Here is a 72,089-nt window from a genome sequence, read left to right on the forward strand (position 1 = left end):
GGTATGGATACATCAACATTCCTCCCAAGAAGGTGTTTTGGACAAATTCCAGCTTGGCAGGTTTTACACAACACTTGCTATCTGATGAATACAATAATCATAAAATGACCACCCTTTACATAAGAACATGAATGGTCCATGTGTAAGAATAGCCTTGATGGGTAAGGAAAAGTTTATCCACATGAATAGTGTTAGTTATAAAAACAGACACAGAATAGGGCTTTCCATATAAACAGTCAACTGAAGAAACAGGTTGCAGTGACTCCTTTTTTCTAGTCCAATTGCTTATTGAGTGCAGTAGTCTCCATGCAAGCCTTCGCAAAAAAAACTAAATCAAGTTAACTCATATTACTTATTAATATTGCTATTCTGCATAATAGCTGCAGCATTTAGCATGTTTTATTCAGATATAAAACTTTGCAGAGTCATCTTATTGATCTATGATTTGCAGTAAACTATTGGGTAACAGGATAGGTTGAAATGTAAAATCTACAGGTGGAAATGACAGAATTAAACTCTAAAAATAAGGATGCCTTTTCATCTTTAGAATTCTTTTTTTCTGGGCTTTTTTCTCTTCACAAGTGACTACACAGCTACATGATGACTCACAGTGTGTCTGATACTCAATTGTAAGTGATTCTGGAACCCGTTAGTCATCTGCATGATGCATTTCCTGCAAAGATGAAGGTATCCTCTGGCAAGGACTGCACACTAACACAAGCTGGTGAAACACCAAAGAGAAAAGCAGTATGCTGTTCCCAATAACACTTGATAAAAATGCTTGATAAAAGTGTACGTGTATAATGGTCTATCCATCACAACCCCATATCCATCCATGATTAAACTTTTTGTGAGAAGTTATGCCTCTGGCCAACATCCTGTACTCTCAGTAGTGAGTAGTTTCCTGTAGGCTTTTTACCAAAAATAATAACCAATATACAAACTGAATGAAAACTATTCTAAGTCAATTGCCCCAAACCGAAAATGGTAATTAATACCATTTCTCATACAGATTCAGGAACTTCACATCCCATCTTTGAACTCTCAGGAAGGCAGAAGCATTTTCCACTAAGTATTTTCCCATAATTGTTCAGAAAACAGTACATTGAAATTCCAGACACCTTTTCTTGCTGAAGTCAACAGTATTTCATTTGTCTTGTAAGTCTCACTGGAAATTAAAAAGAAAGATCCTGGTTACTATGGGCAGAGGTTAGCACACAATGTGATATGTTATATGAGAAAAACAACTTCCTTCTCCAGTGTCACAAGTCTGGTTTATAGAAGATGAGATGTGACATTATTTTAGAAGTGGCACCGATTTTCAAGGTACAAGAGCAGAGAACCACTCTATCTTCTATGAGCCCCTTTTTCCCTTTTGTCAAACAAACTTATTTCAAGTTCTGCAAATGCTCTTGAGTTGTGATTCTTTCCTTGACACTTAGAGTCAGCGAGTAAGAAAATTCACAGGTGCTCTATATACTGAGAACGCTTTAACTTTGGATGATTTTATAATGTTTACTGAAGACAAAGACCCAAAGCGTCCAAGCTGATATTATATCAGAGGGCCTTTGATCACTTCCAAAGATGGTTTCAAAAGGGTGGGCATAAGACCCACAGCAAGTACCAGAGTCTTCAATAGATGGCATGCCATAGATACACATCAAGAAGCACACTCCTTCTGTAATTTAGAGCACAACTTTGCTGGCTAGTAATGAAAGAATTTCTATTACTGATTAGTTTGCAACTTGGGCCAGTCTCAAAGCCCAATTTTTGCAAAAGGAGAATAGTCTAGGCAATCTATGTCAACGGAGAAAGCCAGACTCCACTGGAATGAAACCCAGGGTTCCTCCTCAGTCTCCTTTAAGAGATGCCTTTTTCTACTCTTTACTTAGTACAAAGGGAGTCTAGGAAAGCGTCCTTCTTTTCCTCCCACCTTCAGTTATCAACCAGAATATTACCAGTCTCTGGCCTGATCAAGATATTTACACAGAGAAGCAATGCCTCCTGCTTTACCCTACCATCACCTTATGTTTGGCTGATCAGGGCATGACAGAGTAATGTCTGTCCACCTGCCTATTTCCATTCTGTAGTTATTCCTGTTCTGCAAATAAATTCCCCTAACAAGTACTCAGAGGCCAGAAATGTTCTGGCTTAGGCCAACAGGAAATTGTGATAACTCCTTGAAGCAGAGGATCTCAGCTACTATCTAAGAAGACCTCAGAGCCTTCCAAGTTAATACCTCTGACCCCAGAGCCTTTCTTTCTTAGCTGCAACTGGCACGATTTATGCCCCTAATAAGGGCTATGCAAAATCTATCCAAAATCTATCATTAAGATATCTATGTTCATCATGGTATTCTTACCTCCAGAGCTTTTTGAACATAAATCTTTGAAAACAATGTTAAACAGACATACCTGGGTGTTTATAAGTTCTCCCTTAAACCAGCTTCCTATCACCATTTACCATATCTCATCCTATTCTTACATTTGAAAAAACAGAAATACATTTCTAGTTGATAGCAGATTTCCATCTCTTGGAATTACATTGTCAGGAGACAACAGATGAACCATTCATTTTTCTTAATGTGCATGGCCGAAGTACCACAAACACCTGAAGGGACCTTTACTTTGCGATCACTAAATTAATGTCAGTCATTTATAGACTGGACCTGACTTCTTACAGAATCTAGAAGAAGTCTGAGCTAGCATTTTGGGGAGCATCTGGCAATGGCTTAAATAAATTTGAATAAATAGGAAGCTTCCTGCAAATAAATAGTATTAACTCAGATTTTTGTATGTTTCATTGTAAATGCTATAATATAAAATATTATTCCAATAAATCCTGCAGCAGGATTTCAACTTTAACAAAAATGTTTTCCAGTTTTTCTTATGAAACAAGTGTTTTAAGTCAGTGTTGCTTCCCAGAATGAATGGACTTTTGACAAATAGACATTTTTGGTGGAAAAAAATATTCTGCTGGAAACCACACAAACAATTCTACATGTAATCTTGCAACGTGCTTCTTAAGTCCCAGTCCTCTCCCATATCAGTCAGCAATTTTTTGTCACCATGGCAGAACTGGTAGAGTTGCACTTTGTGCACAAAGTAAAAGCTTTTTGAAAGCTCCCTAAAGTGCGTGAGCCCTGCTTTTCTGATCTCAAGATGAAAGGCAGCCCCTCATTTCATAGGTAGTGTTATTTCTACTGCTGGCATCCCGTCAACCACAGGAATGTGTGGCACACAAAGCAACTAAGTTACAAGTATATCTAAACACCACCTTCTGCCTCCCCTCATTGTTACGAGAATGGATTGTATTATACTCTGCTCTCCTTTGATGAAACAGATTTTTGCTCTTCATGCCAAAAAGCTTGTTTTGAACAGAAAATAGAAATAAAAGCACATTTTTAATAAAAGCAAGATTCTGCATGTTGGTGTTGGAAGTTACAGTAAAACAAAAAGCTCTCGTATAACAAGTTAGTGCTAGATCTGTAGAGGTGAAGGAGAGGGGCTGAGCTGCAGGGGGGTGGGGCTGGAGCCATCCTGTGAAGCAGTACCGAGAGCGCCAGGATGAACCTCTGCTGGGACAACCCAGGCTTGGCACTTCATCTTTTGCAGAACTCTCAGCCTCTCCTAAAAAGGCTGTTATTTTGGGGCACTTTGCCTTGAAAGATAACTTGCATTCTGGTCTCCCTTAGAGCAAGTGTATACGGGAGATGATAGAGGCAAGACCCCAGCCCTAATTTAGCACATGTCTGTGTGAAACTGACTCTGTATCCAACCAGATTATGCGTTTAACTTGAAACATCCATCTGATATGTGCTACACAATCCCCACTTGAGCCAACTCGAATACTTGGCTTAAGACAAGCACCCCACATAGAAATACCACTTTCTTACACTCCTACTGGGCAGAAAGAGAAATGGAAATATGACCAGCCCCTTTTGCATATTTATTTTTAAAGGGAGGGATGAAAAAACTCCATCATCCAAGGACTGTGTGTATAATACCTTCAGGCAGTAACATCCTCTTTCCAGGAAAGCTTGATACATTATCAAGACTTTTCCTTTAAATCCCATTGAGAGATACCTTATTTAGCAGATGTTAGCTGGTGGTTAAGAAGGTTAGCAAAAGAGCAGATGTGAAGATGGAAAAAAAAAGTTTGCAACACTTGAGTACATGAGCAAAGCTGTGTCAGCTACCATAACTGTTGTTTTATAAGCTATGCAATGTTAAAAGGTATAATGATATAAAGAATAAAATGAAAGCCTGTCTCTAGAACCAGCTTTGCTATTTATAGGGCCTGACTCCTCTATCAAGTGATACAAGTCAGGAATATACTCTAGAATCTCCTGATCAATACTTCAGCTAACATAAAGTTGACTAATTCTGTCCTGATTTTCACCCACTAAGACTCTGGCCTGCTGGGATTTCAGAGACTTATCTGAAAGATAAATCAACCCGACAGTAGTATGGTGTATAGAAACTTCTTGCAGCATATCAGCGACATCTGTCAGAGCTTTCCTTAGCAGTCAGGTATGTAATGCAAAAATTGTTGAGATGCATAGTGACAACAGAACAGAATTTTCCATGTGAGAAAAATTCTTCTTCTTTTCTTTTATTTATTAAACTCAAGTAGAAACAAGGAGGATGCATCTGTGTTTAAACAGCTAAAGCTTACGATAGTAAGGTATATTTGGAGCAGAAGTCCTTTCCCAATGCAGTTCTGAAGGACCAAACACATGTGGAAATGTCCACCAATAATCCTTCTCAACTAAATCATTAATCTGCTCTAATTCATAGCACCCGTTGGATGCTGCTATCACACAAATCTGTGCCATTAATATAAGACCTTGTTGCCTCTTGCCAGGAAGGTTAAAGAGAGTGGGAGAGGTAAAAATGTAAGGAAGAAGGGTATACCTCTTTCCTGCAATCAGGCACTAAGAACTACTTTTGGAGATACTTTTTTTATAGCTTGGCTTCCAGTTCCAGTTGACCGTGGAGTGGTACCTACTGCCAAATTCTTTTCTGCACTAAGCATCTGCTAAAATGTGACAAAATGAATTCAACAGCTGAGTTCATATGCTTCTGGGAGAAGACGAAATATTCTACTAGCCCACCCTCCCCCATGTATGCTATTAATGACAATAGAAGAGTTCCTTGTCATCTCTAAAACTTGGTTTCAATGATACCCATATCATGTCCCTCATACTTGGTCCTTCCCTATTGGAAAAATGAGGGAAAATTATCTTTTTTGCATAGAAGGCTATATTCGGGCTGGAAGAAAGGCTTAGATACAGGGGAAGCCAATAAAATATCTTGTCCAACCAATTAGCTTTCTCTTCAAGTTGAAAAAAGGCTGATGGGTATCAGGTTAAGCAAGTTACTATTGTTAAATGGGTTAATGGTTTGCCTTTCATTGCTTGTCTAAGCAGACAAAGGAAGTGTTTTCATACAGAAAAGTCCAAACTTGTGAGACTGCCAGCTTCATTTCACAGACTTAGTTATTTCAAGTGAGCTTTAAGAAATGCTCGAGAAACCTTTTTCAACCAGGATATCAACCTTCTGATATGTTTCTTAAAAACATGTTTAAGAACAGATTTTCAAAGTAAAGCACACTGGAATTTTGAGTACACATGCCAGTTATTATGTGCACAGATGCCTGATTTGCTTAAGCATATGGCAAATGCCAAAGTATTTCTTTACAGAGCATTTGTTGCATCCTCTGTTTTTAATTGACTCTTCTATTTGCTCCTGCAGTTCAGTTATTTGAATGCACAGATCAAACCATGGGATTCAATGGACTTGAGCAAAGAACTAATTTACCTGTCCTATGGAAATTCTCAAGAGTTAAAAAAATTTTCACATTCTTTCTCAGGACAAACCCAAGATTTTAGAACTTTTTTGTTCATTAAATAATCCCCAACTGTCCTAACCTAAATATGCTGAGGGCACTTAGCTGAAATGCCAGGGACCAACACTTTATTCAGCCTAGTTCAGCAAAAGAACTGGAGCACCAATATCTCAAGTAGGTATTTCAGAGGAGGGGAGAGGAGATGTGTGTAATGTCTCTCTGGTTTCTCCCAATCTGTATATACAATTGATCATTCATTATTGGAGGGAGTAAAAAAATGCTATTAGCAAGTCACAAAGTCAGAGTTGCTTGGTCACTTGCCCACTCATCTAGTAGATATTTACTTAATCAAGGTGCAAAAGCCCCAGTATGCTCATTAGGGTGTGATGAAAAGCAGAACAGTCTCAGCAGGGTGTTAATGAAAGAGCCCACCCATCACAGCCACACAGGAACATTCAGTATGAGTGACTGAGAGTCAAATTCTTTCTCCAAATCCAGCACAACAAAAACCTTGACTGCTGTTTGCTATATCTTAGTGAACATCTTGATAGCTGTGTATTAGATCTTCTCAGGCATCTCTCTCTGAACAGAAACCCCATCCTTGTCAAGACTATATGTGTCTCCCCACAGGAAATTGCATTAATCTTGACAAGATATTTTGTCAGAAAATTTCTGGCCATCTTTAGCTCAATTGACAAAAGTCCAGCTATTTATTGTGTCTTCTTTTCAGTCCCACTTTCCTGGCCTTAACAATTCCTCTCTGACAACGTCCTCCATTTCATTTTGTCTTTCTACAGTTACCTGATTCTGCAGGCTTCATCCATCATCCTCCCTCTTACTCTGTAAGCAGCAGAGGACAATAGTTTCTCCATTATTAACTGATTTTGTTTCAGGATATTTCTAATGCTGCTTTTTCTAAAACAAAGCAACTAAATTAAAAATAAAATGTAAAAATAAATGTTCACTCTTTTATTCACAGGTCTTGGATAATTAATCACTTGCAGATTCCAAGTGTGACAGGAGTCTTAGTCTCTTGTACCCAAACTTTCTTAACAGTTCAAACTCCTAATGATATCGACCTGTTTCTAGGAACTTACTCAAGGATTTTCAATAGATTTGAGATTTTATCCATGCTAAATCCTATCATGTGGTCCTGAGATTGTTTTTACTACCAGATTATGGCATGAGAGGGATCAGGTGACTTAGGGCCCACGGTCTCAACACAGTCCTAATTCTTCAAGGAAGACCTCCAAGAAAATCTCCCCTCCCATCTCCTCGACTGTAGATTTTACTTTGTAGAGTGTTATACTTTCCATGGGATATTTCTGGAAACTGTTGATTTTCAGTTTAGACCATTGCTGGATTTGCTTAAGGCTCAGTTCTTAATCATATATACATACCTTTAATGAAAATATAATTTAAGAATCCAATAACATGAGAGCAGGGAATGAAGAGAGCAGGGTTCACATTACTGCCTTTGTTCACATTAAGTAGATGTGCCAGTCCTCTGATTCCTCAGGAAGTCTTATATAAATCTTTCAGCCCTTTATACTTTATTCCCTTAGACAACTGCCCAAATTTAGTAGTACAAGGAATTGGTTGGAAAAAAGCACACTGTATTCTGCCCACTTCATTTTATCTCCCGGGTGTTCTTAGGCTCCTCCTGCAGACACCCAAGAGCACAGCTGGCAAAAGCCATTGTTCTGCTCTCTGCAAATCAATTGCTGCCCTCTTGAACAGCAGAGCTTACATTTTTCTCACACCTACTTGGCAGAAAGACCTTTCAGTGAGACAACATCCTCTTAAACCACCTAAAAAATAAACTGTGAGCAAAATCCAGCTTTTGCTGATGCGAAGGTGAAAAAAAATTATTTGCCTTAAAATATACTCTTCTCACATCCTCCTAATATCTTATTGTGACTAACCATTTACAAAACAACACCTTTGAGAAGTTCAAAAACAATTATTTGCCTATGCAACCAGCAGGACAAATTCTAATCCCCATGCACGTGCGCACACACACACACACAAACTTATGTTACATATATAAAGATAACATACAAAAACTTTGGGACATTGGAAGATTTAGCAGGCTCCAGAAGTTCATCTGGCCTGCCATTTGAAAAATGAGTCTCTAAACATGAGTAGATACTTTCAGTAGGTCAGACATGGACCAAAAATGTTTATTATGTCTATCTTAGGCACAATTTATGTTGTTCTAGATCATCTTTTCCTGTTTTCTATGTTAAAACAACAATCCAGCTTCTGCCCTTGCAGATATGCGTGCAGTTTCACAAAAAGCCAGTGCAAATTGTGGTTTCTGTATTTCAGAACAGGTTCTGAGCCTTAAATTGGGCTTTGGAGGGGTTTTGCGTGGGGAGACATTTTTACGGTGGTGCAATTGTTTGTGATTCCTGTTTGTGTGTTTCTGCTATGAAAACTTCATGGGTGTCTAATTTTAAACTCCTGGAAACAATCGTTAAAAAAAAGATTTTAAAGTACCATCTTTATTTCAGTGTATAGGAAATATGAAGCACCAGAAACACACACAATAATTCAAATTCCTGTTAGGCTTTTGCAAGTGTAAGGATGGAACAATCCATTCCAGATATCTGATAGCTTATCATAATTATTTGGACACATAGTGCAGAACTGGTGCCTGGAAAATTATATAAGGTCTATAGAGTTTGGACTTAGGCATGTGATCTACCCAAGGTTCATGTCACAGAAAAAAATCCTACGGGGTTTAGCAGCATTTAGGTCATGTCCCTGCTCACTCTAAGAGAACACGGAAGTTTTAATTAGTCTTTCTGAGGGTCTTATGTTGGATTCTGTTTTCTCAGTTAGGTTCATGACTTTGATCCCATCATTTTTGAGCTCCCCAGTGGGAAAATCTTAACCAACATTTTTAAAATAGAATGCAGGTAAAGTTTTTGCCAGTCAAAGATGTTGTATCATTCTATGTAGTTTTTCTTTTGCTTTGGTTAAGGAGTTATACTGGATGTAATCTGATTTCAATAAACATTCCTTTATGGGGCAAACATATTCCACAGTGCCTATTAGTTGGGGTTAAACAAGGTAGAAAGGGAAGAATTTACCATCTGTGTTTAAGGTAAACAGAATTCCTCTTTTTTTTTTTTTTTTAAATAAAAAGTATTTTAAAGTTTGAGTTAGAATACTGTAACCGGCAAGTGGTATGAAAGTTTAAAAAGTTCTAAAAGATCTGGGGGTTTAGGGGTGTTTTTTTGCCAAGAACATAACAAGGACAAAGAGGGAGGAGAGACCTCTCACAGTTCAAAGATAAGAACAGATAATCGTATTTTGATATGTAAAGTAATAAATATAATTACCAGGTTGCCATTGGCAATGTTAACTTTTCAGAGACAGAAATAGTATTCAGAATTTCATCAGGCTGTAAATAATAATCTAGAAGAGTTTCCTTTAAATTTTGCAGAGCCAATGAAGAACCATTAGAGAAAAAAATACTAATAACAAACAAACTGTGCTAATAACCTTGTATACATCTCAAAGTCATTGTGAAATCTTAATGTCAAGAACTAAGAACACAGGCTCTCATCCAACAATTCCGTGTTCATGGACAAGTTTTTATCATCATGCAAAAATCCTTGTTGAACTCAAATTTTAATCATTTGCAGAGCTGAACACAAGATTTTTCTTCCATGAACAGCACATGACGTTTTACCTACTTATTCAGGTTACCATGTGGTCCTACCATGATAGCAGGGTTACAGAAGTTGTGAAAAATGATTTAAAATGATGAGACTTAGGACCTTAGGTGAAATTTTAGAAGTATATCATCCACTTGGTAAAGGAATCTAATACATGGGAAATAATTTATTCCTAAAAGTTTCTGGAATAATCAATAAACTTATTTCTGTTGCATTTCATACTACACCCATGATCCTCAAACTTGTTCAATTGGATGTTTTGTCTGCTTGTTTTAAAGTAAAGCTGGGACTGTGGTCTGACCTCCTTATTCTTAGAATCATAGAATCATAGAATCATTTAGAATCATAGAATCATTGAATTGTTCAGGTTGGAAAAGACCTTCAAGATCATTAAGTCCAACCATTAACCTAGCACTGCCAAGTCCACCACTAAACCATGTCCCTAAGCACCACATCTACATGTCTTTTAAATACCTCCAGCAATGGTGACTCAACCACTTCCCTGGGCAGCCTGTTCCAATGGTTGACAACCCTTTCGGTGAAGAAATTGTTCCTAATACCCAGTCTAAATGTCCCCTGGTGCAACTTGAGGCCATTTCCTCTCGTCCTATCACTTGTTACCTGGGAGAAGAGACCGACACCCATCTCGCTACAACCTCCTTTCAGGTAGTTGTAGAGACCAATAAGGTCTCCCCTCAGCCTCCTTTTCTCCAGACTAAACAACCCCAGTTCCCTCAGCTGCTCCTCATAAGACTTGTGCTCCAGACCCTTCATCAGCTTCGTTGCCCTTCTCTGGACACCCTCCAGCACCTCAATGTCTTTCTTGTAGTGAGGGGCCCAAAACTGAACACAGTATTCGAGGTGCAGCCTCACCAGTGCTGAGTACAGGGGCACGATCACTTCCCTAGTCCTGCTGGCCACACTATTTCTGATACAAGCCAGGATGCCATTGGCCTTCTTGGCCACCTGGGCACACTGCTGGCTCATATTCAGGCGGCTGTCAGCCAGCACCCCCAGGTCCTTTTCTGCCAGGCAGCTTTCCAGCCACTCTGCCCCAAGCCTGTAGCACTGCATGGGGTTGTTGTGACCCAAGTGCAGGACCTTGCACTTAGCCTTGTTGAACCCCATACAATTGGCCTCGGCCCATCGATCCAGCCTGTCCAGGTCCCTCTGCAGAGCCTTCCTACCCTCAAGCAGATCAACACTCCTGCCCAACTTGGTGTCATCTGCAAACTTACTGAGGGTGCACTCAATCCCCTCATCCAGATCATTGATAAAGATATTAAACAGAACTGGCGCCAATACTAAGCCCTGGGGAACACCGCTTGTGACTGGCCTCCAACTGGATTTAACTCCATTCACCACCACTCTTTGGGCCCAGCCATCCAGCCAGGTTTTTACCCAGCAAAGAGTACGCCCGTCCAAGCCATGAGCAGCCAGTTTCTCCAGGAGAATGCTGTGGGAAATGGCATCAAAGGCTTTACTAAAGTCCAAGCAGACAACATCCACAGCCTTTCCCTCATCCACTAAGCCAGTCACCTTGTCATAGAAGATCAGGTTAGTCAAGCAGGACCTGCCTTTCATAAACCCATGCTGACTGGGCCTGAGCACCTGGTTGTCCCGTATGTGCTGCATGATGGCACTCAAGATGATCTGCTCCATAACATTCCCTGGAAGTGAGGTCAGACTGACAGGCTTGTAGTTCCCTGGATCCTCCTTCCGGCCCTTCTTGTAGATGGGTGTCACATTTGCTAACTTCCAGTCAACTGGGACCTCCCCTGTTAGCCAGGACTGCTGATAAAGGATTGGAAGTGGCTTGGTGAGCACTTCCACCAGCTCTCTCAGTACCCTTGGGTAGATCCCATCCGGCCCCATAGACTTGTGTGTGTCTCAGTAGTGTAGCACTTGCTGCACTTAAGCTATTTCTGCCCTCAAAAGTTATTATTGAGATTGATATTTGACACAATTCTGCTTATGTAAAGAGATACATTTTTGTGGAATAAATCTGGTAAATGCCAATTTGACTGCTTTTAATTATTCCAGAGTGAAAATATGGTGCTAAGACATGTTTTAAATGCTTGGTGAGGTTCTCAAATTACTTAGAAATTGCTTGATTTTTGAAATTGTAGGGACTTAGCTCTCAGTAAGAATGAATGCATTTCCAGCCACTGCAGATATTTAGATTTTAAATAATGAAGTGTTTGGATATCTTATGACATATAGAATGATTACTTATATATGCAATCAAACACCATAGTTTGCTTTGTTCTGTATTTTTGGAGTTTGGCAAATGGAAAAATTAGATTCAGTACTGTGACTATGTATTTAAACACATAAAAATGAACTCATGTGTTGTGTATCTACATGTGTTGTAGATTGTTCCTCCTATACATAGATATGGATACAATTAAGCCATATAAATCACTACATATGTACATTGGCTCCACGGCTTTAAAATTAACATTTTGCTCTTACATTCTCAGTCACATTAGTAGTGATACAGAGGGACTCTTAAATTTGCTTTCCATTAACTTTTAGACATTCATAGATAGGTTATTTGTTATCAATTCTTTCCTGACAAGGTTTATTTAAATAAAGAAAGATGGAAAGAAGAACATTGCTTTGTTTTGTTATATGCCCACTGAAAGTGACTTTATTCTCAAGACAGTAAGGTCAGAACATGTCAACTTCCATGAATTCAAATTTAGACAGTCATTATCCTAAAATATAAATAAGATGGAGTAACATGAACTTCATTACAAAAACACTTCCTGGGGCATCTGTTTAATCCACAGCCAAATGATAAACAGTCTTCTCAGAAAGACCTGTCCCTTTGCCCAGTGGAGTCCATTAGACACTCAGTTTTCACACCTTCCAAAACTACTCCTTATTTGTTCTTTGGTAGGGGCTGACGTATATGTTCATTTGATAATGGGAATGTTACCTTTACAATGAGAAAACTGTCAGATGCTTAGTTCAAGGGGTATTCTCAAAGAAAAATTACGTTAGAACAATTCAGAAGGAGTTTGCTCAGCTTCAAAATGATTAATTTAGCCTGCTTTCAAGTAAAATCGTCTGAACCTTTAAAAACATGCAAATCTACAACTCTATACAATAAGTATATGAAAACCAGTGCTTTTGTATTAACAGCCACTTATTTTTCTGCTGACTTGCTGTGATGATGGCAGAACATGCAGAACTGTTCCCAATATTGGGCAGTTTCACTCCTGCAAAGGTTATTGCAAACATTTTCCTTGGTTTCATTCTTTGTGGATTTACACCCTTCCCTCTAAAAGTTTTGTTTTTGTGATGTTCAATTTGACAGGAATGTTAAACTGACCTTGATTTGATCTAAAGACCACTAAAAGATTATTCATGACCAGGGTTGACCTCAAAACTCAAGATCAAGGCATAACTGCTGAGTCTCACTGTTTTTCCATTGCAAACATAAATGTTTAGTGCTCTCAGCACTAAAATTTCCATTGACTATAATCTTTTCTTAGCATGTTTTCTCATAACTAAGTTATGATCTCTGAAGACTTATGTAGAAAATTGAAATGTAGGATGGATGTGTCTTTTTATTGTTCTAAAAAGATCAATTTTTACAGATAGATAGTGGACTTGAACATGTGAAATGAAGGACACTGATAATAATTCAACAGACCACTTAAGTGGATGCTTAAAATCAAGCTTAATTATCAGTCTGTAAGCCCGAGACTTATAGGTTTGTGACCTTCTGTGTTTATGATTAAGCAAGTGCTTAAGTGCTCTGCCAGAGAAGGGACTGAATGCCCTCCTCGCAGTGCCAAACCTATGGCCAGTTTATAACAAGAGCAGATTTACACTGAATGAGGTGTGGTGTCTTTGTTGCCTACCCCAGATGACATTTAGTATAAGAACAGGGATACTAACTCGTCTAACCCAATAATGTGCCTCTGACAGCAAAAGAGACATACAGCTACCTAAACGTAGGTGACAAATGACCTTTTAGTGCCCAAGGATGTCCTGCTTAATCTCCAAGAGCTGTTCCAAAAAGATACAGGTCTCCCATAATATCATGTGTCATACCTGTGCCAAATAACATAAGGCCTCAAAAAAATGTCACTAGATGCATGTGTTCAGGCACCTGAATTTCTCCCTATTTGCCAGAGTGCTCTGGCTTGTGATGAACTGCTAGCAGTTATTTTGTTACATGTCCTCTGAACACAAGTGTCTGATCAGTCTCATTCAGAAGAGCAGCATGGAGTTTTCTGGGGTTTTTTGGTCGGAAATTATTATTCTAAATCATTCTTGAAAGTTGTAGGTCAGGTAGTCAACACCATTGCAGTGGAAGATGAGAAATGTACTCCTCCAGACTGACTGACAGGTTAAGCAAGATTACTACACTCCTGTATATCAACCTTTGCTACTTACTAGACTTGCAAAGCAGTTGTTCTCAGGGGAAGAACAGTCAACTGGAAGGATCACTGATCTCATCTGTTCTGGCAGTTCCTGTGTTTTTATGTCCCCTTGCTGAACAGATGTAATGTAAGCTTAAATTGTAATACTAAGATTACCCACAAACAACAAGCCTATCCTACAATAGTTCCTGGTTAAGCTCAGATAATTATAGGTCTATACAAAAAGGGAGTGAAATTTGTATTGCCCAAAATAGTGTAAAACTCATCTATCCTTGACTGCATCACTTCCCACTCAGGTCAAATGGCTTTTTTTATGCAGTTGATGACCTTCTTTCCTCCAAATAGCTGACCCCAGTTTCCAAAATAGAATGTAAATCATGCAGAACTAGCCTGCCTCCTTGCCAGGGAGCTTTAGGTGACTTGGTAGAGCCAAGGACAAAGGAATGAAGTTGGACAAAATAAGTATGAAAACTCAATCAAGGGTCAGGAGAAGTCAAAAAGGCTATCAAGAACAGCCCTGGAATCAGCTTGAAGGACAGTAAACAAAGGGTATTAGGTGTAAATACATTTTTGTTGTTAGCAACTGGCAAAAGCTGTTGTTATTAGGAAAACAAAGTATCCCATCTTTTCTCTCAGAAAATAAAATGTTAATGAAGAATGTCCTCTCTGTATCATCTTTAGAAACTGACAACTTATCTCAGACTGAGATCTATGTGTCAAATGGCAATACTGGTCAAGACAAACAGGCTCAGTCCCCAAGCAAACATTCAGAAGACCTGGAGGCCCATGGCACTAATCTCACATGTGGATGTGAAAAAAGCTGGGGTAATTTAGGGAAGAATATAAGGCAATGTCCAGTGCCTCCAAACTCATAGTCTACATGAAGCTGCAAAGAAATGAATTTGTTTGCTTTTCATAACTCATGCTTTCTTTAGCCTTTTCTTTCTGCCATAGCCAAAAGCTTAATTCATCAAGAATGTGCTGATAGGCCAGACCAAGTAATAAAACGTACAAGCACACAGATTCTTCCCACCCAATGATCAAGAGGAAATGTAATTAACACACACTAGAGAAGCCGGAGTTGCTGTCATGAGGATGGTGCTTGCTCCCACTGTGAACAAGGCAAAGCCCACAGACAGTATGATCTCAGGTCTGCGGCTTCACAAAGCCTCATGGGAGAGTGCTAGATGAAGTGTTAAATAACAAACTTATCCACAGGGACCTGGTAATGAACTTACCCCACAGGAAATTAAAAGCAATAAATTAAGGCATGGTCCACTTGCTCACAGCTTTAACCCACAATTTGCAAGCTCATCTTTTAGTAATGACAAAATAAAAAGATTTCATCATGCCAGGTGCCGCTATTTTCTGTGTGACTCCTTGCATTGATAAAATGCAAAAATATGCAGATCATCTTTTGTAATCCTGCCTTTCTGATGCCTTTTACTTTCAGAGAAATCTTGCCTTAAAAAGTGCACCTGGAATTACCTTACATGTGCACAGCCATGTAATGACAATATTTCACAGCTGACGTTTGAGGAAATCCTGATATTTATTCTTGCAATTCCCTGAGTATCTGTTGATGGCAAAAGTATTTTTCACACTTTAAGTCTTCTCTTTTGCTGTCCTGGGCAGACTTTCTCACCAGATTTTCTCACCAGTTCAGTTTACAGTTATACTGATGGTATGAGAATAGTCTTGGTAACTTAAGTATTTGATGCAATTTCAGGTGAAGGAGCTGGTGTGCTGGACCATTTTCTGGCTGCACCATTTTAGATCACAGACTGCTTTTTTGCTGTAATATCTTAGGATTAGAGGGTATAAAGATTGCTTAGTGCCATTCTTATAACCTTTTCCAACAGGATTTGCCTTTTGGTGTCACATCACAAAAATTCAGACTATGGAGTGGGAGCTGTGATTTTCACTGAGCTGTCACTATTTCCCTATGTTCAGTAACAGCCAGATGAGTTCAGGACCAGAGATCTCAACTCCACTTGCTTTTACTTTACTTACCTTTACCTCCAAAAGTAAAAAGCCATGGCCATAAAATATGATCTTCTGTGAGATCCTTTTATTGAGCCCACTTCGTATTTGCTAGCTCATTTAATTTACACCTTCTACTCGCATCTTAGATCCTTCCTGTCAATTCTGTGGCTTTTATATAGTTCTGACTGTTGTTAAAGAAATGTCAAAAAAACCCCTCCTAACAATGTTAGCTGAGCAAATGGTTAGTTTAGAGGATTTTTTACTTATTTTTATTTGAAGAAGAGGTGAGGAAAGTATAGAGAAATAAAAAGAACTATTTGAGGGTGATTTACTGTATAAAGCCTAGCAATGTGTAAGACCAAAGGACAGTTTTCCATTTTTAAAATGAATGTTTCTGAAATTAGAAACAAGCCTTTCTCTTAATTCTTCTGTCATTAGTGTGGAATTTACAATCCATGTAAATGGGCTATCAGCCAATCAAGGGGAGAAAACTGTCCCACTAGGGTACATAAGAACATATTTCATTTGGGGTTTGGGTACAAGGAGCCCACTACTGCGTCTCTGACAAAAATTAGTGCTAAATGCTGGAAGAAAGTGTAAAAGAGGCAGGAGAGGCATTGCGTGGTACTTCTCCCAGTATGTCCTCCCAGTTTCAGGAAATCTGTGGTGCAAGGACTTCCTGAGTTCCTAAGAGCATTTTTCTGTAAAGTAAGCCTTGATGGGCACAGAGTAACTATTTAATTTTTAGTCACTTTTTGAACCTACTTATGCTTTTTGGCATCTTCAGCAACCTGTAATTACGGACTGTGTAAAAAACTACTTATTTCTCTTTTGATCCCTCTTAGTTCTTCCACTGGAAGAAGCAATGAATAATGATTACCTACTCACCTTCTCTATGCAACTCATAATTCAAAGATTGCTTTCAAATCCCTCCCCTCCTTTTACCAGACTGGGAAGCCCTAGTTTATGTAGCCTACTTCTATGATAACCATTCTTCACCATTGTTATTCCTGTTGATCTCTGTTGTATCTTTTCTACTACTGATTTTAAGACAAGGAGACAGAAACTTCATGTCCACTTACTTTACCCAGTAAGTGGACACACCAGACTTATGCCATAACATAGTGTAGTTTCCTGTTTTGTTACGTATCCTAATAGTTTCTAATGCTCCATTTGTCTTTATGGTTCATGTTGGGCACTGATTTTTTTTTCCCCCTCGAGAAAATTACTAACAGCAAAAATTGACCTCAGGTTCTTTTTTTGGATGGTATCTAATTGAGAACCTGTTACGGTGCATGTACTATACAGGATGTACATTGTTTACATGTATTGAATTTTATCTGCCTTTTTAGCTGGCAGTTTTACCTCTTTCAGTTGGGAAATCTGTCTGCTTACTCCCTGTTCTTTGCTTCCCATCTTTTAAATAGCATCTTATCTCTGCTTATCTTTTAAATTCATAGGAGGACTTCCTTTTTTCTTAACCTGTAATAGCCAAATTTCTCCAACAGCCTTTGGTGAGCAATGATCTGAGAGCCTTCTGGAAATCCAAGTCCACTGTATTAACCTGATCTCATGTATATGCCTCTTTGTTTCCTCAAAGAACACAAGCAGCTTTTGAAGCTTTTGAAGCAACAAATTACAAGTAACATGTTGACTCTTTCCTGGTGTGTTAATTTAGCTATATGCCTACTATGTCTACCTTTATGACAGATTTTTCCAATTTTGCAAGTATAGAAATACAGGTTACTGGGCTATAATCTATATGAGTCCCTGTTTAAGAACAAACCATTTTCTATTCCATATGGATGGTGATTGAATTGATAGAATGTATACAACATTTAATAGCTTGGCAATGTAATATTTCAGTCCCTTTAAAGATCTTGGATGATTGTTATATTGGCCTTGTGACTCATCACTCTTCATTTAATAAACATTTTTCTAAGCTGCTTCTGCTCGAGATGACTCCTCTGACTCATCCCCCAGAAATAACAGTTTCAGGATAGGAGCTTCCTCATGTTCCTCATAGTCAGAAGGAATGCAATGAATTAATTTAGCTCTGCTCTTACCATCTTACCTTTCCTGAGTAAACCTTTCACATCTTGACCATCTATTAACCCTGCAGACTCTGTCAGGCTTCTAGTTTCTGGTATGTTTACTTTCTAATTAATCCCTTTTGATTAATAATTTTATGCCTTTAACAAGTTGATTCTAAGCATCTGTTTTGGCCTGTATTATATTTGTTTTGCATTTAATTCATCAAAGTTTATATTTTCTATATTCCTTTTAGTTTTAATACAACATTGATTTTTTGACAAATAAATTTTTCATAGCCATCCCTTCTCTGCTGTTTACCAATTTGTTTTCTTTTTCATTATTCTTTTAAAGTCTTTTTTGATATGCATTACTGTGCTGGTTTTGGCTGGGGTAGTGTTAATTTTCTTCATAGTAGCTAGTATGGGGCTATGTTTTGGATTTGTGCTGGAAACAGTGTTGATACTACAGAGATGTTTTGGTTATTGCTGAGCAGCACAGAGTCAAGCCCTTCTCTGCTCCTCACCCCACCCCACCAGCGAGTAGGCTGGGGGTGCACAAGAAGCTGAGAGGGGACACGGCAGGGACAGCTGACCCCAACTGACCAAAGCGCTATTCCATACCATATGATGCCATGCTTAGCATATAAAGCTGGGGGAAGAAATAAGGAAGGGGGGAACATTCAGAGTGATGGTGTTTTGTCTTCCCAAGTAACCATTACGCGTGGTGGAGCCGTGCTTTCCTGGAGATGGCTGGACATCTGCCTGCCCATGGGAAGTAGGGAATGAATTCCTTGCTTTGCTTTGCTTGCGTGCATGGCTTTTGCTTTACCTATTAAACTGTCTTTATCTCAACGCACAAGTTTTCTCACTTTTACTCTTCTGATTCTCTCCCCCATCCCACCAGGGGGTGAGTGAGCGAGCAGCTGTGTGATGCTGTTGCCAGCTGGGGTTAAACCACGACAATTACACAATCAGTTTGAGATCCTGATAGAATGTCTTCAAAAGATATTTCCTTGCTTCTGTAAACATTTGGCTGCCTTCCCTATTTGCTTACATTTTTTTAAAAATCTGTGGTTCCTCATCCCTACGCTGTTTCCATTTTTTAAATTAAAAACTACTCTACTGGATTTCTGTGGGTAATAAAGTTGAAGGAAATTTACTTTCACAGAGAAGTTATGGCAAAACGTCTCATTTCAACTGTATTCATGTATCCTTATCATTATTAATTATCATCACATAAATTACTTGTAAGAGTGATATCTGACAAAAGTCTCTTGCAGAAAACACATCATTTGGCTGAAAAGTCTGTTTATATGCCACTTGCAAAACATCTGTTAGCAAGACACTATCCCTGTGAACAAGTTACTACTTTTTATGCAAATACCAACCCCAAAGAGTTTCACAGTGTAGCCTCATAACAAATATATTGCAATAACCTAATCTTGAGATGACAAGGTTTCAAAGACCAGTGGCAACCTCTGTACCTAAGAAGAAAAGTCAGGTTGCCGGTCAACAGCATTGATAATACCTGGTTCAGCTGCTAGTGTGAATTGTCATCAGACAGCACTTGGGTACTGCTCCAAGTTGTGAACAATTTTAGCTATGAAAGGCTTTGCTCTGTCAGTAGAGGGGCTGAGGCTACTTCTGCCATTTCTGTCATAAATTTCTCCCAATTTGTCTTCCTGCTCTCATCTTATCTGAGCTGAATCACAGTCAGGTTCTCATGTATCATGTGCCCCTGAGCCAGATACTTGCTGTGGTGAAATTTTGGGTTGAATGTCTTGTCAACATATCACTGTTATCAGCCTTTGAGTACACATATGTTGCACATCTAACTAAATTGCTTTTAGGATGAAATTGGGTAATAAATTCAAGAAAATAAAGGGAGAAACTAGCTCAGGTTCATTGTCCATAAGTTTTTGTGCCTGTTGCTCTTTGCCCGCTGCCTACATAGATCAGTTTTGTGAGACCTTCAGGGTCTAGCATCTGTGTCAAATTCAATAAATCAAATTAATAAATAGGAAAACTGCTTGAGGAGCATGGTAGATTAGTTCACTCTGGCAACTTCTATGTTTTGGGAGTAGGGGGTATGGACCTTTGTTGGAGTAGAAATTTTAAGTTACAGTAATGAACGCAACCATAGAACATGATGGAAATAGGATAGTGCAAATTTTGTCCATATGACTTCCTAAATTATTTCTTATGAAATATTTGTATCACTTTCTTGTCCTCTTACACAACTCCCCCATGAAACTGTCAATCCAAGCCATATAGGTCTTTTCATCTTCTTTTCCAGTATCATCAAATACTCTCTTTCTACCCTGGATACAGGTGTACTTCCCTCTGTTTGTAGCTGGACTTGACCAACCTGTTTCTCATTCAGAACTGTCCCCCAACACATTTCTTGAAGAGTCCTTCTAGTGATCCCTATCCATGGCAGTTTTGGGGACCAGTACCTATTCACAGTCTCTTCGAGCTTCCTGTTGCCTCTGACATACCTGGAATCCTGCCATCCATTGACTTCGGGGTTTCCATTCTTCCCTGGTTTTCTCTCTAACCTTTTGATGCACCATTTGTGTCTCATTCAGAGGTGTCTTACCTTTCCTGTTACTCGTGCTGATGGTGGTCCAAAATTTGTAGTCCTTGGTCCACCTTCTGTACATTTTCTCTAAACTACTATCCAGTGAGATAGGTCTGAATTGTAAAGGATCCTTGTAGAGGTCTACAGACTCACAGAAAGTGAGAAAATCTATGAAGCTGAAATGTCAGGAATCCCTTTTAAAATTAATCCTGACTGCCCAACCCAGTACAGCACTATACACCTACAGCAAGTTTCTGAGCTTCTGCACTGTCACTGGATAAATATTGAGAATATGGAACTCTCTGTGTCCTTTCCTCTTGCCTTCAGATTTCCTCCTCTTCCTTACATGTAAACTACGCTGGGTAACAAAAAGCATTTCTGGTTCAGCTTGTCCACTGAGGACCCTCTTCATGTGTTTTCAATATAACACATAACAGATTACGCTGTTCCCAAAAAGGATAAAAGGTTTTATAAAGTACAATATAATTATATTTATAGAAACAACTAAAATCACTCACATTATGCAATTTTTTTGTCCTAAAATGAGGTAAAATATTGTAGGAAAAGAAATATTTGTTCCTCTGAATCCTTCATAACCCCTGTGGGACACTCAGAAATTTATTTGCAAATGGAAAACACACGCATTGTCAAGTAATGCCAGACAAGTTTGCTTACAAAGACTTTGGAGCATTTCAAATGTTCATGTTTATATCAAACATAGTGCTCTTCCAGTAGGGAATCTATCCAGGCATGCAACTGTCATTTACTTTTAAAGCCCACAAGATCTGAAATATGACAGCTCTAAAACTTCAGGCTTTTTTAAAAGCAGGCCTGATAAAAGACCGCATCTTTGAAGCTGGTGATGCCTGTACAGCTGGAAGACCACAGCCAACCTTACCAGAGAAGGTCTGGAAGGCAGAGTGGGCCAAGGACCATTCCCCAAGGGGCATTTTGTATGTGCCCATCCTGCTTCCGAGATCTGACAGAGTTTAATAGTATGGAATTGGCCAGACTCTGCCTGGTGGCCTCCAGGTCACTTAGTTTACTGCCAAAGATGTAGTCAGTGTTTGTGCATTGATGGTCAGGGTGCTGCATGCGCCGGCAGCTTCCTCAGGGCCACGAGATGGGGCCAGGGGATCCCAGGGCCAGCAGGGCAGGACCTGGCCACCAGGGCCTGGTCCCACCTGCCCAGCCAGCAGCAGGGCAGCCAGCGGGCACCAGGCTAGGCCAGGACATGGGCCAGGGCCCACGGCTGGGCAGGGCAGGGCTGTGGGGAGCTGGAGATGGGCCCTGCTGCAGCATTGCTGGGGCAGGGGCTGATGGCGCCAGGGGGCTGATATGGGGTCCTGGGCCGAGGGCAGGAGTGGGGGAGGCCTGGGGAGCTGAAGTGGGGTCCTGGGCCGTGGGCAGGTGGGGGAAGGCCCCAAAGGGTGGGCAGGGACAGCCAGGGCTGTGGGTGCCCTCATGATCGTGATACTGATGCTTTGCTCCCCTTCTTTTAACAATTTAATTCTCTTATACACTCCTCCATAAAATAGTGAGCTTTTTTAGTATAGATGAGTGGCTACTTAAAAAAATCAGTCCATGTCATTAAATACCAAAAATACAGCTAGGACAAATGCCCTCAGGTTACAGCACCCAGCTCTTTTCCCCTTCTCCTGCCTGGCAGCAGGCGTTTGTCATCCTGGCCACCCCACCTCCTCCCACCGATGCCACAGGGCTATGGGGACAACTGGGTACAGTACTAATGCAGGCAGACTTTTGATGTTTTCTGAACAGTTACTGAACAGAGGGCAAATATAATTTGAGTGTACCATACAGGCAGTCTCAAAACCCAGAAAACTGCTTCTGCCTATAGGGAAGTATTGTATTAGTTGAATGCTCTATTTTTTTCCCCTGCTACCTAGAATTTCTGAAATTTCAACCTGAGGACAGTCTGTACCTGTTTTAATAGCCCTGAGTGCCTCACGGGGAAGCATTTCATAAGCGTGAGCTCTATTCTTTTGAACTCCAAACATCTGCCTTAAGCATCTGCTTTTAATCAAAGTGAAACCAATGCCCTCCTTCAGTGGACAATGTGGTACAGATAAAAAAGGCCGATGGTGTATTGACTGCAAAGCCCTCAGCTTTCTTATTCCCCACTTCAGATCCATTGCCAAAGAACCTTTGTTGTCATTTCAGTTTTCCAGCAACAACCCAAATTTAATGGCCAAAATTTCAAGGAAAGGTTATATATAAATATATTCTTTGGGATTAATTTTCTACTCTTCTTTTTCTACAAGCAATGTGCACATGCTTCTTTGAAAGAAAAAACTAAATTTTGTTCATGCAAGATTAAAATACGGTTTATCATCTCTGAAGGGATTGGAGATGATTATTTAGTGCGGTATGTAGTGGGGGAAGTTAACCACATAATTCCTGTTAACGATGAAAAACGAGTGAGCAGTTCAAAGTACACCAGTTTAAAAATGCTCTGAATGTCCCGAATATAGATATACATGGTGCTTCCAAAGGCCACACTACCTGGGGATATAAATCATTTTGTACACATATGTGACAGCTTTTAAAATTTTCATTTCTGCTTCAAGAAGCACTTTTTGCAGTAAAACTAGGTTTCTTCCAACTCCCACACCCATATGCATAAATTGCATATGCTGTTTGCATCACACAATAAGATATTTGAAAACATCCGATTTAAGTCAAAGAAAATGAGATCATGGCCTGAATAATTGCAGAGCCATGCAGCATTGTCCATTGAAGATGATAAACTTAAGTTTTTATTTGTCAGCAAAGAAATCATAGACAGTCTAGATGCAAAAAACATTCCCCCCAACGTTTGCATTGGTCTACGAAATTACAGCTGCTCTCCATAATTGTCTATCTCAATAACATGGTTTCTGATTGTCAGATATATTTACAGTTTCTTGGGAAAAAAAATCCTCGGTGAAGAATTAGTATATCAGAGAAGGTAGGAATTTTCTCACAAATTTTTTTTATGGTCAGACATTTCAACATGCCTAAAAACTCTGACCTACCTCAAATAATATACTTAGGCCTGTGCAAGAACCTAGTCAAGGACACTTTAGTATTTAGATAAACTTGAGCTTTCTTGTAGTCAGAATAGGCAGCAGGAGACTGGACAACCAGTCTCTGCCTCTGCTATTAAACTAAACTGCTCCAAGGCATGGATCTGATTACTGCCCCACAGTCAACGGATTGCTGTCGCCAGCATGGCCCATGGCACCCTTTGGCCAGCTAGCACTCTCCCAGGCAATGCCGGGATACAACTGAGGGGTTAGCACAGTCCAGTGACCGTTCTCAACAGACAGCATGAATATGACTGTTCTGTAGGATATAAAAGCTGGGACTGTACATGAGCCATGCGAGCTGGCCTCAGTGCCAGAGAGGGGTGCTTAGTATTTTTTATTTACTACTGGAAATATAGCCCTAGAGTCTATTCCGGGCTCTGCTGCTGAACTGCTGTCTAACCCCTCTGGGCCTCAGCTTCTCCTGCTCTGCATAAGGGTCAGGTTAGTGACAAATGCTTCCCGCTGTCAGATACAAAAAATGCTAAGAGTTCTAGGCAGAATTAGATCCACTTTATTTTATAAAACAGTCTGTCAAACTAATAAGTTATGTCAGCAATATGACCCTGAAGAAAGTTAGAAAAATATTATCTTTATAGTATAGGAAACCTGGATAATGATCAAATTATATTGAAGACAGACTGGGTAGTTTTCTGGGACTTGTGTGCCTAAGAAAGCCTAGTTTTTTAAAACCTTAGTAATTACTATCAGATACTCCTAATACATAGCAGACTCAAAAAAATTTAAGGTAAAGCAGGACATGATTGTTAAGTATCAGTGTTTCTCACTGTCGCTGGCTGAAGCTAAAGACATTGCCTGCCTGGCTGAAACACTGGTACATCTTTTGACTTTCTTTCAACTCAACTTGCAATTGGTTGTCCAGTATGACTGTGCAACTGAGATGTGCTTCGGATCCCCTGTCCTGCCACACAGAAGGGTATGTGGGGTCAGAATTCCTTGTAAATCAACATGTATGACAACTTCCAATCCTTCTCTGGGAATTTTTAAGGAGAGCACTAGTTGGTTCAGGCAAAAAGGAGGCCAAGCTGTTCAACAGCTGTTCAACAGCTTAATAACATAGAGAACTGGCTTTTAGCTCCTGTTCCAGTGCCCTGGCACTTTTTAATTTACTAGTATAGATAGGTCCATTATGTAGAATGGATCATAAAAATGTTATATTTGTTTCTTAGCATCAGAAGTCATACCCATGTATCATAAACATAATTCCATGCTCTTTTAATACTAGTGTTTCTGAAAACATGACTGACCTCATAGACAGACATAACTAATTTTCTGCATTATCAATAATTTCAAAATCTTTATCATGTTTGGTGTCTCTGCAATAGAGAAACTCTGTGTTAGTGAAAGTTTCTGATGTTTTGCTTTTCTGAATTCAAATAGACTTTCTTTAGCTGAGTTCATAGTTTTTAAATTGTAGTTAGCTGGCTTGTAGTTGATAAATAGAAAAAGAAAAAACAGAAAGAAAAATGTATTCTGCTATATTGAAATGTTCTCATCATCTCTTACTTATCATTGATTAGCTGGAAATATAATTGTTTCTCTTTCCTAGAAGGTGGGAAAAACTATTGCTAGATAATCAGTTTTATGCACTGAGGTCTGCCCACAAGACTTGATTCTTTTAAAATTAGATGCTGAGCTGGTGTCCGAAGCTGGATGCAATCAGTGGAAAAACTCCAATGAACATTAATAAACTTCAGTCCATCAGGTCAAACGCTGGCCTCACTGTTCCCTTTTACCATTGTTGCCAATTGAACCAAGAGTTCGCATTCAAGCACTGCTTGCTCCCATAGGGTTACTGATGTCCTGCTAGAATCTGGTGGAAGTGGCTTTCTCTCAGCCAGGTCGATTCACCCCTGGTTACACAGATGTATTGCTAATGTAACCACAGCATATCTGTTAACTGCGGCTGCCAGGGATATGGTAGAATCCATTCTAGGTTAAAAAACTAGGTACTTTTGGTAGTTTTACGAAAGCTATGTGTTTCTCCCACTACTCCAGCATTATTTTTAGGTACTTGCCCTTCTGTCTTTTACATTAATCTTTTATCTGGTTGGTTGACTGTTACCTTATTTTGACTCTTCTGTCCTCTCCACTGCTGAGTTGTGAAGGCTGGCTGGAGAGGTAGTGCTGGTCTGACTGTGGCTCAGGATGTGATCAGCTGTTATTGCAAATGAGTCAGCAACGTTGGCTATGGAGCGCTGGGTGAAAACACATTGTTTTCTTTTTTCCCTTCCTCTTGTTGCTACACACAGAAAGAAAAAGGAGAGCTGATTCAGTCCTCTGGTTTGAAAATATGACACTGACAAGAGATAATGCAGATTGCCTTTTATGTTGTACTCTGTCCTAGAGCGTGATTGCCATTATGGAAAAGTTCTATAAAAAGCTAATGAAACCCAGTAGCTATAGATCATTATTTTATACTCTGTCTGTTTTCAGAATGACTTCTGCAGAAACCCATTTCAATTCTGTAGACCCTTATTGCTTTATCCTTTTAAAATTCTGTCCCTATTGCATTTCCATAGTAAGGTTCTAATCTTTTGAAGATCAGTTGAAATGTTCTGCAGATTTTTTCTTATATCAATTGTACAGATCAGTTCACTACAAAGAAATCAGTCCAAAATGTGAAGAACCTGCAATTTCAGGTGACAATGGAAACTGATAAGTGAAGTTTATATTTTCCAGTTCATTTTGCAAGTATTCACTCTGAATTAATTCAGTATCTTTATTGCCTCTATTACTGCAACAACTTGGTGCTTGACTATATATATATTTAAAGTTATGCTAAGAAGAAAGTGAGCCAGAGGAAAAAGGAGAATTAAGGAGAGTTTCCTGAAGGCTGTTCATACTTGTTTGAGCTTCTTTGTCATTTCTTCAGCTGCAAAAAAAAATGCAAGGAGCACAGAGATGTGAAACACCACCTTCCCTCCTTATCCCCTACTCCTGTATTCCTGTCCCGAGTGCAAGCTTTAGGGAAGGGGAAGTCTCACACAGAGATAATTATTTTGTCTTAGGTTAATTCCCAAAGGGTGTATTATTTTGAAACAATAGCTCAAAGGATAATTAGTGGACCTGATTCTGATCTTACTTATTTATGGATACACCCAGAACAATTCCCTTAAAGTCAATGGAGTGGCAGTGATGAAAATTATTAGATAATTTGGATTCTACTGGGGAAGATTTCTAAAAACTCGAGGCAATCTATTTTAAAAGGAAGCAGAAAGACATTATTTCTCCTCAATTTATAAAACGTGAATGAGATGTCCTTGTTTTCTCCCTGCTGCACAATATCAAAACTTAGTGCCACAAATAAACTAGCTTTGTAATCCAGAGACAATACGTTATATTAATGTTTTATGCAGAAGACAGGCCAGATACAATTCCCATTAGAGGACTGCACATGAAGGCAGATGTATCCTTCTTTTCCAGTTATAATTTTTATTAGGCTTTGAAGAAAATCCAAGTACAAATGTGTTAAACAATAACGATAATAGCATAGCAGGGTAAATGCTTTCTTGGCAACAACCTTGCAGTTACATGCTTGTTGTTTATATCTTCAGCATCTTGTGTTGCATCACATTGGCATCCTATCACAGTCAGCCAATTTGCAACAGGCTTCACTGCCACGTATCCATTAGCAACAAGCTCTGAAGTGCACAACAGAACCATTGCCACGCATTGATCCCCTCCTCTTTTTCCGTTGTTGTACTTCTAACCCCACTTCAGAGGGCATAAAATGATCCCAAGCAAGTGCTCAATGTCTTATCATCTTTCAAACTGCTCTATAGCCTCTTAATCGTTAACTCTGTTTGGGGGTTAATAGACTGTATTTTGAGGATTGGAGACACTTTCCACTTTTGTAGATAGGATGTTGGGTTTTGATATCCTTCTTCCCTCTGATTTTCCCTGTTGTTTGTGCTGAGCCTGGATGATTTTCTTTCTATCCTTTTAAAATTAGGAGTGAATAAAAATAACAAGCAAAGTTGCAAGGGACAAGGTCAGGGAAGCTCTTTCTCTTTAGATGAAATATGTCACTTCATTTGGATAAAGGCTGTGCAGTAAGAATTTGGTTTTTTATGAGCTGTCAGTGATCAGGCAAAACAGATGTATTCATGCTATTTGTGTGTTTGAAGGAAAGCAAGCAGATCTGTTTCATTGTATTCATTCAGAGAAGTGAAATCTTGACAGAAGAACTGCAAATGATGTCATTATGCTGAAGATTCCCGTCATGGGCAAGCACTTTTCATATTTCCTCCTCACACCACAAAAAAAGAAACTTTTCTCTTCGTTATTATTGTAATAAAATCTACCTGAAAAACTGGGAGGCATTTCCTAGGGCATTTTCAGAAAATTGCTTACTCTTGTTGAAATAGTTTGCAGTAAGAATGATGGACAAGAATAGACTTGATCTAAAATGTTTTGAGCTGAAACTGGAAATTCAAAGCTTTTAACTTTAGAGCCCTACTTCACATCTAATTTTCATGCCTGCCTATCCCAGGGTGGTGGAGGGGGAATGGAGCAAACAAAATAATTGAATAAAACAGTTTTATTTACATCCCTAATGTTTTCATAGAGAACAGATAACATTTTGTTTCATTTAACCCAAGCAGGTGCAAGATGCACTACGACCAAGGCAGTTAAGGGATAGGTTACAGATGCTACTTTTGGCCTTAGGTAATATTTTACGCAGAGTGGGAGAAATTAAATCAATTAACTTAAATGAGGAATTAACCTTTTTTATTCCTGCTTTTAATTTATTATTCTCCACATTCAATTTGTATGGATGTCTTCCTCTGAGTGGCATTTATCTATGAGCAGAGGCCAGCAAAATCTTGGTAAAGCACTCAGCTCGTATTGTAACGCTTTAGAATGCAAGCACCATCAATTTTGAATGGAGTGAACCAGATTTGATTTCAAAGGGAAAGTGAAGTTGCACGGCTGCCCTCCTGATGTGTGATCAGGAATGAGGCATGCAATAAGAACAGCTACAGTCCCTTTTGTTCTCTGTGTAAATCCATATCAGTCAGTCCTAGCAACTATATGTAGCTTGAAATTTAATTTTTCAGCCATTCCACAGTCACAGTTAATGTGAAAGAATTATTTACCTAAACTACAAAATATTTTTGCTAGTCTCTCACTACATAGGTGGGGGTTTTCTCTAATTTATTTTATTTTCTAATGGAGAAAGAACTCAAAGACATTTCAAGATAGTGAGATGGAAACATCTTTTTTAGAACACATATGTGTATCAACATGTTTCATATGTTCACACCATATCTACCACTGTTTGCGGAAAACAAAACCTATCCAGTTACAATTAAAGGGAGTAAAGCTCATTAATTCTAAGTAATGAAAAATTTGTTCCTGTTCCAGTAATATGGCTTGTCATTAACTTATGCAGAAAAAATGGTTCTTAAATAGTTGTTAAAACAATAAAGATCTCATTAGCACTGTTTTTAAAAATGAAAAACACTGCTCTTTTCTAAACCATGCGCCCCATGGATCTTTGGGAAAAAAAGTCCATGTTTTTAAGCTGCAGTGATCCAGAATTATGGCAGCTTCAGTTTTCCTTCAGAAGTACTGGTTTCTGAGTCAACGCTTGTGGGAATATATTGTTTCAAAGTAGTTCATGCGATATAGTTTTCAAAGGGATGTATGAAAACCATGCACTTCCGATTAACGTTAATGGGGAGTTGTGTGGCTAAACACAGCTTTGAACATTCTGGTTAGAAGTTTATATCTTAGTGAGCTGCACATGGTTCCCCCGCTCTAAGCAGATGGTATTTTTATAGATTGCAGAAGAGCCCTGCTGTGGATCAGCAGACACCATGTTGAATGATTCTCTCTACTATATACTTAATAGGTAACCCTATTAGGAGAGAGAGACCTTTTCTCTATTAACTATCATATTTCATAGGTTTACCTTATTAATTATACGGTATAGCTATCTATTATAATACAAGAAACTTCCTCATGCAAAATCAAAATAGTTCCTTGCTCATAGTAACTCTATCATGCACTGCCAAGTAGCCTAAATTGCTATTGTGTGGCATTCTTATCAGACCTGCAAACCACTGTGGAAAGTGCTCAGTTAGCTTTACTCACTAATTGCATTCTCAGTGAAAAATTTTACTGTTTGTTTGTGCCTCAGGTGATAAATTATGATACAGCATTACATAATTACAGCATGCATCACTTCAAACTGGGCATGGAATAATGGGAAGCCATGCAATATCAAGTGGAAAGAGGCTAATGGCAATGCGATAAGATAGGACAAAAACTTATTGAATAGGTGTACTTGCTTGAATAGGTGTACACAATGAATTGACATTCACATTTTCTAGCTGTGAGCTGGAAGCTGTTATGAGTAAGCCCTAAACTACCTCAACTATATCACGTAACATAGTATATTAGATTTAATAGCATTAGTTATCTATTCTTGCCTGCTAGATATCTAAACAAATAATCTTTTTGAAATATGAATTGATCAATCTTTCTTTTTCTGTTTACAGATCACTAAAATGCAATATGTGCACTGCAGAAAGCAACTCCTGGTTAGGCGACCATTTGCGTGATTAAGATAACAATCATCACTAGAAGGATTCCATGGGGCTTTTCAACAACAACAAAAAATCAACAGATCTCCTTTCTCCTCATATCTCTGCAGGTGCTCAAAGAATCCAACTTATTTTATTCCAGATATTAGTCTTGCCAACTAATTGTTTTTATAACAATAGCTTATGCAGAGCGTGGGAAACTGGGCTGTTACGTTTTCACTGCCTGTGTCCTGATTCAGGACTCAGCACAGAGATCCAAGATATGTAATAACACTCTGGTATCATAACGACTAAGCTACAAGCTAGGTAATACGTGATAATGCATAACATCGAGCTGAATTTAATACCTCCTATTTTTATGGCTGCTATGCAAGGGGACAACAGTGGTACAGCTTTACAAGAAGAAAAAAAGTTGGAAGAATACAGTTTTCTGCTCTGACCATCTTTTGCTTACTGGTCCACTTTGATAAAGTTGGTTGTCATTTTAAAGTGCTTATAAACTCTCCAAAAGTCATAGAGCTGCATGCAGTTTACCTCCAACTCCAGAACTAGTTCAGCTTTTCCAATTTGCTGGAATGACAGAAAAGATGGACAGAATAGCTTCACCAGTCTGGTGTTTCTCTCTGTTGGAAATCAATGAGAGTCTTTGCATTAGAATCAGTGACCTCTGGATCAGTCTCCAAAGATGGTGCTTTTACAAATCATCCCAAGCAAACTAAATCATGACTCTGGACCAGAACATCACTGAGGTCAGGAGGATTTAAAATTTGGCTTTGCAGTGGAATCTTAGCTCATATCTAATCGTACATCCCATCATAAATATGTTACCTTCATTGGTAAAACATTTGTATTAGTTACTTCTGGAAAAATAAAATTTTCGCCCACCAAGTAGTACTGGTCTTATGATTTTATGCATTATATCAAATTCAGAAAGTGTCATTGTTTTAAGAACCTTTTGTTCTCCTAAATTTGTAATCTTTCATTTTAAGCATCAATGAAAAGTATCACAGCTGAAATACGCTTCTCAGAATGTTCTCATTTTTATATCTCAGAAAATGTTATTGGAAATGTAGTTTTATCAAAACACAAATTTGATCACATATTTTACTTGGAAATATTGCTGAGAATTATCTTGAGCAGAGAAGTAATATGAGCACCTTTTTTGGTTCACTGGCATTTTTTATTTTGCAGCTTCTCTAGAAATCAGATCACTTGAAAGACCATTGTGAAATGGAACCCTCAGCTTTTAAAAAGCAGAACAAATATAACACTGCAAAATAAAATGTTTAATTTGTTAGACAAAATTTTAATCTACATTTTTAACTCTTAGATCTTGCCTAATCTACAAGAAAAACAACAACCAATGGTAAGTTTGCCTTTTTAAATTTTTCCAAACTGGAGAGCTTACAATATCTTATTAGCTTAAACTAATATTTCTACTCATAGTCCAAAGAAGAATAGACCCTAATATGCGAAGAAAAAAATAATCAGAAAATGTTCAGCTTTTTTCCATATTCGTTCGATCACAGTTTCTTGTAGGTGTCACTAGTAAGCAAAGATAAGTGAGCTGGTACAAAATCTTTCCTAGCCATTCATATGATATTTATGTTCATTACATCCTTTTAAAATAATACTAAGTTAATATATATTTATGAAGGCAGTTAATGATACAAATCAACAGAACTTTTTTTTTCCTGAAGGCCGCAAAAGCCTCAGAAATCAGGCAATATGATCCTACTATAACAAGATACTCAGTTACAGTCTTATTTAGTCATTTGTTCAGTTCAGTTTATATAGATAAATCTCTTAAAATAAGGGAGCGCATATTTTTGTAACTCATTCCTAATAAAATGGACCTCACACCTCTTTCATGTTCATTCATATAAGCTAGCTTTCCAAATTCATTTTTAGCTTTGGCACCTGAGAATGAACAGATTGCTTTGTGGTAGAGAGTATTTCTGAAAAACAATGAAAAAATGCACAAGAAGATGCTACTATCAAATTCTGTATATAAAATAGCAACTAGAGGTCTAGAATCTGGAGAGGTTTAGCCAATTATGTTGATTAAAACACCTCTAACAAAACTAGTGTCACTGATGTACACAGATCTTTGCTCCTTTGGGAGCATCTTTCAGAAGAAAAGCATAGCAAGTTAAAACTCCCAATTAATTCTCTTCCTTATATTCATGTTATAAGCTCTCCTACCACTCTGATAGAACTTTGCTAATTATTTCCCACAGTTATCCTACTGTTCCTTATTCAGTCAAACATCTTTTATTGTTTGCTAACGGGGCATTTCCTGCAAGCACATTATAAAAGATCAGACAAAATTATGTATCCTGCACAGAATACTCATCTGATTTGTTACACTGAGCATGAATAAAGTTCAGTGCAAACAAAGATTTTAAAATTGAAATAGCTAAGATGCCATTGGGAAACACTTGGCCATCAGCGGAAAAATTTTAAAAGCCAAAAAAGTATCTATTCATCTTGCAACACACAGACAACATGCAGTTGGAGCAATATGGAATATTTTCTTTCTAATCTTTCAAATCAGATCAGACAGTTCAATGGTTGAATGGTTTGTTCTCTGACTGGACAACAGAAATTTAGATTATCCACTGTGGGAAGGGATTTCTTTCCCCAATTCACCCTGACAAGTCAGTGATGCAAAAACATATTTCCCACATGGGACCAAACAATTTACAGGTAAATTATGCAGAACAGATGAATTATACTCTACTCTCAGTCCTCTCAGTCCCTTACTTTGTATTTATTGCTCTATGTGGATGAAAGCTGAACAGAAACAATTGTTTGGAATTATAGTAAATCTGCTTCTTAGTATGACAATATGCAATAGTTGTTTTTATGACTTCCATATGATTTGGAGGTGAATATCAGCTTTAGTTATAGCATTTATACATTACTTTAATACACAAGAAGGAGTAACTTCTAACAGTGGAAGAATTTGACTGAATCACTTAAGGCCCAAACTCCAGCTGATCATAGCACTGGGCAGTACACTTTGTAGTCATACCCAAAAAGTAAATTATCAAGTGACTCTATAAATATCACATCTATAAAGATCGTTTCAACAATTGGTGCCACCTTAGGGTTTTACCTGGAAATGTTGTAGCATGGTGGCTTAAAAAACCACTTAGGGCAGAATACATTTCATTACTGGTTTTATAAAAAGTTTAAATAAAAATATTGCGGCTTTCTGTTTAAACATCTCATGCAGAGCAGTGAAACCAAAGATAACAATATCGAATTCCTGGTGAGAGGCAGGAAGTGAAAAATCAACACTAAATAGAATTGGGAGAAAACTGGTTTTATTGTCCAGACAGACACAAAATGTAAACAAATAGTTTAAATAGTGGAAAACATATCGGGTAGTAGAACATGTTTTTAATGGATACTTTTCTGTACTGATTAACACAATTATCTTTTAACATACTCTTTTTCTAGTGTTTATTTTTACAACCATTAACATCTCAGGGTTTTCAAATGTCAGTTTTGTATTGTGGAAGGTGATGGAGCTGATGCAGTCCCATAAAGATTTTACCTCCTGATCTTTAGAACAGTAATTTTATTGTTTAGGCAAACCTTAAAGTGAAGCCTTGGCATTAGAGAGTAGTACAGATCTATCCCATCCCTGAAAGCTGGTGCCTGGAGGTACACATTCCTTGCTAACTAGTTGAAAGTTATGTGAAATTAGTCACCTTTGCTAAATAACATTCACAAAACAAAGCACCCTATTTTTTCAAATGCCCGTGCCATAGTGTTTAGAAAAGAATAAGATCTCAGGGGTTCTTCATGAGTCAGCAGTGAGAAGACAAACTGGCACAGAAAACTTGTCCTCTTTCCTAAAAATGCTTTATTTACAGTTTCTGTAGCACACAAACTTAGTTTCAGTGGATTTCAGTAGAAGTTTAATCAGTGAGTATGGCAGTTCTGACAGAATATTTCTTGACAGGAAATGCCAGTTAATCAGGACTGAAGTTTGTTAGTATTAGGGATGCTCATCACTAGATTTAGACATGTGGTCTAACCTAACATATTTGTCCTTACATCTTCCTACCCTGTGCTTCCTACCCTGGGTTTTGGAGCCTGTCTCTTTCTGATGCAGTTGATTTTTACACAGTGAAACAGCTTCATCAGAAGGGAGTGAAAAAGTTACACTGTGGTATAACCAAGTGCTCATCATCTTGCCCCAGCTGTCAGGGAGGCAGAGAATGGCTCAATCCCTCTTTGAAACAGGCAAAGTAGAAGACATACCTTTTACTTTTGAGGTGAGTGCTTTCAAGTAGTTTGAAACCTTCAGCTCTACAGTTTTAATGAAAGACTCCAGCATGCCTAAGGCTCTTCTTCATGCAGAAATTGCACCTTTTCCATTCCTCAGCAGAGGCTGATACCTCTTTATTTGCCCATGCTTGTTTCTGCACTTACCGCTCTGCCACCAGACTGATAAGCAGTCAAACTCTTAATACACCAATCTTCCCCTTCCTACCTGCTCCCAAACAACCTCATCTAACATGCTTATGTATTAGGCAGCTTTTATTTCATTCCGAAGCTATGCAGTGTCACTCCAGAACAATGAATCTCTCCTGGAACTAGGAGTGCTGGGGTCTGCTATGCATTGTTGTCTCACCTAGTTGTTATCTCTACAAAACAGCTGTGCTATGAAAGCAGGACCTTGTTCAGGCACTAAACTAGTAAGCTCCTGTCTGCCCCACAGGGCTACTCTGCACCCTCCATATTATCTTACTCTATTTTAACCCAGACAACCCTGATTCAATCTCAGCAGATACCAGGTCAACTCTTGGCTCTGCTCAAACTTCTCGCATTTTCTTCAGTAATTACTCCATATGTGACTAAATTTTTATTCTAAAAATGAATATAATAAATAATCCTTTATATATACAAGTTTTTGATGCTTTTCACTAGGTACAAGCAATGAGGGGCAGACATGGAGCTCATCTGGGCTCTTTGTTTCAAATAGGAAAGTCAAGCAGAAGGTACGGAAATGCTCTTCTTTTTAGTGTCTGCTACTGCAAGAAAATGGATGGAGAGCAGGTTGTTCCTGATGCTAATGAACTCAAGAAGATTGGAATAATCTACACTAATAAGTTTTAGTGTTCCCAGGAATGCTTCCCTGCATTAAAATGATATCCCTCATGCACTTGAAATGCTAAATTCTTCTGTGACACAAATCTATCCTCATCCTGCTAGCATTTTCCCTTCACAATTTCCTTTGTTTGAAGTCAGAACACACCAGGGGCTGTCCCCAACAGGAAATGTATTTTGGAAGCTAAGACAGACTCCACTAGCAGAAATACAGGTGATTCCGTGCCTATTGGCCTCACTGCTGTGCAAAACTCCTAGTCTTTATTAGGACACATGTAGCTATATTTACTGACAACAAGGGTGATAGTGCTTTAAATATATACATATTAAATGATCTGTGGCTTATTTATGAAATTTTGGTACCACCTTTACATTCCTAGTGAATACAGTAGGGGTATAATCTGTGGTGTTTTAGTAACCCTTTGGATCACAAAAAATGTATATTCTGGTTATCAAAACAACACAGTGTTGGATATGTTGGAAACGACGGATATTTCTTTCCTTCAACAAGGATAGAACAAATGAACTTTTTCACATGAATCTTCAGTCTTTTACATGTTTAAACAGGTCAAGTTGAATTCTTTTAGTATATAATATTGACATTTTCTACTGATAAAAGCCAAGAAAACAGATAGAAATCTGCCAGAAACACCATCTTACAAGGTAAAAAAACCTAATTATCAAGGTACAATTAATTCTAAAGTGAAGCTGCCTCCAACCACATCACTATGAACTATAAAAGGGAAAATAATTGTTATGCAAAAATCAGAGACAGAACCAGGCACTTGTCTTGTGTGTTGATTGAGATATAGGAAGGGAGAATAGAAAGGAATAAGTCCAAGACTTAAGACCTCCCAGAAAATCTTGCTTCCCACCTACAATAAGTTCTGAGCAAAGAGCAATGCACATTTCTTCATCTGTCATAAAAACACAGAATCATAGAATAACTTTGATTGGAAGGAACCTGTGAAATCACCTGATAGAATCCCTCAATGAAAGCAGGGGCAACTTGAATGAGATTGCTCAGGGCCTTGTCCAGCCAACTTTTGGATATTTGCAACGATGGAGATTTCAGAACCTCACTGGACAATGATTCAAATAAATATTTGACCACCCTCATAGTGATTTTTTTTCTTCTCAGTATCTAACTGTAGTTTCCCTTGTTGCAACTTGTGTCCACTGCCTCTCATCCTTTCACTGTGCACCTCTGAGAAGAGTTTGGCTCCATCATGTCTCACACTCTCCCATTTGAAGATAGCAAGAAGATCTGCCTTGAGCCTTTTCTTCCTAACATTGAACAAACCCAGCTCTCTCAGCCCCTTCATGTATGTCATGTGCTCCAGCCCCCTAATCATCCCCTGCACTTGCTCCAGTATTTTGGTGCTTTTTTTTTTTTTTTTTTGTACTGAGAAGCTCTAAAGAAAATCACATAATCAGAGAATGGCTGAGGTTGTAAGCCACCTCTGGAGATGGTCTACCCTGCTCAAACCCCCTGCTCAGAGCAAGGTCACTTAGACCAGGGTTCTCAGGCCATGTCCAGTCAGGGTTTGAATAACTCCGAGGATGGAGACGCCACAACCTTTCTTGGCAACCTGTTCTAGTGTTTGATCATCCACGTAGTAAAGAAGTTTTTTCTTATGTTTAAATGGAATTTCTTGTATTTTAATTTGTGTCAACTGCCTCTTTACCTTTCATTGAACACTACTGAGAAGAATGTCTCTCCATCTTCTTTACCACCCCTCATCGGGTACTCATACACATTGATCAGATCCATCAGAGCCTTCTCTTCTCCAGTCTAAACAATCCCATCTCTCTCAATGTCTCTTCATATATCAGGTGCTCCATCCAGTCCCTTAAACATCTTTAAAGCCCTTCTCTGGACTCTTTCCAGTATGCCCATGTCACTTTTGTAGTGGGGAGCCCAGAAGTGGACCCAGAACTCCAACTGTGTTTTACCAGTGCTTAGTAGAGGGGAAAGATCACTTTCCTTTACTTGCTGGTGATGCTCTTCCTAATGCAGCCCAAGATGCTGTTGGCTGCCTTTGCCGCAAGGGCGCATTGCTGGCTTATGGTCAACTTGTTGTCCACTAGGACCCTCAGGGCCTTTTCTGCAAAGCTGCTTTCCAGTCTGTCTGCCCCCAGACTGTGCTGTTGTATGAGGTTATTCCTCCCCAGCTGCAGGACTTGGCATTTCCTGTTGTTGAATTTCATGAGATTCATGCCAGCCCATTTCTCCAGCCTGTTTGAGGTTCCTCTGAAGTGCAGACCTGCCCTCCCGTGCATTGATCATTTCCCCCACTTCGATATAATGCATGAATGTTCTGAAGGTACATATCAAGCAATCTGCAAATACTGTAAGCAGCTACTCCCTTTCTTGGAAGTCTGTAGTTTGATATTGTCTTTAGCTACCAAGGGCCAGAGGCAACACAGGTGGGTCATAACTTAACATTAAGTGGGTCATAAAGAAGTGTAGGTCTTAATCACTTTTGCCACTTCCCTCTTTAACTCTAAAGTTCCTCAAGAGATCAGCATGAGAAATTTTGCCCCTGCACATGCCAATAATGTTCCAGTGCTGACAGGCAGAGATTGCAGACTCAGCACCCAAGCTTGATCAGTATCTACAAGCTACGTGCTCCTCTGCCATGTCCCTTGTAGGACTTGATCCAACACCATCTTCCGGAGAAGGCTCCCTACAGATACCTTTAGTACAATCACTTTACATGAGCATGTCAGAAGAAGACAATGATGTTACCTACCTTGCCTGTATAATAACCCCAGGGACAGGCCAGTCACCTCTGAGAAAAGGGTCTGGAGGTCTGCATTCACATTACCCATAAAGGCTCAAGTCCATCTCAAGCTGAGTGTTATGTCAAACCTCACCTATTATGCAGAAACAAACATTCAAGAGTCATTGATCTGGAAAAAAAAAAAAGTGATTTCCTGTTTGCCAAAGAAAATGAGATTGTGAAAGTCATTATGGAAAAAAATGAAGCTTCTAAACCCAGGCTAACCAGGAAGGCTCTACTGACTGAAGTATTGCACAGGACAGGTACAGCATGAAGTCTGGCTGTAGGCTAAAGAAAGGTGACTACTCTATGCTGCTACTTCAGACTGTAGAGAATGTGTGTTGAATTCCTTAGCACAGGATTCTCTGTGGAAGGAGGAAAATAGTATTTGTGTGTCAGTGGACATAAAAAGAACAACCACACAAAAAACATTGTTCTTTACACTGCTCAGATCTAATTGTGGTGGAGGAATGTGGTTTTCTAAGTCAGCAGGAAGAGTCATCAAAGAAGAATCCCTGGTTATGAAACCAGTAGGACATGATAAAAAAAATCTAAAATAATCAGCTCAGATTTTTGTCTGTATTGAACCTGGTGATTTTCTTAGTGTTTTCTAATACCCTTGCAACCAGAATCTCTGAACAGTACATGCAGTGTCACAGTTAGCATAACAAGGAGAAAGAACCAAATACTGAAAAGTATTATTAGCAGACATACAGGGGAAAAAAAGACTGAAGAAACAATGATCATAGACAGTGGAATGTAGATCCACACATATGACTTGTATATGCATATTAGGTTGATTTTTATATCCCCAACTCATACCTAAGACCCAGAAAAGAAAAAAAGTTATAATAGGTCTTAAGGGTTTTAAGTCTGGAGCACCTGCAGTACCTACATGAAGACAACAAGTAAGCCCAGAAATTCACTGAAGTTGTTAAATAAATTATTTAATCACCATTTACAGGTCAGTCAGTCATCTGTGAAAAAAAAAGAAAACGAAAAAGAAAAAGAAGCAGTGCATGGCAAAAGGCAAGGAAATGAAAAATAGCAGAATTGAAGTGTCACTCTCCCATGCTACAGGGACCAGGCAATTCATTTCACTCTTAGAAAAAGAGGGGTTCAAAGGTCAGACGGTATTAAACCTGAACACTAATGATCTTACTGCTTATTCCAAAGGGTCCGATGACTGGGCAAGAGGCCAGGGCATCTTAGCCAGTAAAATATCTCAATTAGCTGCAAACTCTTTGCCAAGTTACTCAGACACATAATATGGTTCCCCTTAATTTCTTCTTGATCTCATTCAGTCAAATACCTTTTGGAATTCAACAAATGGGACTAGACAGAGACAACTGGAGGCAAGCAATGATGGTAGACAATTTTTCTTTTCTAAGGAGGAAAGAGGGTTTTTCCTCTATGTAGGAGTATAGACTTCCACAAGGTGCTGATCACAAATATAGAATTTGAATTTAGACACCTTTTAAAAGGTTATAAATTTTGTTTTACTGTAGGTCAAAAACCCCCAAATCTTTGAATCTGATGCATCTAACTGTATCTGTTACCCTGGACCTTGATTGTTCAAATCCTGGGTCCGTTTGATTACTAAAAAGCCCAGTTCCTTCCACATCACCACAACGTAACCCGAACTTGATTTTTTTATATTGTATATCACACTGTAGCTACAAAGTTAGTCTCTTTTATACTCATCTTCTCTCTCTCTCTCTTTAGTTCTAACACAGCTATCTGTCTGACTCTGTCTTCATGAAACATTTTGGATTTACTAAAACAGAATACTTCGGCAAAAAAAAATATTCTTCCAGCTCTAATGAACTGATATCCTGTGTACAGAAGTTCTCAGTTATTGCAGGGTTTTGCTTTATGCTATGGACGTTTACAGAAGAGACTGCTAGTGTACAGAGAGAAACTCAACATTGTTGATCAGAAGAACTTTTTTAACATTTAACTACACATGAGGTCTCTCAGGATCTTGGTTTTTTGCTTTCCACCCTGTCAAGAGACCGACATTGGACAGTTCAATCTCTGTAACTAACAGGGCTTGATTAATTTTAAACATTTATATTGCACCAGATATCTATAGCTTTTTGTAGTAACTGAAATGCAAATGATGATCTTGACCCAAAGGATGTACACTCAATATCATGAAGCCTACCATCTGACCCTGATATCCCTGGAAAGGATGGTGACAACATAACACTTTGACACCACTGCATTCACTGTCAAGAAAGCTAAAGACTAAGCAGGGATACAAGATTGGACAAGAGGATCTCAGGATGTCATAGGATTCATACTTTCACTTAAAGGAGGAATGACACAGAGAGACCATCCACGTTTGCTCTTTGTTTTCTGATCTATCTTTCAGAAAACACCGGTGACATTTTTAGCTGTCTTGTTCCAGTGCTTAGCTCTCTATATAGTTACAAAAGCCTGTTTACTGTTTAATCCAACTCTTGCTCACTAACAGGCTGATTATTTCTTCTGTTTTTCTTGGGAATATGAAACTAACTGATCATCAGTCTTATTATAACAACATTTGAATCCTCTCTAATTTATTTATGTTTTAAAGTATGGGGAAGAATATTTTTGTTTGGATGACAGAAATGCAACACAACATTATTTGTTTTGTTTTAGATTCTTTAACGGTTTATAATCTTTTAAGACATATTTATACGAATTTTTCAAATGTGAAAGTAATTTTAGAAAATGTTAATGTAACTATTTCAGCATTTCCTAAGCAGAATATTTAATCCAGAAAATGATGAAACAAAATGCTTCAGCATTTTCCCCATTGTCAAAATTCTTTGCTGAATTCGAGTGAAATTTTCAGATCACATTGGTCTCCACAAAACTATTTTTATACATGTACTGTTCATCCTTCTCCTGCATATCTTCCTAGTTTGCCTTGTATAACTGATGATTATCTTTAAGTACTTTCTTAGATCGGCTTTACACATATCTTGTAACAATTTATTATAAGCCATATTTTTCAAATTTCCTCATAGGATATCAAAAGGGAGTGTCAAAAGCCTTACTAAAGTCATGGTATCTCATGTCTCTAACTTCTTCATCCAATGGGTCACTCCCCTTCAAAGAAGGAAATTAAACTAATCTAACATGATATGCTCTTAACAAATTTGTCTGCTGTTTCCCCTTGTCTTTAAGCATTTACAAATTGATTGTTTAATTACATGTTTCAGTATCTTGCTAGTTAGTATCATTAGGCTGACTGTGCTGTAATTCTCAGGTGTTTATTCCTTTTTACCTATAAGACCTAAACTTGTTTTCTTCAGTCCTCTTGAGTGTTACCTGCATTGAAATTCAGTCCTCATTCACAGACCTTGCTGAAGGATTTCAGATCATTTAAATGGAGCTTTGGTAATCTTCTTTGTTACATGGAAAGCTATACTGGATAGTCATAGTCCTTCTGTGTGTTGAGAAAATGGCTTGTCTGGCCTTTGGGTAGGTGGTACAAAATATGTTTTTGATGTAGTTTTGCTTATTTATTTGAAGGGAACCCTTGGACTGTATTTGCTCTTTTTGAAACTGAAGGCAAAGTATCATGGAGGCCATCTGTAGATTAGCCTTAATTTCAGCACCAGCCTTTTTGTATGCATGACCTCACTTGCGCTTTTTTTGTCTTTTTTGTTTATGGACAAAGAATTTTTTTAATTGACTCTTATGTTCTGTATAATAACTAATTCTTTTTATTGTTGCATTTCCTCTGTGCCAAGTCTTCACTTTTCCCTAAATGATAATTTCATTTTTTTATTTGGTTGTGAGGATGTGGAGCATTCTCTTAAAAGATTTTTCTCAATTTGGAGGCAACTTACAGATTTTTTTTGTGTGTGTCTGTGTCTATCTCTTATTTAAAGGAATCTTTATTGAATTTGTCCTCTGCATTTGTCCCTAAATTCACCTGCCTCTTAACTAATTATTCCTTTAACTTCTCAAAATGAACTCTTTGAAGTAATAAAAATATTCTTTGTCATAGACCTACTTTTGTTTATCCATTCATTTAATTTAAATACACTAATTTTTATATCTGAGGATATTTCTCATGAGTTTCTTTTCTATAAAGGCCTTGCTACTTGATTAAAATTAACTCTAAAACAGTATCTTCTTGTTATCACTCCTTGACTACTGAGCAAAGAAGTAGGATTTTTTCCCTAGCCTATATCTAGTGATAAAAGTCCCCTATAGTAATAAAAGCATGTTTATTTAAAAGTTTTTTATCTATAATCAGCACAGTCATATAGACTTGCCTCTTCCTGACATCTAGGTTTCTCATCCTTTTCCTTCTTACTAATTACAAGCTGTACAGTACGTAGCAAGAAACAAACAGCTTGCCAACCCCCCTGACCTCTCTTTTCTTTCCCAATCCCTCCAATTTTTGCATTTCTCTGTGCATGTGTGGCCAGCGGCAGGTCTGTCTTGGAGTCAGCTGGCATTGGCTCTATCGGACATAGGGGAAGCTTCTAGCAGCTTCTCACAGAAGCACGTGCATGTGCATGTGAAATGCATACACACACGTACATGCTCACACACATCTTTCTTTCCAAATACACACGTAAGTGTGTGAGGTGATCACTTATAATGGGATTGTTCCCCTCCCTGCAGGAAAGTTTCTCCTCAAAATCACTGGAGCTACACTGAAGTTGAACATGCAGTGGGAGAAAAGAGCTGAGACCTTTTTGGGTCTCTTGAGTACGCCTTCCACATGGGCTAGTACTCACCAACTGGTTACATAAATGCAGGGAAAACTTTTTGAAGTAGACATAAATGAAAACTATGACATTGATATCAAGATCTTCATTCCATTTTCATCTGGACCCTCACCTCCATTTGCTAAAGAAATGCAAGGCTATTGAGATGTAGAGTTTGGGTTTGGTGGGGCTGGTATTTAGAATAAGGTGGACGTGTGACTGGAACTGCAATTCCCTTTGAAAACTAACTTCTACTCAGAGCTCGTTTACGGTGCTGAAAAACATTATTTCCTTTCAAGAAGGTTCATCTGTAGACCAAAAATGTTATTATTATAAACAGTATTGCTTGTTACTAAGTAGAGTTAAAAAACCATACACAGTAACCAGTGTTCATAAAGGAGTCCATACTAGGTAAATCTGTAAGAGTTGAGCAGTGTCTTGACTTGTCTCAGCTTCAGAGTGATTTCATTCACTAAGTGGGCCGTTATAAGTACATATAATGTACTTATTTTAGTTTATTTAGTCCCAAAGTGTATAGAGAGATGAAAAAAGGCAGACTGCTTTATAATACAAAATGCACATTACTGTTTCTAGCCAGCATGCATTATAAGATGTTTTAAAATATTTTGCAATTGTTTTATGTCTTTCCATTCCCAGGCTATGCCTTCAATTAGGTTTATGTAAGTAAATGAAATTATATTAGTGCTGAAGTAGTAAGGACTATATTTGAAGCCAAGTCTTTTCTTGGCCTTTGAAGCTATGTGTGTACAAAACTGTTCCTTCATGTGCATATGGCTACAGATTTGACTGACTCCAACACCTGCACAAACATGTGGTATTATATGTGTGGATTATCTTAGTGAGTGTTTGAATGCCAGATCTCCCACTCATGTACTGGTGGTGTTTAATAGCAGGTCAAGTGTGGGTGCAAGTGTTTGCACTGCTGGATATGGGAAGGTATATTTGTTAGTGCAACTTTGCAAGTACATAAAGGAACTGACAGGTTGAAAATCAGGTCCATGGAGCTGAATAACAATGGTTGCATTGCTACGGACATCTCAGCTCACTGTGGAACTCTCCAACACACCTTGATTCATTGTATATCTACACCTAAAATTATCTTGCCTGTGTCAAATTTGAGTTCCGGGAAGTCACAGTCTAGGTCCCTGGAAGGCTAGGCAGTGAACAGGAGCAGTTTCCTACATCGACCCCCCAGATGCCTTCTGCATTAACAAGATTCATGCTGGAAACCATATGTAGGAAAAAAAACCCAAACAACAAACCAACCAAAAAAAAAACCCCCAACCAAAACCACATGTTTTTCTTCAGCTCTTCACCTGCCTCACACACCTTCATGAATTCCCTGATTTGCTTCCAGAAAGTTTCCAGAGCTTATCTTTGTCTGCCTTTTCCTCTCTTCAGTGGTTTGTGATTTTCTGTCCTCATTTAGCTGCTTGGAACTATTTTTAACAATGTAGAGAGCAATTGTAAAAAAGAGACAAGTTTTTCCAAAGGAAAAAAACACCTGCAGATTAGAAGCGGCTACTGGCCAGAGTTATATTTCAAAACTGTATTTAATAATAAGGATTGAGCTAGCGGTAACTTGAGATTTCAGCGAAGGCACCTTTAAAATGGAAGTGTTGATCAGATGTGTAAGTCAAGACACACTGAAGTGTATTGTCAGACTCAGTATGCAGTGTTTGGAGAAGGTTAACAAAAGAAACTCAATTGCTATAAGACTAAGTGAATAATAAATTGAAATACCATGATTCCCTTACAAATAAGGGAATTAAGGAAAGAGAGACTATAACAGAAACTTACCCTGATTGACGATGGCGAGCTTAGGAGGTATAGGTCACATCCTTGTAGACACAGGCAATGACAGTACTAATGAAAGTTTCTGTGTTTGGAAAGCAATCTAGAAACAAATTTACTGAATGGAAAACACAGTACTCTAAGACACAATTATACCACTTGTCTTAAGCCTACTCTGGCTTCTGAAAACACCTAACACATTAGGAACCTGCTTGGAAAACATCATCTACCATAACACTGAGTTTGCACTGCTGGCTTATCTCACTTGCACTGACAGCTTTTTGCTGGCCTGTCCTCACTGGAGTCACGGTGATCGCACCACTTTGTATGGCAGGAGGTGTCTCCTTGCCCAGTGTTGATGGAGTAGTTAAGGTCCCTTTAGGTCTGCCATATAGTCATTCAGAAAACCTCCTTTTCTAAACCCACTTACTCCCTTTTTTTTAAATTTTCTTTGTGTGAGTGCACTCTGCACGTTCTGTACTAACTCCTATCTTCCCTGTTGAAGGACTAATATGCCCTGAAGTACGATATCAAATGCTAGGTAAGCCCAGCCTACAGCATTTCTTCACCTGTGGAGGGGAAAGCAGGTATCTTTCTTGGAGCAGTGGGTATAGGACTAAACAGCTCTCCAAGGGGATGAGAAAGGTCATTGCGCAAAGTGACAGAAGGCATCTGTGACTCTCAGCAAGTGTGTTTTATTTTTTATTAAAGTATTTTTTATTTAAAAATATTTTGTTAGCTTATAGTTTAGTTATTTTCTGTGTGATTTCCCACTTGGAAATAATTCATAGGATTGCAAATAATTCACTGAAATACAAATACATCCCAAATCTTACAACTTCTCCATGTTGTTTAAGCAAATTGCTTTAATGAAAACTCTTATCAGTGTCATAATTACATTTTTTACAGCTTAAAATACACGTAAATTAGATTGCTGTAATAATTTGTTCCAGACAGAAAATTAAAGGTCTGTAAATAATTAACTCAAAAGTGAGCTACTTAACATATTTAGTATTAAGCCAGTAGGAGAGAAAATATATTTATACACATCTATCAAAAGAAGTCAAGCACCTTTTTGACTGAGTGACAGTCAAACATGTACAATTTGGTCACAAGTTTTCTGAACCTGTATCTAAGTGAATTTTCAGCAAATGCATTTTAAACTTCTAATGCTGAAGGCAATTTATCATGCATACCTGAAGAGTGTTGATTTTGTAAGAAAGACTTGCATCTTCCTGTTGAATTAACTCTAAATCTGGTACTTATTGAACATGAAAGGCTTTCTGCCAAACCTCATCCGATCTGATGACATCAGCAGACGTGACAAATCCCATAACTGTACCATCTCCATCCCTCTTCTATATTTTTATATGAAACTGTAATAAGCAATGGCAACACGCTTTTTGTTTGAGCCAGTTTTAACACTTGAACTTTAAATAACTAAGAAGGCAGGAATTTTTGTTTGGTTTCAAACTCATGATCTCTTTACTATTCCTTTGCTTCCTAACTTGTAAAGTATGAAGCAGATGTGTATTAATGAGACTACTTCTTCTTAGAACAAGTTAAGAACTGGCTTCCAAAAGTTATGATCTGCTTTGATTTCTTGTCTAGACATATTTTTAAATTGGAAAAGAGAAAAGGAATGTTTATTGTTTTTTATAGTATGTCAATGTTTTGATTAATGCTGTATTAAATTAAAAAAACAGGAACCCACCTACTTGACACAAGCAAAGTTGTGTTCTGCAATACAAGGATTTTATCTCTCATTGCAACAATCTGATATTCATGTGAGGTTCACACACTGCTGACTGACCATGATCCTGTCAGAGATCTGTCCTGGTGAAACTAATCAGAAGGGAGTGGCTGATATTTTTGTCAAAGTACACACAAAAAAAGCTGCTGCCTCAAGGTTGTTAACAATCTCCCTTGCATGGAAGAAGAATTTTACTGGAGAAAATTTGATATCCAGATTTCTCCTGAAAATTTTTTCCATATGCAGTGCCTCTCAAGTAATTTCCATTGTGTTTCTTCACATATAGAAAGGAGTTCAGTTCAGGCTGTTTTCCTGGACATGGTGTTTTGCTTCAACCGATACTTGAAAAACCAAACAAGAAAAATGCAGTGAAGCATGATGAGAAAAATCTCCAAAGATTTAGAACATGGATTCCAAAAGTATGGTCCAGATGTAAATTGTCACAGACATATAGACCTTAATGGAATTACACTGATACATGCCAGCTGAAGGTCTAACCCAGAATGTTCATAGGAATACTCGAATGTGTGAAACTGGGCGTACAATTGAGTATAAATTAACTTTCTTGGACAAACCAGATCACATTCATTTGGAAAGGAGCCCCCACTAGTTGGCATTGATTTTAAAAGCATTTTCTGAGCACCTTTTATAGGGCCTGATTCAAACCCAATGAAGTCAGTGGAACAGCTCCCCTTAATGGGGCTTGGAATCAGGCGCATCATGAAAACTGTTTCACCATATGTTTCAACAACGTTTAAGCTCACTCATCCCGTTTGAAGAATTCTTTATTCGGCTACTCACAGCTTGAGATTCTCAGTTCTTTGGACATTTTTCGTTAAATCTGTTCTTGTTTGGAAGGAGCTGGAATGGGAAGAATTCAGTGAACTTTTTAGTCTAGGAAAAATAGTAAGCATTCTGGGGTTGGCTTGAGTTATGAAGGAATGACCTTTTTTTAATGCTAATTTAATTATGATTGCCCAAACTTTGATAAAAAATATAATATTATGGGTGTGCCAGAGATAGAGAAAAATTTGAAAATATTTCTTTCCAAATTTATTTCATTTTGAAAGGAGGAACAAAATAGAATCCAGACCCTACATTTTGCAAGGTCACGGAAGATCATGTAAGATCATTTTTGGTCTTCATGGTAGCGGTATTGATGAGCCACATCTATTACAGGATGATTATCCTTCAAAATTACAATAATGCACCACTAGAAATATGGTTTTCATTATTCTTAATACTCTTACTGCAATAGTGACAGCCATTTGGGGGACTATTCCAACAAGATCAGTATGATCTTGTAAGGAAGCAGATAACCTTGTATGTAAACTTTCTAAGCATCATCCCATCTTTAACAGCTTAAAATCTCCTGTGAACTAATGAACCTCTAAAAAGAAAAACTGGTTATTATTAGAAAGAGCAAATATGAACGGAAAATAAAAAAAACGTGTGTACAAAATTCATGTCTGGAATTCATTTTTCTGTGTTACAAGGCATTAGTTAGTCTAAACCTAAAAATAAAGACAAGCTGAAAAGAATCCTAATAGTGTGGTTTCTTTTGAACTACAAATTGACACAGACATTTTATGGGGGGAAAAAAAAAAGTGAGGCAAGCCATCTACCAGTGTGAAACAGTGAACGTATGCTGCAAGTCATATATGAATTCCCTTACATTGGCGATAACTTCCATATTCAGTAGAGGCGGATTGAAAATGCAGTTGATTCATGTTAGTTTTTGCTGTCAGATCATTGCAATTTCAAAGGCATGTCCATGGAGTTATGCACAAGGAATATCTTACTGTGAAATGGGGAACAGGGCCTGTGGTAATAAAAATATTTACACCCTCACACACAAACACTTTCTTAAAAAAAACAGATAAGCTCCCCCCATCCCCTACTGCAACAGCCAGTTGAATAATAACAAAAAAAAGAAAAAACAGTGTGGTTAAGGAAAGTTTTGCACCTATTGGCTAGTCTCCTAGGGTTTAAGGGTTTTATCTTCCTTTATTTAGAAAAAAAAGTTTAAATACAATTTTTAAAACAAATAATGTTTGTACTGTGTTATCATCTTATATTCTGGACTGGGGAAAACAGCATAGATTTCTGGATAATGGTACTTTCTTCAATCTATTTTGTCTGTCAAGGAACCTTCAAGGTTCTTCACAAAAATATTTAAACATCTAACCATATTGCCATGGAAGGAAGTATTTGCATCGGAACACAAATGTTTAATTGTGTTACTTTATGTAAATATGCATGTGATTGATAGGATTTCTAATGGGCATTCATAATCTCTTAGATACCTTCTTCCTCCATAGCCTACAGCTGCATTAGCACACTACCTTCCCGAGGCAGCTATGTCCCTGTTTCCCTTTGGGAAGTCACCATTTTCAGCTGCACCACATTTTTGAAAGCCCTATAAAGTGTTTTGGGAAAATCAAATTAATTAGTTTAAGCAACAGGTCTTTGCTAACCCCACTCATTTGGTTAAAATGGATTAGGAAGCAAACTGTGTCTGAAAATGAGGGGTTGATAACTTCCAGCAGAGAGTGGTCATGAGCATTAGGGGTGGTACCTGTCTCAGTCCTTACGTAGAAGCCAGCAGAAGCTGTGTGAGTACAGCCTAACTCTCTTAACAAATGCGCCCAAAGGTGTCCTCCCGACATAGATGAAACTAAATGAACACTTACATCTAGTGGGAAAGCACATAACTAAAGGGAGAAGTTGGTAGATATTAGCCTATTGTCTTGGTCTGTTTTATGTTGCAGTTAGAAGTCAACTTGATATGATACAGCCCAGCATAAGCACATATGGAATGAAATGTGACATGCAATAAACAAAGTATTTTAAATGAGACTTTTTATATCCCTTAAGAAATAGAAGAAACAGTCACACGCTGCTCGTTAGCTTGTAAAAGTAGACACAATGGCTTGTTTTGTAGGAAATTTCAATTCATGCCCATAAATCAAATAACAACGTAAGCTGTTCTGATTCTAGTTTGTGGGAAAATGTTTAATTGCTTATTTATTTGATTTGTTTTACTAAAATTTATTCTTATAAGTTGTATTCTTACATCTCGTGTCTGCGAAGAGATGTTTCTTAAAGGCATTTTTCAGAATGACTTGGTATCGGTCCAGTGCTCTGATGTCACTGGAACAAAAACAGGACTCTCTGTCTGGATTTATTAGAAGGGGGAAAGGCTCTTTTTAGTTTTCTCTGTTTTATTGCATCTTTCTTGACATTAAACTCCAATACTCAGTACAGCCTATGCCAGATGTAAAGCCTTTCTTTAAAATACCATGCCAATTACTGACACATAATGTCATATAAATTATTGTAAACTATTAGATAAAATGCACTGATAAAAACAGGCCCATTAAATACTTGCTCCTCAATTTCATTTCTCCTTTTAAACAACCACATTAAAATTATGAAAGGTAATATATTTATTACATATAGCATATGTTTGCACAGTAAAATAACAAAATGTAAACTTAACTCTCCTTATTACTGGTTGTCAAATAAATTTTCTGATAAAGACAGACTTTTAGCAGCTCCTGTAGGCTTTATTACAAGATTACACGCTTTCTCTCTAGTATGGTTGCAAGATAAAGGACAGATGTCACAGATCTCTTCCCAAAACAACAATTTCTTCTTTTCCTAAATGACTTATTTTTATCTGTAAGCTGTAAAACTCCAACACAAACTTGTAAACTACATCCCTGGCTTCAGTGCTTCACGATAAGCATCGTATATCTCATTCTGTTAGGTAACATTAATGCATTATATTATCCCCTGTCATAGTGCTGTTAGAGATTGCTTTTGCACATATTGGAGAACAAAGCCTTATTTCCTGTCTTCTGTACTTAGGGCTAAAATGTCCACGTTACTTAGTTTACAAACATTTAGACTCAATGCTCAAATATAGTATGAGAGTAATTACGCGTATTCACCCATAGTGGCAATCATAAAACCTGATATTCAAGTAAGGCTTTATATACTTAATTCTTCTGTTCAAGCTCAAAATACTTTTATGGTTGTTAGAGAAACAAAACAAAACAATTATTTTTAAGTAGGCCTCTCCAAAGCATAGTTTGTTTCTATTTGTAAATCCATTATTTCAATAATCCTCAGTATAAATAACAAATATCTTCATATAGTTAACATCAGGCAAAAGATCGCTTGGGATCTCAGACATTAGAGAGAGAAATATACTTTAGCCAGTCAAACTAGGTATAGAAACTCTTGGCTTAATTACAGAAGGGTTTGGGGTTTTTTTTGAGATTTCTGAAACAATCTTTCTGAATGAGCATGCACAAAATATGGATATATCTTTGGGTAAATATCTGTTATAGGTTCTTTTAACGTCTAAACACTTCTGCACAACCAGGAATTAGATCACGATGAATGCCAGGCAATTAAAAAAAAAAGTAGGTAAATCATCACAACAAAAATCTTCATGATAATAAGTAATCTATTTGTTAGCTTTTTGGAAATTTTGAAATTTTTTTGAATTGTTAGCAAGCCATACAGCACAGTTTCTCCACCATGCGTGATTACATTGGCAGATCTAATTTTGAGCCATATGTCATACTCCGGGCACTGTAATTTCGGTGGTTCACTCAAGCCAATAGTTAAGAGCATGACTTTGTAGTTTAACTGTGCTCAAAGAGTTTGCTTTAGAGCTCTCTGAAGAGTGTGAGAGAGTTAGTTGCTCTGGTGAATTTTTTGCTACTGTTTAGACAGTAAGTTTGAGCACATATAATAGATAATGTTCCTATAGCTACTGGGGTGAAAGATATTGCAAGTAAATGGAGGACAACAAAGCCTGGTAAGAGATGTGATAACCTGTAGTTTAATCAGATTAGGAATACCTGAAAGCATCTGTATGAATCACTGTTTCACATTAGTTTCCCAAATTCTTACACAACAACAAATAAGGCATTAGCATGTAAGAACATTTAAGAGGAAAACAATGGCTCCATTCCTAGTATACCATAAGCTTGAAAAAACTATAAATCCTAGGGTTTCTCAGAACAGATTTTTACAATACATATAATGAAAGAATTTGTAGTTTAGGATAAATAAGGAAAGAGTAATGCTATCATATGAAAAAGAAGTCAGCTTATTTAATGTAGTAAAACAAAGGCTAAAAAGGGACATAACTCTTCCTCATAAAATATGAACAGCTCAATAGTAGAGAGGGAAAAACAATGCTGGCACAGGAATAAATAGGAGAAAACTGACCATTAATAAATTAAAGATGAAAATGGGAAGTCTGTTTCTTGCTTTCGCTGTAAAAGCCCAAAGAAACAAACAAGTAGGGGTAAAAAATGTAGCTGGTTTTGAGGAAAAAAAACTGTATCAATTTAATTTAAATTTAAGTTTTACATTTTTGTGCTGAGGAAGATTGACTCAAGATACCGGATATTGTGAAAAAAATGGGGAATTTCAATCAGGAAAGTATGTTTTGATCCCCTTTGCATTTGAAATTAAATTACTCCATACAAAAGTCATTGTTTCATGTTCAAGTGTTTCATAGACACAGTAGATAATTGCATTTAGTTTCACACTAGATAGATTGCTTCATATGGTTAGAATAAAATTATGTTATTGCAAAAATTTCCTGCCTAAAATGGTCATAAAAACTCCACTCTACCATTGGGTTTACTGAGGCTGAGCAATTTTAACCAGGAGAGAAGAGGGTTTGGGGCTGGGTTTTTCATTTAAGTTCTTGTATTTGCCTGGAGCTACATAAACATATGTGACTCATCATTTAAGAAGAAAAAAAAAAGGGGGGAGAAATTATTTCAGCTATCACTACGTAATGAACTTACTGTGAACCAGTAATTGTGACATTAACCATTTTGGATTTGAAGTATCCAGAGACCTTCCACAGATGCCAATGGAAACCTTATAGTCAGAAGTATCCTAACAGGACAAAAGTGGGCTAGCAAGATGTTTTAAAGACAAGCAATGAAGATGAAAATATAATTTATTTATATCTATTCCCCTCTCCTGTCTCTCACAACTAGGAGACAGGCAAATGTATGTTTGTTTCCCCGTGCTGCAGCACAAATTTTTTCTTTAAAAAACCCCAAGAGTGAGACTGGAGCTTCGCATTGGTTAGAGCAGAGGACTCAGTATCAGATTTCCTTTTTTACCACTTTACCTCATGTTTAATTACACCCCCTACTTCTTTTAGCTCTCTTTGGGATAGAAAAGAAAAAAGATTGCAGCATCTTAATAATGGAAATTCAGGAATTACATTGCCCTTTCTCCCTGCCAAGATGTGGTTGTCCCACAGGGACTACTCAGAGTTTTCTGAGGATAAGATTAAAACCTCCAAGGAGTGGGTTGTGATGTGCATATACGCAGGAGCATTGTCCCAGGACTGAATTGTTCTTTTCCCATACCCTATACCACTTCTCACATTTGAGAGTGCAGAATGTCCTCAGACATGTCATTTAAATTTGACTGCCATATCCCTTAGAAAGGGACATGTTTTATATTTTAGACAATGCTATAAGGCTTGATTAACAAATATCTTCATCTATTCCCAATATTGTATGAAAATCATTTACACGTTGGTCCTAGAGTGGCATATTGTCTGTGTTATTCATGTCAACTAGGCATGTATTAGACCCCATGGGTTCTCATAGTTTCTGTTGTATATTACTGGTCTTATGAAAAACAGCGTAATTAAGGCCTTGCACTTCTTAATGTATGTGAAAAGATTAACTCGATAAGATGCTGAATATGAAACAACAAATCTGAGGAAGATAAAAGGAAAATGTATTCTCTTCATCTGAATAGAAGGCACAGATCATTAAAAGCACATGGGCTTAACGTTACAAAACACCAAACACACTCTCAGGTGATAGAATTTAATTAGGACAGACAATCAATTCCCACGTCCTTTGGATTTGTTTGTCACGACTTCTCTTTATTGTCCAACATTTGAACTGAGTATGTATCCAGAGGAATGAGTCTAATAGTTAAATCCTTTTCATTTTCTTGTTGTTGTTTTGGGGGTTTTTTGAAGTTCACCACATGAATAGTTGAAAATTGGCACTGCCAGTTAGAAAAAAACAGAACCAACAGACAGCAGAAGGGGAGGGAACTTCTACTGATTCTCCAAAGTTTCTGTTGTCTTCTTGAGAAAGACATGGGAAGCAGCTTGGTAAAAAGAGGCAGCAAGCCTCATCCTAACTATCCAGCTTTTGCTTTGATCGCCTGCTCCATAGCACTGATGCTCCAGGATATTACATTTGCTTAGCTGGGATTCCTGAAAATCTTTTTGGAATTTCAGGCTTACAGAAAATAGTATATTCTGTGCTTTGCCCTCCCTCTTCCTTCACCTTTCAGAAGTAAAAAAGTTCCACTTGGGAAAATGTATTCACTCTTGTCTTTTATTTGGGAACTACTTAAAAGAGAAAAGAAATCTCAAGCAGCCAGTGAAGTAACAAAAGCATTTTTGGTGTACTGGCTCCTTGAGAAGTTTACAAATCTGATCTTCTCAAAAGAAGCATTCCTTCAGGAAACAGAAAGAAACTTTCTTTAAAATTCATTCTCTTAAAGCACAGTTATTTGTCACCCTCTTAAATGTGGTTAAAACATTTTCCAAAACTGTTTAATAACAAACATTGCTTTTTTCTTAAGCATCAAAAGTATGTACTGCTAACATATTCTCTGAAGCCAATAAATACCAGCTGATCAGCCTCGAATCCTTTTAGGAAGTTTAAAACAGCTGTGCTGCAAAATGAAGTGAGAAAAGCAGCAGGAATAGGCTTTGGCAAGCCTGGATTTGTTCATAATGAAACAAAGTAAAGGTTCTAAATTATTTCAGTGCTGGTAACCTGCAAGCTGTAACTCCAGCTATTCACTTCTGTGACTGAATAGCATGCAAGAATGACCCAGCAGACAAATGAATTCGGCTGCAACTGGGACACAAAAAATGTGATCCCTTTATCAAAGTTATTTGTCAAATAAGGGTTCATATACCTTGCAGACTTAAAATATGTCAGTTAGATCCTCCTGAACCATTTGCACACTCAGAAAACTGGAAGGAAATTAATCCCTGACAGAAATTAAAGTGTGCTTATTTAATTAGCCTGAGAGAGAAGAGCTATTAATAGCACTTGAAGACATTGTATAACAAGAAGCATTTCATCTTAAGTATTGTTTTTTGAATCAACGCTACTCATGGGATGTGATGTTTCAATAAGCAGGTTGTAACCACCCAGTGTGCTATTGGATTTGCTGTCATAGGCAGCCAACCTTATCTTCAATGTCCTCATTCCATTGCTAGGCATATTCAGTAGCCAACCTTATTTAATGGTTTATTTATTTTGACAGTGACAATTGATAATTGTTTCTCATTTAACAACAGCTTACAGATTCAGTAAAATGTTGTGCTGCTGACTTGAATATTAGCTATGGCTTTGGCACCTTCTTTTTCCAAGGATTGATTTCCGTCAGCATACGTGGACAACCTTATTTCAGAAAAGTAATACAGAGAGAATGGCTTTTACTTTGTTAAATCTCAGTTTCAGATCTAACTTCTGCAATAATTCTTTGAGAGAAAGAGGACATAACCTTATTTCATGTTCAGAGGAATAAAAGCCTACCAGATTCTTACAATCGTGGAAAGAAATAGACAAGTGTTTGTTACAATTCCAGCTCCTTTCTTTGATCTTACTGAATAAAGTTCAAGAGTCATTTCTCACACAGCTAGTGTGTATAAGAAATTTAGTTCCAAGCATTGGCCAAAATGGCAAATCACCAAATTAAGTTTTTTTAATCTTCTGTGTTAACTAACTGATTTCCTTACAGACTAGGTTCCAAATGTGGATTGCTTAGTCTTTCAACTGAAGAAAATTATAATTAGCCTATTCATGATTTTATGCCAACCTGAAAGTGGTCTGTCATCTCAAAATGCCAATAACATCTCATTGTTTATTTCAAGAAAGCAGTTGGATGAAAAATGTTACTGGCCAGCACTTAACACTACTATTTCCATATACACTGCGTGCAATTTCTCCAGGCCTTATATTGCACCATCTATCCTCCCAGTGCAAATGTACTCTTCTGTTTAGGTCATTTCCTTATGAAAGAATTTTGAAAATTTTTTTATTCTCTCTTTTTACAAAGCTAATGTTCCAGAAAGTATCAAGTGAAATGATGCCAAGTGTATATTATCATTCAAGCAACTCTGGACAGTCATTCATGGATATGTTTCTTGGCACTTTCTGATCTCCTCCCAAAAACATTCCTGCTCCTATTGAGGCTCTTGGTGAAATGCCCTTAGAAAATAATGAGATGCAGGACAATACCTCAACCTTTGCCCAGAACTATCCAGTAGAAACATCATCATAAGAATCAAGAAACTTGGCTTCTCAAAGCTTAAACTCTGTTCACCCTTCTCTGTTCACACTAGCTGTTATCAGCTACTTTAGGCAGAATGAGATTTCTGGAGACCAGAAGTTCTTAAATATTGTTTCCTTGTGCTCCCTCACATACACCCTGTCAGAATTAGGGACTCAGGGATTGTTTCCCCATGGACCAGTTCAGGAGGGCACATGGTTAGAAGCCACTGGGAGAAGAATCAGAGGAGGCAGGGCAGAACATGTGAAGGTAGAAGTGATCCCAGAGGCAGAGCAGGGTGAGAAATATTCACCAGACAACACTGAGGTTAAGAGCAGAGAAAGCTTATGGTTACTGGGAGCCTTGTAAGATCTCAGTGCTTCAGGACTTGATCACAACAGCTTATCTGACCACGATAGTTTCCTCACACCCAGGAGCTCCTTATTTGCACCACAACTGGAGCCATCTAGCCATAACTTTGTGCTTTGTCTCTGACCCAGACACCTCTTTCCAGTTATAATCCTTCATTTCACACACAGGACCCCTGCAGCAACACTTCTTCCCAAGCTTTGTATCTCACTCCTCTGTTCCACAGAGGGAGCTGACTCCCCCACGCACTTGCCCCTGTATAAGAATGGATATGGTCATGGGTTTAGTTTCTTGACAAAACAAGAGAATTAGAAAAATTCCTATTAGAAATAAGAAATTGGCCTTAGCACAATTACTGGCTTCTATTTGGAAGAAAAAAAATGGGTAAAATTCCCAGCTGCTAGAAGACAATATGGCCTGCCAATATTTCTACTTAATCAACCCATTTTTATTCTTGCCTAGGTAAACTCTGTATGATACCAGATGTGTATTAATCTGTTAATTTTATTAAATTAAAAATAGTTAATTAACTAAATTAATTATTATTAATTAAAATTATATTCATTAATTTAAAAAAGTTAATAGTTAATAGTTAATTAAAAAATAGTCAGCAGTCATAGACACTTAGCTGGATAAGAACACCTCTTGAAAACATAATACCTCAGCATGCACAGGATCCAGATTCTGACACTGTATTTCTAGTGTACAGCCCAGGGAACCCAGAGGGTTAGCTACAGACATAATGACTTGTAGCTATCAGATCCAGATTATACTAAATTCCTCACAATCTCTGATCTAGTAAACATGGCGGGGTAGGTAGAAGCAGAGATAGGAATTTGCCAATATGCATCGTATGCATTTCCAAACTGGTGCCTGTTGCCTGGGAGATGCTATCATGTATTCTTAAGGTTGTGCAGAGATTTTGGCAGCTGTAAAAGACTGTGGCACTAATCTTTGTTGTAAAAATCTTCAGGAAGGAATTGCAAGTAAGAAAGAGCTTAGGCCATTGAGTCCTTAAATCAGTATCAGTGACAGTAGGAATCAAGAGCAATAGAAATATGCAAGGAGATTACAAAAAATCTCCAAAGTACAAACATATAAAAAATTCCTCTCTGGTTAGGATGGTCATGTCATTGCCAACTTTAGCCCAATGAAAATAAAAGTTAATAAAGTTCAGAGCTTTCTGATTTTTTTTTTCAAATGTTCTGTTAGTATATATGGTCAATCATTTCCAATGGATGAAGCTGCCAGGTCAATTTAATGGTTTCTGAAGGACCCATCACGTTTCTTTGGGTTTTGCCTTTGCAAATCACTAGCAGAGTAGCTAATGTAGATGACAACAGCCTGACCTACAACAGGCCTTCACAGAAAATAATCAGTGAAGTGCATGCTCAATTAGCTATATTCTGCCTCTTAAGGAGTTATTTTCAATATACAAGTTCTCTAATGTGACTGATTCAAGCTGTAAACAACTCAGAACATACAGAACATATATTTCTCTCTGCCAGATGGTTTACTGCAGCAAAATTCCCAGCAATCAGTCTTCAAGTGATCTCCATCAACTGTTTTGAAAAAAAAGAAAAAAAAAAATCAGAATTGTTATTCTGTCTGTACTATCATCTTGAAAAGAAAGGAAGTTCAAGTGTATGGTCTTAATAACTTTAAGTGATAGATAGCTTATCAGTAACGTACCCAGAAACTTGTGGCATCAAGTATTAGATCCAAGAATACTTTACAGCATTTTAAGTTGCATCACATCTTACCTTGGTTATATGTTTCGGTTGTCTGTCTCTTTTTTTTTTTCCTTTGCCCTTCTACTGAATTTACTATATTCAGTATCATTTATGATGGATGATTAGTAGTGACTAAATGTTCACAATTAGTAAACTTGCATCTGTATGATACCTGTATTGCACACAATACAGAGTTGGTACTGGGGGCACTTAGCATAACATAAAAAAAAAAAAAAGAAAAAAAAAGGAGAATGTACTGTATAATCTCCCTCTCCTCCCAACATACCTCTGCTTTAAATAGCAAAGAAACATTTACACAGGGTTATTTTGTAAAAAATAGGAATGACATCTTGTTTGATAGGACTGATGTTCTCAATAGTTAACAGCTTCTGAATACATAGGACTGAGACATCTGAATCCTGGTGATGTTTACTGGACTGTGTTTTTCCTTTGCAAAGTCAGTATGGAATGCAGTGTGGTAAAGCTTCATTTTGGGGAATGCAAAATTCATGAACATTGCCCACACAGGCAGAGCCATGGTGGGCCCTAGGGCACAGAGTACAGGAGGTCAGCTTGGGACTTTTTCAGCTCAGGAGTAGGACCAAGCAGAGCCATCTTCCCTCCTCCTCCTTTACTCTACTCCATACTTGGGGTCCTCCCCTTTTCTAGGCACGGAGATCAGCAGGAGTCCTCTGAGCAGCAGCAGCAGGAGGAACCAGGACATGCCACCGCATCGCCTCATTGCTGTTTGTTTCCAGCATGTTCTGACTAGAGTCAGATGGGGCACAGCCAGACCATGCTGTTGCCATCAGTGCTTTCTGACACCTGGGCCTCCCAGCCCCATGTGAGTGGTGCCCTGGGTGGGTCCTTTCACGTACCTTCACCACAGGGCTGAGTTAGACCTTGGAATTACTGAAACAAGCGGCAAAACCTGGTCAGCTTCAGAGGAAGTGCCCCAGTTTTACTGTGAATGTGAAACTGAGTACACCTCAAATTAGCTGTCTAAGAACCAGGTGTCTTCCAAGCTAGCTGTCAGTGTAAGAGACAGAGAGCACCAGAAGGTGATTCACTGCATGTGAAGAGCGTACCTAAAATGCGTGGAATGAGTCACCCTCTGAAGATGCTCTTTTCTCTCTTTGCCTCTCTCCTTGGACTACAGAAAGAGCTTAGCCAAGAGAGTAAGCACCTAACACATAGATGGTCATTGATAGGTGCAATATAACCCACCTGACTCTATATCCTTGCCTCCACCCAGATGACTGATGGAAACAGGGTTCATTCATTAGCCAAAGCTACGTCTGAGCAGGCAGAGTTTTCTGTTGAGTTGCTTCTTTTGTGCTCCATTTTATTTTGTAGGAAGCAGCAGTTCAAGTGAATATCTTATTGCACTATTTCTGCTCTCGTTCCCTATAGAAAAGTCATGTCTAAATTGTAAAGAATTGCGTATGCAATTAACTTATTCTAATTTCCCTGAGAATAAGAAATAAATTACTTTGATAGGAGTTAAATGTTATTTTCAGTAGGCTCATGTATTTTGGCCATTCATTATGCATGCATGTTGTTTTTTGCTGCCTCGTGACCCTTTTGACATCAAAAGACACTCTTGTTGTTCAGCTACATTAGCAATTCTGAAACTTATGTCTTGATCGCAGGTTCCTATTGTTCATCAGGAATCTGTGTTATACATTCCTCAGTAGGAAAAAACCCACAGTCAAATCTCTTGTGGGAACAAAATGTGTGTCTTAATTTTAACTGAGACAATGCATAGCAAACTGTTCTTTAAACTGTAATTATTAGGCCTAAACAAGCAGCCATTGAAGACATCTACATTGTTGGTACCCTGGTGAGATCACTTGGAAAGCCAGTGGTTAGTGGTGTAAAACAATATGCTAAAATGCCCAGAGGAATTAGGGCGCTTCTTTAGTGTTGCCTGTAAACTTTTCTTATTGGCTTGCCTTTTCTTGTATATGCCACTCATAATTAACTACAGCAAAAGAGGGCCCAGCAAGGAAAAGCAATTTATCTGAAAGCCTCTATTCTTTTCTCAAAACGTATCAAGGCTTATTTTGTACTTCCAGTTGGCCAGCATTTCATTTTTGTTTGCAGAATAATGATATGATTGTCTCAAATAATAGAAGAGCTTCTAGGGAAGCTCATAGATGCTATAAATTTGCACTCCCATTTGCTGTAGCAGCTTCCAAACTGGTAAGTAGTCCCTGCCCTTCCTGCCTAGAAGTGAGACACATGTATGATCACAGCATTAATTACTGGATATTTCAGCAGCTGTCTCCTGTGATAAAAAAAAATTAGGAGCTTTGGATCTTTTTGGCAACAAAATAACCAGTAAGTGGTATCATCCATATAATGCCATCTATGCTAGTATCCTGCATTCCTTTGTCTGTAGGAAAGTAATTTCTTCCTTCATCTGTTGGAGACAACGTGTTGCTTCCAGTTTTCTTGAGGACAATTCTTAGTATTGGGGAAGTTTCTGGACTTGTCCAGCTTCTGCACCAGGCAGAGTGTTTGACATGGTAGATATTGTCTAAAAGGATCGTGTATGCAACAAGTAAAATATATTAAAAGAAGTAAAAGACTGTGTAAGTGACAAGTATGCAGATCAAAAGCTATTCTGCAGAAATTATGAGCCCTGAGAGCAAGGTTAAGTAAAAGCCCTGTGCTTGACTGATTTTCCATGTGAGCTTTCAGAAACTGGTCAGAGATGTCTTGCACTGGCCTGAGGAGGAATCCACTGTCCGTAAACAAATGTTACACTTATGACTGAGACTTGGGCTTGCAGGAATCTGTATTTTCCCAGTTATGTTTTGCTTTTTAAATGTCAATGTCAAGTTGCCTTTAAAAAGAGGACAAGCACTCCCATAGGCACAAACATAAAAAGACTACGGTGCTTTCCTCTTAACCGCACCTTCACTGGAGTGTCTACATGTTTGGTCTAGACTGTTCATCTGTGCCTTGTCCTCAGTGCCAAATGTCAAAGGCACATCAAGCCTGAACAAAAGTCCACTGAAATCAGTAGAAATCCCTCCAGTAACTTTAGTGAGCCCTGGATCCAGCCATTAACTTACAGGTCATTGCCAAGATGGACTGAAGAGGCGCCTGCTGCCAGTAATATACTGACTTCCTTAAGGCTTGTATGTTTATTAAAAAAAAATAGTATGAATCATTCTGTTTCCTAAGCGGTACACAAAGAAATGAAGTGAATTTTTCAGGCTGAAAGGAAAAACCCTGGAAAATAATAATTATTGCAAAAGAGAAGTTATTGTTTAAAGCATAGCACTTCTGTGATTAGATTAATACCTTGCCTTCCTCTCCTCCCGTAATGTATGTGCTTGTCAAATGTGCAAAATGCATATTCAAAGCTATTTTGAAGTTAAACATACCAACGGTGTTTGTAAATCTGCAAGCAGTTCCACCTCCTGTGCCCTAAGTCAGCCTAACCAAGGTTATTCAAACTGAATTTCAAGTGACTGTTTCTGGGTTAAGACCCCATTCTGCTAATTTTTAGCAGTTCAGGGTAATTATTTTGGCAGAAGTTATAAAACAATGAAAACAGACTATGTAGTGGCAAGATGACAAACACTTCTGAACTCTCACAGGACTGACAGTGAGCACTACTTAAGTGCTGTCTGTTCCAGAGATGAAAAAGCTGCTTCTTATGTTTGGGTTTGCAAAATGACCTGCATTATCTTGATTTTCTCCTCAACTAATCATTCAAGTGGTTTACAACATGTCATTAAAGGTAAAGGGAAACTGTTTAGTGAATTGTTAGCATGTACAAAATGTTTGTTTTGCTTAAATAACATTCCCAAATAAAGGATGTTTAGAGTCACTGTTTAGCAAAAGGAAAACAACGTTGAACTTTAAAAACACAAAGACCCACAGCACAAATAAGTGAAAATTGCAGTGGTTAGCTGTATACTGAATGCAGTACCTATATTTGGCAAAGACAAAGCTCCCAGCATGTAAATGATGGTCAAGAACAAGACGACTTTTTCCAAGTCAAAGATTTAAAAGATTTTTTCCTTGCACAACTTAAACGGCATTTTTTTAATTGTATGTGCCATCTACTTCTCATGGACTACCAACCATATTGTCTTGGTTTATCTGCTGACCTAGACTGCCAGGTAATAATTCTTTTCACTTAAACCTCTGGGAGAAACGAAGAGAATGGGTGAATTATTTTAAACAAGTTCCCAATCTACAGTTATCCAGACTACACCACCAAGTACCAGTCCTCACTATTGATTCCACTTCTCATTCCAAAGTGGATTAAAAATCCTGTGTTGCAGTCTGATACCTTTAAGTGCTATTGCCTTCTGTTGAGAGAGCAATATAGTAGCTTAACATTGGCTTTAAATAGACATGTTTCTACCCTTTCTCCACATAGGCAGAAGGTGGTGTCTTGTCCTCTCAAATAAATCATGTAAGGGATGGTTATAAATCAGAATGCTAAATCTAAGGATGCAACGTTATGGACATCTACCTTCCACCCCTTTTCTCTGCACTAGTGATACTGTAGGAGAAAAGACACTGACAGAAGGAAGTTTCCCTCCTATCCATCACTGCAGGCTAATCTCGTGCCTGCACATGCTGCTGTAGCTGTCTGCTAGACTCTGCTATTGCCCTGAATTATATTCAGTTCTGAAACTGCCAAACCTTCCTGTCTGCTTTACTTGTGCATTTCCCCTCAAAGCATTTTGTTAGACTTGTTCTCTGCTGTTTGAGATGTCAAACCTTCATTGACTAGTAGTTATTCAATACTTGTCACACTTTCTCACCTTCCCAGACCCACGCTGGGGTCAGGACACTCCTTAGACATAATACCTTGGCACCAGAATTGCATATACATCACTCAGAGAAACACTACAAAGCAGCATATCTAGAGGCAGTCCGAAGGTGACAAAAGTTGCCTGGGTAGCCAGTGAGAATAAGATAACGCTGTCACACAGAGTCGGTGAGACCCTACGCATGTGCTCTGTATTTGAGATGAAGTTGCTTGTATTTGGCAGTGTTCCAGGCCGAATACAGATGCCGGACAGGACACAACTGGAGAAAAGATTGTCAGGGGCATCAGCGTACCAGCTTCCATGAAACTAGAGAGGTGGATGAGTGGATAATGAGCTTCAGCTTCCCACTTAGCCTTGCAGACACGTGATCCATCAGCCATAACATTTAGTGGTGCAGCACCATGGTAAATGCAGCTATGAGTGTAGTTGTATGTGTTTCTGTACCTCTGTGAATGGTGTACATATTCCTTTCCACCTTATCATCAGTATCCCAGCTTAAAAACAGTGCAATACCCTCTTATGAAAGCCTGCAGTGTCTACTTCTGAATCTGAGATCATACAAACATTCCACAATTGTGCACATAGTTGTACTGCAGCCATTTTTGCAGAACTCACCATGTCTGGGCAAAGTTTTTCATAATTTCTTCTGCACTCAGTGGTGATGTCAAGGGAAACCACCCCCTGTGTTGTGTTAATAACATTTGTGCCTATGGCAGTCCTTGAAAATCCCCTTGATGGGATCTTCAGTCTGGGTATACAGGGAACTCTAACACTCAGTTGTTTCATTCTTCATGATTAACTTCTTGCTTTTTATCAATCTAGCACTGTAATCCAGATTGTGCTGGAATGAAGTCAGGGCTGGCTTAAATAATGAAAACTACAGAAAAAGAGTACATAATGGTGCACTTTGGAAAAGGTATGAAAAGAGAGGTTAGATATACTAAAATTTTTGGCATTGTTCCTAAATTTAGAATAATCTATTAATTGGATCTTAAACGTATTTAAGTGCATCATGAAGAAATAAATAGGGATCTCCTCACCAGTGAGGCCACCGTCACTGTTCGTTCTTGTGCGCTGCTTCACCCTTCAACAAGAGTGCTTGACCTGCACTTGCACGAGGCTTCTGGTTTATGTGCTCATCTGTACAAATGAAAGTCACAGAGTACCATGAGCACATCTTACTGGTCTTAATACTGGTGAGATATTTTTTGAAATACTAGTTGCTGATTAAGTTAGAGCAAGCTGAAACATACAAATCCTAAAAGCACAAATCCCAATCAAAACACTGAGTTGCTCAAAGCTGATATATCATAGGTATCTTCTAAACTCAGTCAAACCTGTGATCAGCTGCTGGTGCTTTCGTATGTCCTCTATTGCTCTGATCAGGACTATGGGGAACGTAAAATGAATGGTCACCACAGGAATCCTTTTTCTTCACCTTTGAATCTAACATCAGTGTTCAGAAGCAGAACTGCACTTTCATCCTCTATCTTGTAGAGTCATGCCACTTCCCTTAGGCTTTATGGGAAGATGACAGTGTTCACAAATGCCTGGACCCATTCCTCCTTGCCTTTGTAGCTATGCACATTCATAGATCTAAAAAGCCAGGGGGGACCATATGGATGCTCTAGTCTGACCTCTTACATAATACAGCTCATAGACTAATTTACCTTGGTAATTTTCATCAGGTCCAGTAAGCTGTGGCAGAACTACAGCATATATTTTAGACATTATCTCAATTTGTGGCTACATGATTCACTCTATCTTTAGGTAAGTAGATCCAAAATTTAACTTTATTCACCTTTCAAAAACTGTGCCTTATTTCTAGCTTGAATTGCTTTAGTTTCAGCTCGTAACCACAGATCTTCCCACACGCTTATCTGCTAAGGAGGCCTTTACTATCGTACACATGTTTCCCAGGCAGGCATTTCTAGATCCTACTCAGCTGAAGTCTCAACTTTCTATACTGTGGCCTTCAAGCATCAATTACAATTATTTAAAAATAAACTGCAGTTAGTTAGTGGGATATTCACACTTACAGCTGATTAAGACACAAACAGCTAATAAATGTTTGTTAGCTAGCAGAACTCCAAGTATACAGAGGAGAATGAAAGAGCTCCAGAACTAATTTGGAAATGTCCTTTCTTGCTGTCTGCATCCTGATCCTGAAATAGCACTGGAGTTTTCTGCTAACTGCTGCCTCTAAAGATTTCTGATTATGTCCCGTTCAGGATCCACAGCCATGCATGGCTTGGCTTTATTTTTATTCGTTGTCTTCTTAGAGATAATCCATTTTTATCCATTGCATTTGCGTTGCTAGAATATTTAATTTATCTTTGATGAAACTGAGAGGGTCAAAAGATGAGCCTGGGTAAGAGAGCACAGCTCTACTAATACCAACTTGATGGAGCCAGCTGTAAATCTGGACCAAACTGGCTCTCAGCTTGACAACTGTTTAATGCAGTCGATCCATGAAAGCACAGTCTTCTTGATTTTCAGCTATTTGTCTGTGACAGGGAAAAGACAGCTGACAAGCTGAGCATGAGGGTGTTGGCTGCAGGATAAACAAATCATATCTGTCTCTAAAGCTGTAGATCTGTTTCTCATTGCAAACCATTTCTCGACAAATTCTATCACAAATAAGCACCAGTTTTCAGTGAAAACCCGTACCTACTTTAGCATATCTTGTCACTTATCCTGAGATAGAGCATACAGTGCTGATCAAATGTATCCATGCAGGAATACGTTATTCCAACCCTGCTCTATTAAATGGATTTTCTTTTCTACACTATCGATGGGTTTAGACACAAATGTGAATTTCATAAATAAAGGTACATTTCCTGCACAGAAAGGCAGAAGACTGTATTTCTGTGTGTCTGGATCACTTCTTCCTGTGAATAGGCACATCTTCATTATTTTAAAAAACCCCAAACCTCTCTATATCAGCTGTAGATAATGCTGTACTGTTACGGAAAAGATAATAAGGCATAAAACCCTCACTTCTTCTGGAAAACACTGCGCATTTTGAACACAGTTAGTCATGAACCATCATAGAGCATTAATGTGTATTTCCCCTCCCTGCCTGCTTTGAAGCAGTGGTTGGAAAAAATGATGATAAATCAGATTAGAACTGTGAAATCACATTGCCATTTTTATACGCTGTCATTGCTTTGGTGGATGAATAGCTATGAAGGTAAGTGCAGCTATATCACGTACCTCTGTTCCCTTCTCCACCCTACCACCCACACTCAAGTTCTGATTCAAATGCAGCCCGACTCCTCTGGGGCTGTCCAGGAAATTGCCACCCAGAGATTTCTGTAGTGTTCACAGTCAACACCACCGAAGGAGAAGATAAAGGTTTGTTTGGAGGGAGTGCCTTAAACTGCTCTTTTTATTCAGTCAGTAACGGATGCCTTAAGCCTGCTTGTGATCTGTCATCTCATCATTATCAAAGTTTTTGGCACTGTACACATTCCTTCTTTGCTTATGTACAGTCAACATCTGTGTACATATACACATAGCCTTTCTTACAGTGAAAAAAACCCTGCAAAAGTGAACGTTCATTTTAAGAGAAACTGGCAGAAGTAGCACCATGTAACATGCTCGTTAGGATTTCTGGAGCTGCCTTATGATATCTGTATCACATGTTACAGGAATCCCTCCACACTGCCTGTTACTGTCTGAGACAGTGAGGTCCTTTCTTGTAATTCACTTGCCAATATATATAAAAAACTTGTTAGGAAATGGCTGTTTGAAAGGCAAGTGGATGAGGAGTGACCCTAGAACTCAGCTCAGTAATTAGTTGTTATTCTTTCTATGATTACTACAACAAAACCTATACAAGAAAAGTTTACTTTTCCAGAGACTGTACCATGGTGTGTCCAAACTTCGTAAACACAGTACAGTCATAACCCTTCCAGATGATCTTCCTTTAGCAAAAGATAGTTATCAAGCCACTCAGTCATTGGCCATATTGTACACACAGCTAGAAAACTTGGCTAGAGACAGAAGTGATCACTTTCAAATGCAAAAAGAAGGAAACAGAAGAACAAACCTGCAAAAACCAGAAATGCCAGCCTGAGGAGAAAGGGAGGAATCAAGGGAGTTAACGTGAGGAGACCATGCAGGAGCCAAGGTGAATCGTACATACTTTTGGGACCTGACCTTAAGTTACCGTATTCCTTAGGTTGGCTCAGAGGTGAATTTTTAGGTAGAAGAGTTTGGAAAGTTGCCGTGAAGCACACAAGCTCCATGCATCAGCTATGGAGATGATAAGGGGGGAAGATGCCTCAGGGAACTATAGCAATGCCATAGCTGTGACCTCTCTGCTGAGCAGCTTCTGAGCAGGCAGATTTATGCACCTGCTTCCACTGTTAAATGAGAAACTTGGTACCTCTTAAGCTCCTCAGAGAACCAGAGACCTGCTCACTTAGAAAGAGATTTTGCATCTTTTCATTCTAAAGGCATACTGGTGCCCCAGTGCTCCCAGGGGAGTGGGAAGGGTAGGGAACAAGTGACACCTTCCCCTCTCCCTGCCCTTGCAGGACAGAGGTGGAAGCAATAAGGATGAAGACTGGAATACGTCTCATACAGTTAGCTAGTATCAAGCACTTTATTTCACTGCTCAGATGATGATTTCCTAGTTTAGATATAATACAAAGTGGGATTTCCCTCATTTCTTTCAGATTCGTCAAAGAGCGCTCTTTGACAGCAGCTAGGACTCGTTGTTTAGAGCTGTATGTAAAGCCACTCTTCTGGACTGCTGCTGAATATTAGGGTACCCTGTTAGAAGTGTCAGAAGGCACAAACAAGGGAACAAAAGTAGTTTAAGTCCTTGACATTACTGAGAACTCCTGTGCTCCTTGCACAAGACTGCTAGGGAGCCAGAACAGGCTGCAGCAGAGGGATGAACAGGAGCAAGAGCAGACAACGACATTGGCTCATTCAAGAACGTACATCCTTGCCAGGAGGCTTTTCCAAACTCAGACACAGAGTAGTCTGTGCTTGCACAAGAGTCAATGCTTTTCTGTCTTACACATGGCAGCACTGAGGCAATAATCTTTCGAGCATTTGCTACTGGATTTGTGCCCTCATGTTAGGAGGGATGACTGGTACAAACGCAATGGTGGTAGTTGATGAGCACTGAGAAAGCCAACAGCTTTTAAATTTCAGCATTCACCAAAAACCAGACTGTGGAACTTCTGGTCCTCTGAGGAGTCCCCCAGCTTCAGTGCCAGAAGGGGGGAGGCAGGCAGCCTCTGATAGCTCTTCCCTGAGGTAGGATGACCCTGAGGAGCTGTCACTCTGATCCAGAGTATAGCAGCAGTAATCATAAACTTAATCCCCTATTCCTCTAATATTGGCGTTTATTCATAACAGACATGTCCCTACTTACATATTCATTTGCTGCATTATTAATTACTTCAAAATTCTTGTCATACGTTGTTTTCTTTGCAATGTGGTGGGGGGTTGGAGAGGTTGTGGCAGTGAAAGTTTCTGATGTGTATCTTTTATTCTGAATTCAACTAGACTTTCTTTTCTCCCATATTTCAGTTAAAAAAGGAAAACTAACCAACCAAACATCTGGCTCCGGCTACTACTGGAGAAAGGAAGGTCGTGCACTTTGGTGTCCAACCCTGGAAAGGCCCAGGAAGAACATGGCCCTGGATTCCTATCATGACAGGGCTTACAGTAAGTCTTTTGGCTCCAGTCACAGTCAGAAAGAAGAAGGAAGGAAAATTACATTTGTAATCGCAAAAGCGTTTTCAAATAAATTATTTGACAAATCTTGAGTATGAATAATTCAATCTCTCATGAGTGTGAAATTACATAGTATAAGATAGACATTTCTAACCATCCAGTACTCCTTAATGCATGCATTTTAATGTCTTTATTGCCTACAGTTATCTATAAAAAGCATCACTTTCCTTTCTTTGTGGTGTTCACATCATATACAAACTGTTCCAACTGTTCATGGTTTATAGTTTTGCTAAAAACCCTTAATAGAAGTTACACAGAGATCCAATGCACCAGCAAATGTACTCTGTTCTGCATGCTTAAATATATAAAAACCACAATTATGCTTTCTAAGTGCCTAAACGTTTTAATCCAGAATAGCTGTTTTTCTATGTTACTTCATACCATTCTTGAGTGGCAGGAAAATGTAAAAATCTGTGAGTGTATCTGCCTAAAATAACCAAGAGATGGCAGCACTCCATTCAACCCAAATTTGACTTGTCATATAATCTATATAACTACAGTACAGCAGGCAGTACAAGTAGGAAATGCAAGTGAAACAGAGCAGTCAGCTGTAGAGTAAGCCAGGACATGCATCATTTCATCAGTCATTCTCCCCGTTTGCCATGGGGGACTGAGAAACACAGCAGTGATTGAAAGTTCTTGACCAAATGGGGAGAATGAGGAGGTTCGTGACAATAGTGTTTCTTCCTGGTCCATTGTCTATCAGTGGCAGCAACATTCGCTAAGGTCCTGACGCTTTTCCCTTGCATTTGAAATCATTAGGAAAAATTTTGTCACCACGAAGAAAGGTATTAAGATAAGGCGCATAATGAACACATTCCAAAATGGATTAATCATCATTAAAAAAAAAAAAAAAAGACAACAGAAAGTTTCACACATATTATAGTAGGTCAAATTGGATACAGTATTCTTTCCTTCCTCTCTTAAATGCTGGAGTAGAAGTTAACTCCCCCTAATTCTCCTCAGTCTTCATACACTACTCCCTGTCAGTGCAAGCTACAAATTATTAGGTACTTTGTCTTGGTTGGCCAAGGTGCAAATGGCTATGCAGAGAGACCTTATTGGATGTCAAGCGCTTTGGGTTCTTTGGGAAGAGAGTTACTGTGTGGAGAACAGAGTGCTAATGCATTTGAAATCAATCTTGAAGAAGCCGTGACCTGACATAGTGGTACGTTTTACATATTTTGGTCTCCAGAAATCTTTGGATGCTTTTTAAGCTTCCTTATAAATGTCCAGGAATTCTCTGATACTGATGATCACTGCTGGAGCTAGGCTCAAATATTTTTCCTTGCACGACTAGCACGGAGGCATTCACAACACGTAAACTTTCTTTGCGCTTAAATGGCTACGCTTACCTTGCATGTTCAGTAGGTTGTTTCCACTCCAGTTTTTGCAGTACGTTAGGGCAATTGCTCTATTTGGCTTTATATTTTTTTCCATATGTTCCTTCACTGCCAAAAGGTGGGAGGTTATAAATTAGCATGCAAGAAGTATCATGTCACAAAATCCTAGCAGAGATAAAGCACCAGTCATTTGTACCTAGTCAGCTCTGTAAAATCACTGCTATAGTCCCTGCTTATGTTTGACTCAGTCAGTCTCCATGACAGCAAAATTACAAAGGCATATCTCCACTAGGATGTTGGAGCAGCATGGGTTACTCTCCTACAACAAAAACCATGGTGTGGTAATTAAATCTCAATTTTCAAACACATGAAGGATCCCATGGATGAAGGTCCTCACCTTTCCTTTCCTCCCCCACCTTTCCTAGCTGCCCCGTCAAGAAGCACACTTTGCAGCTTTCTCTCTCCTAACCCGCTCTTCCTGCACAGGGGGACTTTCCGTCATACTTAGGCACAAGCATTAGTGGCTTTAGTTAATACTGGGAAAGCTAAAGGAGACAGATGGCTGTTTCAGACAAGGCCAAATTGAATAATTAGGCTTGCCCACATTGAAAAAGATGCAACTTCTGGGATGTTGCAAAAAAAGTCTCTCATGGATGTATATTTAACACAGATGAAGTAGCTGATGGTCATTTCCCATTACAGTAGGATCTGCCTTTTATAATCCATTAATTTTACCAGCAAAACATTCCTTTCACCCCACTTCTGAGCAAAGATTTCATAGCAGATACCACTCTCAAGAGACCCTCCTTCCACTTAGAAGTCACTGTTTAAATAAAGCAGAATATGGCTGGCAACGCATTGTGAGGAACTACTTTGTGTGACACTGGCGGGATCTTTGATTGTCACAGGCTGTTGGGGCTCTGCTGTTAGGTGTCTTCTGCAAGGCAGCCTCCAAGCAGCACTGCATCCTTAATGCCATGTCAGACAAGTGCCTGCTGGACTTGCCTCAGACTTTGCACATACATAGGCTCAGGGAAGTCCAGGAAGACTTTCCATCTTTACAACTCAGCACATAAGCCAAGGACAAGCAGAGTTGCTATAAGAGGAAAATGCAGCCCCTCACATGCCAAAGAAGGGGAAAAAAAAGGAAAAAAAGACATTTTAGACAGGATGGAGGAGGAGACACCTTCAGAGGAATGACGTTAAGCTTCAGAGTGTAGCTGCTTGGAGAGCACGAGTGGAGCCATGCCTTGGCAGGCTGCAGCACACACTCCCCAGAGGCAGCAGCGGATGCCAGTAGGAGCTGGTGCTCCCTGGTGCTCCCTTTCCTAACGTTACCGCTGGATCTTTTATGGGCTCCTCTGGAGTGATGGCTACCCCCACACATTCCTCCTTCCCAGCTTTCTCTGTAGTCTCCACCTTCAACCTCTAGCCCTGCTGAGCTTAACTTGCGCATGACACTGTGACCTGAGGTGGAATGATATATTTGATGTGCATTATCTAAAGTCCTGATTTATTTACTTTGGAGTAGGTGGGGGAAGGAGAGGTATTTGAGGGAACCTGAAAAGTTCAAGAAAGTGCTTGAGGATTAATACGCTGCTGGACAGGATAAAAAGAATTTTGCCAACAAAAACACAATCAGGCCAAGTGCAAATGAATGCTGAGATTGGGCTGAGAGGGACCGCACGGGCAGAGAAAGGGTTTGGGGAGTTGGATTAGCTCAGGGGGTCAGGAAAAAATATAGGAACAACTGGAAGCAGAGCAACGGGAAAGAAGGAGTGTGTCGGCCCACGTGTCAATGAATCAGCTGTTGGCAGCACATAAATGTTAAGGAGCAGCTTGCAGTCTCTGACTATTTGTAGCCTGATTCCTAAACCAAAGAAGAAATCCAGAGCAGCACTGGATACCAGACTACACCTCTGAGCCATCAGAGCCTTTCACTTGCACTAAGGAAAATAGATTATTGATGCTGGCAGGGACATGTACTCTAAAAACAGACAAGGAGATTGCAGCCTAATCCAAATCCAAACAGAAGCAAGTTGTCTAAAGCCAAATTCCTTTTATAGTCCCTTAATTTCACTACAAAATTGCTTTCCTTTAAGTTTTAAATTGTGTAGTATCTGAGCCAATCTAGCTAACCCTTTCTTACAAGAACAGTCTGTCTGTACAGGAGTGGACCCATTAAAAACTCAAAAGACTAATGGCTTGCAGGACTCGGGGTAAAATCTTGGCCCCACTGAAGGCAGTAGGAGATTTGCCAAGGACTTCAGTGGGGCCAGGATTTTACCTCAGGTCTTTACAAGCAGCAGCG

The 72,089-nt window shown here is 38.6% G+C and overlaps 1 long non-coding RNA gene across 1 annotated transcript; it reads left to right on the forward strand.

The window, feature by feature from the left end:
- The first annotated feature begins 18,023 nt into the window (after positions 1-18,023).
- On the forward strand, positions 18,024-31,568 carry LOC140650096 (uncharacterized). Its single transcript, XR_012041849.1, has 4 exons — positions 18,024-18,071; positions 18,668-18,733; positions 30,156-30,310; positions 31,531-31,568. It is a non-coding gene; the product is annotated as an uncharacterized lncRNA (long non-coding RNA).
- The last annotated feature ends 40,521 nt before the right edge of the window (positions 31,569-72,089 follow it).

Source organism: Ciconia boyciana, chromosome 3 (assembly GCF_034638445.1).
Source record: "Ciconia boyciana chromosome 3, ASM3463844v1, whole genome shotgun sequence".
NCBI classification, from domain to species: Eukaryota; Metazoa; Chordata; class Aves; order Ciconiiformes; family Ciconiidae; genus Ciconia; species Ciconia boyciana.